The sequence below is a fragment of the Hemicordylus capensis genome, chromosome 3 (genome assembly GCF_027244095.1).
Source record: "Hemicordylus capensis ecotype Gifberg chromosome 3, rHemCap1.1.pri, whole genome shotgun sequence".
Classification (NCBI taxonomy): Eukaryota; Metazoa; Chordata; class Lepidosauria; order Squamata; family Cordylidae; genus Hemicordylus; species Hemicordylus capensis.
The window spans coordinates 211,499,462-211,568,520 of record NC_069659.1 but is presented as its reverse complement, the minus strand read 5'-3'; positions in this window follow the sequence as shown (position 1 = coordinate 211,568,520).

Genomic DNA, 69,059 nt, shown 5'->3' with positions numbered 1-69,059 from the left:
TGTTCCGTTTGGAAAGTTCTGTTCGGATTGTTCCGTTTGGAAGAATCCGTTCAGAGAGTTCCGTTTGGAAAGTTCAGTTCAGAGTGTTCCATTTGGAATGTTACGTTCGGAATGTTCAGTCAACAATGTTCCATTCAGAATGTTCGGTAAGTTCCATTTGGAATTTTCGGTTTGGAAAGTTTTGTTCGGAGTGTTCCATTTGGAAAGTTCCATTCGGTGTGTTCCTTTTGAAAGTTCCGTTCTGTTTGTTCCCTTTGGAAAGTTCCATTCAGAGTGTTCCGTTTGGAATGTACCGTTCGGATTGTTACATTTGGAATATTCCATTCAGAATGTACGGAAAGTTCCGTTCGGAATGTTCAGTTCGGAATGTTCCATTCGGAGTGTTCCATTTGAAATGTTCCGTTCAGAGTATTCTTTTGGAAAGTTCCGTTCAGAGTGTTCCGTTTGGAATGTTCCTTTCGGAATGTTCAGTCTACAATGTTCCATTCAGAATGTTCGGATAGTTCCGTTCGGAATGTTCGGTTCGGAATGTTCCATTCAGAGTGTTCCATTTGGAAAGTTCCATTCGGGGAGTTCCATTTGGAAAGTTCCATTCAGAGTGTTCCGTTTGGAAAAGTTCCGTTCGGAGTGTTCCATTTGGAAAGTTCCGTTCGGAGTGTTCCGTTTGGAAAGTTCCGTTCCGAGTGTTCCGTTTGGAAAGCTCCGTTCGGAGTGTTCCGTTTGGAAAGTTCCGTTCGGAGTGTTCCGTTTGGAAAGTTCCGTTCCGAGTGTTCCGTTTGGAAAGTTCTGTTCGGAGTGTTCCATTTGGAAAGTTCCGTTGGGAGTGTTCCGATTGGAAAGTTCTGTTCGGATTGTTCCGTTTGGAAGATTCCGTTCACAGTGTTCCGTTTGGAAAGTTCAGTTCACAGTGTTCCATTTGGAATGTTACGTTCAGCATGTTCCGTTTGGAATGTTCCATTCGGAATGTTAAGTCAATAATGTTCCATTCAGAATGTTCGGTAGGTTCCATTTGGAATTTTCGGTTTGGAATTTTCCATTCGGAGTGTTCCATTTGTAAAGTTTCATTCAGAGTGTTCCGTTTGGAAAATTTCATTCGGAGTGTTCTATTTGGAAAGTTCCATTCGGAGTGTTCCTTTTGGAAAGTTCCGTTCGGTTTGTTCCGTTTGAAAAGTTCCATTCGGGGAGTTCCATTTGGAAAGTTCCATTCAGAGTGTTCCGTTTGGAAAGCTCCGTTCGGAGTGTTCCATTTGGAAAGTTCCGTTCGGAATGTTCCTTTTGGAAAGTTACGTTCGGAGTGTTCCGTTTGGAAAGTTCCGTTCGGAGTGTTCCTTTTGGAAAGTTCCGTTCAGAGTGTTCCATTTGGAAAGTTCCATTAAGAGTGTTCCTTTTGGAATGTACCGTTCGGAGTGTTACATTTGGAATGTTCCTTTCAGAATGTTCGGAAAGTTCCGTTCGGAATGTTTGGTTCGGAATGTTCCGTTCGGAGTCTTCCATTTGAAAAGTTCCGTTTGGAATGTTCCATTTGGAATGGTCCTTTTGGAGTGTTCCGTTTGGAAAGTTCCCTTCGGAATGTTCGGTTCGGAATGATCCATTCGGTGTGTTACATTTGAAATGTTCCGTTTGGAATGTTCCATTTGGAATGTTCCATTTGGAGTGTTTCTTTTGGAAAGTTCCATTCGGAGTGTTCCGTTTGGAAAGTTCCTTTCGGAGTTTTCCGTTTGGAAAGTTCTATTTGGAATGTTCCATTAGGAATGGTCCATTTGGAGTGTTCCGTTTGGAAAGTTACTTTTGGCGTCTTCCGTTTGGAAATTTCCATTCAGAGTGTTCCGTTTGGAAAGTTCTGTTCGGATTGTTCCGTTTGGAAGAATCCGTTCAGAGAGTTCCGTTTGGAAAGTTCAGTTCAGAGTGTTCCATTTGGAATGTTACGTTCGGAATGTTCAGTCAACAATGTTCCATTCAGAATGTTCGGTAAGTTCCATTTGGAATTTTCGGTTTGGAAAGTTTTGTTCGGAGTGTTCCATTTGGAAAGTTCCATTCGGTGTGTTCCTTTTGAAAGTTCCGTTCTGTTTGTTCCCTTTGGAAAGTTCCATTCAGAGTGTTCCGTTTGGAATGTACCGTTCGGATTGTTACATTTGGAATATTCCATTCAGAATGTACGGAAAGTTCCGTTCGGAATGTTCAGTTCGGAATGTTCCATTCGGAGTGTTCCATTTGAAATGTTCCGTTCAGAGTATTCTTTTGGAAAGTTCCGTTCAGAGTGTTCCGTTTGGAATGTTCCTTTCGGAATGTTCAGTCTACAATGTTCCATTCAGAATGTTCGGATAGTTCCGTTCGGAATGTTCGGTTCGGAATGTTCCATTCAGAGTGTTCCATTTGGAAAGTTCCATTCGGGGAGTTCCATTTGGAAAGTTCCATTCAGAGTGTTCCGTTTGGAAAAGTTCCGTTCGGAGTGTTCCATTTGGAAAGTTCCGTTCGGAGTGTTCCGTTTGGAAAGTTCCGTTCGGAGTGTTCCATTTGGAAAGTTCCATTAAGAGTGTTGCTTTTGGAATGTACTGTTCGGAGTGATACATTTGGAATGTTCCATTCAGAATGTTCAGAGTGTTACACTTGGAATGTTCCATTCAGAATGTTCGGAAAGTTCCGTTCGGAATGTTCAGTTCGGAATGTTCAATTCGGAATGTTTGTTTTTGAATTTTCAATTCGGAGTGTTCCGTTTGGAATGTTCCATTCGGAATGTTCAGTCAACAATGTACCATTCATAATGTTCAGTAAGTTCCATTTGGAATGTTCCGTTTGGAATGTTCCATTCGGTGTTTTCCATTTGAAAAGTTCCGTTTGGAATGTTCGGTTCGGAATGATCCATTCGAAGTGTTCCATTTGAAAAGTTCCATTTGGAGTGTTCCATTTGGAAAGTTCCATTTGGAGTGTTCCTTTTGGAAAGTTCCATTCAAAGTGTTCCGTTTGGAAAGTTCCGTTCGGAATGTTCAGAAAACAATGTTCCATTCAGAATGTTCGGTAAGTTCCGTTTGAAAAGTTCCGTTTGGAATGTTCGGTCCAGAGTGTTAGCTCTGGAATGTTCCGTTCGGAGTGTTCCGTTTGGAAAGTTCCATTCGGGGAGCTCCATTTGGAAAGTTCCATTCAGAGTGTTCCGTTTGGAAAGCTCCGTTCGGAGTGTTCCATTTGGAAAGTTCCGTTCGGAGTGTTCCGTTTGGAAAGTTCCGTTCGGAGTGTTCCGTTTGGAAAGTTCCGTTCCGAGTGTTCCGTTTGGAAAGTTCTGTTCGGAGTGTTCCATTTGGAAAGTTCCGTTGGGAGTGTTCCCATTGGAAAATTCTGTTCGGATTGTTCCGTTTGGAAGATTCCGTTCAGAGTGTTCCGTTTGGAAAGTTCAGTTCACAGTGTTCCATTTGGAATGTTACGTTCAGCATGTTCCGTTTGGAATGTTCCATTCGGAATGTTAAGTCAATAATGTTCCATTCAGAATGTTCGGTAGGTTCCATTTGGAATTTTCGGTTTGGAATTTTCCATTCGGAGTGTTCCATTTGTAAAGTTTCATTCAGAGTGTTCCGTTTGGAAAATTTCATTCGGAGTGTTCTATTTGGAAAGTTCCATTCGGAGTGTTCCTTTTGGAAAGTTCCGTTCGGTTTGTTCCGTTTGGAAAGTTACCTTCAGAGTGTTCCGTTTGGAATATACCGTTCAGAGTGTTACATTTGGAATGTTCCATTCAGAATTTTCGGAAAGTTCCGTTCGGATTGTTCGGTTTGGAACGTTCCATTCGGAGTGTTCCATTTAAAATGTTCCGTTCGGAGTGCTCTGCAATGTTCCATTCGGAGTGTTCTGTATGGAAAGTTCCGTTCGGAGTGTTCCGTTTGGAAAACTCCGTTCGGAGTGTTCCATTTGGAAAGTTCCGTTCGGAGTGTTAATTTTGGAAAGTTCCGTTCGGAGTGTTCCGTTTGGAAAGTTCCGTTCGGAGTGTTCCTTTTGGAAAGTTCCGTTCAGAGTGTTCCATTTGGAAAGTTCCATTAAGAGTGTTCCTTTTGGAATGTACCGTTCTGAGTGTTACATTTGGAATGTTCCATTCAGAATGTTCGGAAAGTTCCGTTCGGAATGTTTGGTTCGGAATGTTCCGTTCGGAGTCTTCCATTTGAAAAGTTCCGTTTGGAATGTTCCATTTGGAATGTTCCATTTGGAGTGTTTCTTTTGAAAGTTCCATTCGGAGTGTTCCGTTTGGAAAGTTCCGTTCGGAGTGTTCCGTTTGGAAAGTTCCTTTAGGAGTGTTCCGTTTGGAAAGTTCTATTTGGAATGTTCCATTAGGAATGGTCCATTTGGAGTGTTCCGTTTGGAAAGTTACTTTTGGCGTCTTCCGTTTGGAAATTTCCATTCAGAGTGTTCCGTTTGGAAAGTTCTGTTCGGATTGTTCCGTTTGGAAGAATCCGTTCAGAGAGTTCCATTTGGAAAGTTCAGTTCAGAGTGTTCCGTTTGGAATGTTACGTTCGGAATGTTCAGTTAACAATGTTCCATTCAGAATGTTCGGTAAGTTCCATTTGGAATTTTTGGTTTGGAAAGTTTTGTTCGGAGTTTTCCTTTTGGAAAGTTCCGTTCGGAGTGTTCCGTTTGGAAAGTTCCATTCGGGGAGTTCCATTTGGAAAGTTCCATTCAGAGTGTTCCGTTTGGAAAGCTCCGTTCGGAGTGTTCCATTTGGAAAGTTCCGTTCGGAGTGTTCCTTTTGGAAAGTTCCGTTCGGAGTGTTCCGTTTGGAAAGTTCCTTTCGGAGTGTTCCGTTTGGAAAGTTCCGTTCGGAGTGTTCCTTTTGGAAAGTTCCGTTCAGAGTGTTCCGTTTGGAAAGTTCCATTCATAGCGTTCCTTTTGGAATGTACCGTTCGGAGTGTTACATTTGGAATGTTCCATTCAGAATGTTCGGAAACTTCCGTTCGAAATGTTTGGTTCGGAATGTTCCATTCAGAGTGTTCCATTTGAAAAGTTCCGTTTGGAATGTTCCATTTGGAATGGTCCATTTGGAGTGTTCCGTTTGGAAAGTTCCGTTCGCAGTGTTCCGTTTGTAAAGTTCTGTTCGGAGTGTTCCATTTGGAAAGTTCCATTAAGAGTGTTGCTTTTGGAATGTACCGTTCAGAGTGTTCCGTTTGGAAAGTTCTATTTGGAATGTTCCATTAGGAATGGTCCATTTGGAGTGTTCCGTTTGGAAAGTTACTTTTGGCGTCTTCCGTTTGGAAATTTCCATTCAGAGTGTTCCATTCGGAAAGTTCTGTTCGGATTGTTCCGTTTGGAAAGTTCCGTTCGGAGTGTTCCGTTTGGAAAATTCCATTCGGAGTGTTCCTTTTGGAAAGTTCCGTTCGGAGTGTTCCGTTTGGAAAGTTCCATTCATAGTGTTCCTTTTGGAATGTACCGTTCGGAGTGTTACATTTGGAATGTTCCATTCAGAATGTTCGGAAAGTTCCGTTCGAAATGTTTGGTTCGGAATGTTCCATTCAGAGTGTTCCATTTGAAAAGTTCCGTTTGGAATGTTCCATTTGGAATGGTCCATTTGGAGTGTTCCGTTTGGAAAGTTCCGTTTGGAGTGTTCCATTTGGAAAGTTCCATTAAGGGTGTTGCTTTTGGAATGTACCTTTCGGAGTGATACATTTGGAACGTTCCATTCAGAATGTTCAGAGTGTTACACTTGGAATGTTCCGTTCAGAATGTTCGGAAAGTTCCATTCGGAATGTTCGGTTCGGAATGTTCAATTCGGAATGTTTGTTTTGGAATTTTCAATTCGGAGTGTTCCGTTTGGAAAGTTCCATTTGGAATGTTCCATTTGGAATGTTCCATTTTGAATGGTCCATTTGGAGTGTTCCGTTTGGAAAGTTCCGCTCGGAGTGTTCCGTTTGGAAAGTTCCTTTCGGAGTGTTCCTTTTGGAAAGTTCTATTTGGAATGTTCCATTGGGAATGGTCCATTTGGAGTGTTCCGTTTGGAAAGTTCCATTTGGAGTCTTCCGTTTGGAAATTTCCATTCAGAGTGTTCCATTTGGAAAGTTCCGTTCGGAGTGTTCCGTTTCGAAAGTTCCATTCTGCGTGTTCCATTTGGGAAGTTCCGTTCAGAGTGTTCCGTTTGGAAAGTTCTGTTCGGATTGTTCCGTTTGGAAGAATCCGTTCAGAGAGTTCCGTTTGGTTAGTTCAGTTCAGGGTGTTCCATTTGGAATGTTACGTTCAGAGTGTTCCGTTTGGAATGTTCCATTCGGAATGTTCAGTCAACAATGTTCCATTCTGAATGTTCGGAAAGTTCCATTCGGAATGTTTGGTTCGGAATGTTCCATTCGGGGTGTTCCTTTTGGAAAGTTTCGTTCGGAGTGTTCCGTTTGGAAAGTTCTGTTCGGAGTGTTCCATTTGGAAAGTTCCGTTCGGAGTGTTCCTTTTGGAAAGTTCCGTTCAGAGTGTTCCATTTGGAAAGTTCCATTAAGAGTGTTCCTTTTGGAATATACCGTTCCGAGTGTTCCGTTTGGAATGTTCCTTTCGGAATGTTCGGTCTACAATGTTCCATTCAGAATGTTCGGAAAGTTCCGTTCGGAATGTTCAGTTCGGAATTTTCCATTCGGAGTGTTCCATTTGGAAAGTTCCATTCGGGGAGTTCCATTTGGAAAGTTCCATTCAGAGTGTTCCGTTTGGAAAAGTTCCGTTCAGAGTGTTCCATTTGGAAAGTTCCGTTCGGAGTGTTCCTTTTGGAAAGTTCAGTTCGGAGTGTTCCGTTTGGAAAGTTCCGTTCGGAGTGTTCCGTTTGGAAAGTACCATTTGGAGTGTTCCTTTTGGAAAGTTCCGTTCGGAGTGTTCCATTTTTTAAAGTTCCATACAGAGTGTTCCGTTTGGAACATACCTTTAGAAGTGTTACATTTTAAATGTTTCATTCAGAATTTTCGGAAAGTTCCATTCTGAATGTTCGGTTCGGAATGTTCCATTCGGAGTGTTCCATTTGAAATGTTCCGTTCGGAGTGCTCTGCAATGTTCCGTTCGGAGTGTTCTGTATGGAAAGTTCCGTTCGAAGTGTTCCATTTGGAAAGTTCCATTCAGAGTGTTCCGTTTGGAAAGCTCCGTTCGGAGTGTTCCATTTGGAAAGTTACGTTCGGAGTGTTCCTTTTGGAAAGTTCCGTTCAGAGTGTTCCGTTTTCAAAGTTCCGTTCAGAGTTTTCCGTTTGGAAAGTTCAATTAAGAGTGTTCCTTTTGGAATGTACCGTTCGCAGTTTTACATCTGGAATGTTCCATTCAGAATGTTCGGAAACTTCCGTTCGGAATGTTTGGTTTGGAATGTTCCATTCGTAGTGTTCCATTTGAAAAGTTCCGTTTGGAATGTTCCATTTGGAATGGTCCATTTGGAGTGTTCCGTTTGGAATGTTCCGTTCGGAATGTTCGGTTTGGAATGATCCATTCGGAGTGTTCCATTTGAAAAGTTGCATTTGGAATGTTCCATTTTGAATGTTCCATTTTGAATGTTCCATTTGGAGTGTTCTGTTTGGAAAGTTCCAATCGGAGTGTTCCGTTTCGAAATTTCCATTCAGAGTGTTCCATTTGGAAAGTTCCGTTCGGAGTATTCCGTTTGGAAAGTACCGTTCGGAGTGTTCCATTTGGAAAGTTCCGTTCGGAATGTTCCTTTTGGAAAGTTCCGTTCGGAGTGTTCCTTTTGGAAAGTTCCGTTCAGAGTGTTCCATTTGGAAAGTTCCATTAAGAGTGTTCCTTTTGGAATGTACCGTTCGGAGTGTTACATTTGGCATGTTCCATTCAGAATGTTCGGAAAGTTCCGTTCGGAATGTTTGGTTCGGAATGTTCCATTCGGAGTGTTCCATTTGAAATGTTCCGTTCGGAGTGCTCTGCAATGTTCCGTTCGGAGTGTTCTGTATGGAAATTTCCGTTCGGAATGTTCCGTTTGGAAAGTTCCATTCAGAGTGTTCCGTTTGGAAAGCTCCGTTCGGAGAGTTCCATTTGGAAAGTTCTGTTCGGATTGTTCCGTTTGGAAGAATCCGTTCAGAGAGTTCCGTTTGGTTAGTTCAGTTCAGGGTGTTCCATTTGGAATGTTACGTTCAGAGTGTTCCGTTTGGAATGTTCCATTCGGAATGTTCAGTCAACAATGTTCCATTCAGAATGTTCGGAAAGTTCCGTTCGGAATGTTTGGTTCGGAATGTTCCATTCGGGGTGTTCCTTTTGGAAAGTTTCGTTCGGAGTGTTCCGTTTGGAAAGTTCTGTTCGGAGTGTTCCATTTGGAAAGTTCCGTTCGGAGAGTTCCATTTGGAAAGTTCCGTTCGGAGTGTTCCTTTTGGAAAGTTCCGTTCAGAGTGTTCCGTTTGGAAAGTTCCATTCAGAGTGTTCCTTTTGGAATGTTCCGTTCGGAATGTTCAGTCAACAATGTACCATTCAGAATGTTCAGTAAGTTCCATTTGGAATGTTCCGTTTGGAATGTTCCATTCGGAGTGTTCCATTTGAAAAGTTCCATTTGGAATGTTCGGTTCGGAATGATCCATTCGAAGTGTTCCATTTGAAAAGTTCCATTTACAATTTTCCATTTGGAATGTTTCATTTGGAATGTTCCATTTGGAGTGTTCCATTTGGAAAGTTCCATTCGGAGTGTTCTATTTTAAAGTTCCATTTGGAGTGTTCCTTTTGGAATATACCGTTAGAAGTGTTACATTTGGAATGTTTCATTCAGAATTTTCGGAAAGTTCCATTCTGAATGTTCGGTTCGGAATGTTCCATTCGGAGTGTTCCTTTTGAAATGTTCCGTTCGGAGTGCTCTGCAATGTTCCGTTCGGAGTGTTCCATTTGGAAAGTTCCGTTCGGAGTGTTCCTTTTGGAAAGTTCCGTTCAGAGTGTTCCGTTTGGAAAGTTCCATTCAGAGTGTTCCTTTTGGAATGTACCGTTCGGAGTATTACATTTGGAATGTTCCATTCAGAATGTTCGGAAAGTTCCGTTCGGAATGTTTGGTTCGGAATGTTCCATTCGTAGTGTTCCATTTGAAAAGTTCCGTTTGGAATGTTCCATTTGGAATGGTCCATTTGGAGTGTTCCGTTTGGAAAGTTCCATTCGGAATGTTCGATTCGGAATGATCCATTCGGAGTGTTCCATTTGAAAAGTTCCATTTGGAATGTTCCATTTGGAATGTTCCATTTTGAATGGTCCATTTGGAGTGTTCCGTTTGGAAAGTTCCGCTCGGAGTGTTCCGTTTGGAAAATTCCTTTCGGAGTGTTCCTTTTGGAAAGTTCTATTTGGAATGTTCCATTGGGAATGGTCCATTTGGAGTGTTCCGTTTGGAAAGTTCCATTTGGAGTCTTCCGTTTGGAAATTTCCATTCAGAGTGTTCCATTTGGAAAGTTCCGTTCGGAGTGTTCCGTTTCGAAAGTTCCATTCTGCGTGTTCCATTTGGGAAGTTCCGTTCAGAGTGTTCCGTTTGGAAAGTTCTGTTCGGATTGTTCCGTTTGGAAGAATCCGTTCAGAGAGTTCCGTTTGGTTAGTTCAGTTCAGGGTGTTCCATTTGGAATGTTACGTTCAGAGTGTTCCGTTTGGAATGTTCCATTCGGAATGTTCAGTCAACAATGTTCCATTCAGAATGTTCGGAAAGTTCCGTTCGGAATGTTTGGTTCGGAATGTTCCATTCGGGGTGTTCCTTTTGGAAAGTTTCGTTCGGAGTGTTCCGTTTGGAAAGTTCTGTTCGGAGTGTTCCATTTGGAAAGTTCCGTTCGGAGAGTTCCATTTGGAAAGTTCCGTTCGGAGTGTTCCTTTTGGAAAGTTCCGTTCAGAGTGTTCCGTTTGGGAAGTTCCATTCAGAGCGTTCCTTTTGGAATGTTCCGTTCGGAATGTTCAGTCAACAATGTACCATTCAGAATGTTCAGTAAGTTCCATTTGGAATGTTCCGTTTGGAATGTTCCATTCGGAGTGTTCCATTTGAAAAGTTCCGTTTGGAATGTTCGGTTCGGAATGATCCATTCGAAGTGTTCCATTTGAAAAGTTCCATTTACAATTTTCCATTTGGAATGTTCCATTTGGAATGTTCCATTTGGAGTGTTCCATTTGGAAAGTTCCATTCGGAGTGTTCTATTTTAAAGTTCCATTTGGAGTGTTCCTTTTGGAAAGTTCCGTTCAGAGTGTTCCGTTTGGAAAGTTCCATTCAGAGTGTTCCGTTTGGAATATACCGTTAGAAGTGTTACATTTGGAATGTTTCATTCAGAATTTTCGGAAAGTTCCATTCTGAATGTTCGGTTCGGAATGTTCCATTCGCAGTGTTCCATTTGAAATGTTCCGTTCGGTGTGCTCTGCAATGTTCCGTTCGGAGTGTTCCATTTGGAAAGTTCCGTTCGGAGTGTTCCTTTTGGAAAGTTCCGTTCAGAGTGTTCCGTTTGGAAAGTTCCATTCAGAGTGTTCCTTTTGGAATGTACCGTTCGGAGTATTACATTTGGAATGTTCCATTCAGAATGTTCGGAAAGTTCCGTTCGGAATGTTTGGTTCGGAATGTTCCATTCGTAGTGTTCCATTTGAAAAGTTCCGTTTGGAATGTTCCATTTGGAATGGTCCATTTGGAGTGTTCCGTTTGGAAAGTTCCATTCGGAATGTTCGGTTCGGAATGATCCATTCGGAGTGTTCCATTTGAAAAGTTCCATTTGGAATGTTCCATTTGGAATGTTCCATTTTGAATGGTCCATTTGGAGTGTTCCGTTTGGAAAGTTCCGCTCGGAGTGTTCCGTTTGGAAAGTTCCTTTCGGAGTGTTCCTTTTGGAAAGTTCTATTTGGAATGTTCCATTGGGAATGGTCCATTTGGAGTGTTCCGTTTGGAAAGTTCCATTTGGAGTCTTCCGTTTGGAAATTTCCATTCAGAGTGTTCCATTTGGAAAGTTCCGTTCGGAGTGTTCCGTTTCGAAAGTTCCATTCTGCGTGTTCCATTTGGGAAGTTCCGTTCAGAGTGTTCAGTTTGGAAAGTTCTGTTCGGATTGTTCCGTTTGGAAGAATCCGTTCAGAGAGTTCCGTTTGGTTAGTTCAGTTCAGGGTGTTCCATTTGGAATGTTACGTTCAGAGTGTTCCGTTTGGAATGTTCCATTCGGAATGTTCAGTCAACAATGTTCCATTCAGAATGTTCGGAAAGTTCCGTTCGGAATGTTTGGTTCGGAATGTTCCATTCGGGGTGTTCCTTTTGGAAAGTTTCGTTCGGAGTGTTCCGTTTGGAAAGTTCTGTTCGGAGTGTTCCATTTGGAAAGTTCCGTTCGGAGTGTTCCTTTTGGAAAGTTCCGTTCAGAGTGTTCCATTTGGAAAGTTCCATTAAGAGTGTTCCTTTTGGAATGTACCGTTCTGAGTGTTACATTTGGAATGTTCCATTCAGAATGTTCGGAAAGTTCCGTTCGGAATGTTTGGTTCGGAATGTTCCGTTAGGAGTGTTCCATTTGAAAAGTTCCGTTTGGAATGTTCCATTTGGAATGGTCCTTTTGGAGTGTTCCGTTTGGAAAGTTCCCTTCGGAATGTTCGGTTCGGAATGATCCATTCGGTGGGTTACATTTGAAATGTTCCGTTTGGAATGTTCCATTTGGAATGTTCCATTTGGAGTGTTTCTTTTGGAAAGTTCCGTTCGGAGTGTTCCGTTTGGAAAGTTCCGTTCGGAGTGTTCCGTTTGGAAAGTTCCTTTCGGAGTGTTCCGTTTGGAAAGTTCTATTTGGAATGTTCCATTAGGAATGGTCCATTTGGAGTGTTCCGTTTGGAAAGTTACTTTTGGCGTCTTCCGTTTGGAAATTTCCATTCAGAGTGTTCCGTTTGGAAAGTTCTGATCGGATTGTTCCGTTTGGAAGAATCCGTTCAGAGAGTTCCGTTTGGAAAGTTCAGTTCAGAGTGTTCCATTTGGAATGTTACGTTCGGAATGTTCAGTCAACAATGTTCCATTCAGAATGTTCGGTAAGTTCCATTTGGAATTTTTGGTTTGGAAAGTTTTGTTCGGAGTGTTCCATTTGGAAAGTTCCATTCGGTGTGTTCCTTTTGAAAGTTCCGTTCTGTTTCTTCCGTTTGGAAAGTTCCATTCAGAGTGTTCCGTTTGGAATGTACCGTTCGGATTGTTACATTTGGAATGTTCCATTCAGAATGTTTGGAAAGTTCCGTTCGGAATGTTCAGTTCGGAATGTTCCATTCGGAGTGTTCCATTTGAAATGTTCCGTTCAGAGTATTCTTTTGGAAAGTTCCGTTCAGAGTGTTCTGTTTGGAATGTTCCTTTCGGAATGTTCAGTCTACAATGTTCCATTCAGAATGTTAGGATAGTTCCGTTCGGAATGTTCGGTTCGGAATGTTCCATTCAGAGTGTTCCATTTGGAAAGTTCCATTCGGGGAGTTCCATTTGGAAAGTTCCATTCAGAGTGTTCCGTTTGGAAAAGTTCCGTTCGGAGTGTTCCTTTTGGAAAGTTCCGTTCGGAGTGTTCCATTTGGAAAGTTCCGTTCGGAGTGTTCCGTTTGGAATGTACTGTTCGGAGTGTTACACTTGGAATGTTCCATTCAGAATGTTCGGAAAGTTCCGTTCGGAATGTTCGGTTCGGAATGTTCCGTTCGGAGTGCTCTGCAATGTTCCGTTCGGAGTGTTCTGTATGGAAAGTTCCGTTCGGAGTGTTCCGTTTGGAAAGTTCCATTCGGGGAGTTCCATTTGGAAAGTTCCATTCAGAGTGTTCCGTTTTGGAAAGCTCCGTTCGGAGATTTCCATTTGGAAAGTTCCGTTCGGAGTGTTCCTTTTGGAAAGTTCCGTTCAGAGTGTTCCGTTTGGAAAGTTCCATTCAGAGTGTTCCTTTTGGAATGTTCCGTTCGGAATGTTCAGTCAACAATGTACCATTCAGAATGTTCAGTAAGTTCCATTTGGAATGTTCCGTTTGGAATGTTCCATTCGGAGTGTTCCATTTGAAAAGTTCCGTTTGGAATGTTCGGTTCGGAATGATCCATTCGAAGTGTTCCATTTGAAAAGTTCCATTTACAATTTTCCATTTGGAATGTTCCATTTGGAATGTTCCATTTGGAGTGTTCCATTTGGAAAGTTCCATTCGGAGTGTTCTATTTTAAAGTTCCATTTGGAGTGTTCCTTTTGGAAAGTTCCGTTCAGAGTGTTCCGTTTGGAAAGTTCCATTCAGAGTGTTCCGTTTGGAATATACCGTTAGAAGTGTTACATTTGGAATGTTTCATTCAGAATTTTCGGAAAGTTCCATTCTGAATGTTCGGTTCGGAATGTTCCATTCGGAGTGTTCCATTTGAAATGTTCCGTTCGGAGTGCTCTGCAATGTTCCGTTCGGAGTGTTCCATTTGGAAAGTTCCGTTCGGAGTGTTCCTTTTGGAAAGTTCCGTTCAGAGTGTTCCGTTTGAAAAGTTCCATTCAGAGTGTTCCTTTTGGAATGTACCGTTCGGAGTATTACATTTGGAATGTTCCATTCAGAATGTTCGGAAAGTTCCGTTCGGAATGTTTGGTTCGGAATGTTCCATTCGTAGTGTTCCATTTGAAAAGTTCCGTTTGGAATGTTCCATTTGGAATGGTCCATTTGGAGTGTTCCGTTTGGAAAGTTCCATTCGGAATGTTTGGTTCGGAATGATCCATTCGGAGTGTTCCATTTGAAAAGTTCCATTTGGAATGTTCCATTTGGAATGTTCCATTTTGAATGGTCCATTTGGAGTGTTCCGTTTGGAAAGTTCCGCTCGGAGTGTTCCGTTTGGAAAGTTCCTTTCGGAGTGTTACTTTTGGAAAGTTCTATTTGGAATGTTCCATTGGGAATGGTCCATTTGGAGTGTTCCGTTTGGAAAGTTCCATTTGGAGTCTTCCGTTTGGAAATTTCCATTCAGAGTGTTCCATTTGGAAAGTTCCGTTCGGAGTGTTCCATTTCGAAAGTTCCATTCTGCGTGTTCCATTTGGGAAGTTCCGTTCAGAGTGTTCCGTTTGGAAAGTTCTGTTCGGATTGTTCCGTTTGGAAGAATCCGTTCAGAGAGTTCCGTTTGGTTAGTTCAGTTCAGGGTGTTCCATTTGGAATGTTACGTTCAGAGTGTTCCGTTTGGAATGTTCCATTCGGAATGTTCAGTCAACAATGTTCCATTCAGAATGTTCGGAAAGTTCCGTTCGGAATGTTTGGTTCGGAATGTTCCATTCGGGGTGTTCCTTTTGGAAAGTTTCGTTCGGAGTGTTCCGTTTGGAAAGTTCTGTTCGGAGTGTTCCATTTGGAAAGTTCCGTTCGGAGTGTTCCTTTTGGAAAGTTCCGTTCAGAGTGTTCCATTTGGAAAGTTCCATTAAGAGTGTTCCTTTTGGAATGTACCGTTCTGAGTGTTACATTTGGAATGTTCCATTCAGAATGTTCGGAAAGTTCCGTTCGGAATGTTTGGTTCGGAATGTTCCGTTAGGAGTGTTCCATTTGAAAAGTTCCGTTTGGAATGTTCCATTTGGAATGGTCCTTTTGGAGTGTTCCGTTTGGAAAGTTCCCTTCGGAATGATCCATTCGGTGGGTTACATTTGAAATGTTCCGTTTGGAATGTTCCATTTGGAATGTTACATTAGGAATTTTCCGTTTGGAGTGTTCCGTTTGGAAAGTTCCATTCGGAGTGTTCCATTTTGCAAGTTCCATTCAGACTGTTCCGTTTGGAAAGTTCCATTCGGAATGTTCAGAAAACAATGTTCCATTCAGAATGTTCGGTAAGTTCCGTTTGAAAAGTTCCGTTTGGAATGTTCGGTCCAGAGTGTTAGCTCTGGAATGTTCCGTTCGGAGTGTTCCATTTGGAAAGTTCCATTCAGAGTGTTCCGTTTGGAAAGCTCCGTTCGGAGTGTTCCATTTGGAAAGTTCCGTTCGGAGTGTTCCTTTTGGAAAGTTCCGTTCGGAGTGTTCCGTTTGGAAAGTTCCGTTCCGAGTGTTCCGTTTGGAAAGTTCTGTTCGGAGTGTTGCATTTGGAAAGTTCCGTTGGGAGTGTTCCGATTGGAAAGTTCTGTTCGGATTGTTCCGTTTGGAAGATTCCGTTCAGAGTGTTCCGTTTGGAAAGTTCAGTTCACAGTGTTCCATTTGGAATGTTACGTTCAGCGTGTTCCGTTTGGAATGTTCCATTCGGAATGTTAAGTCAATAATGTTCCATTCAGAATGTTCGGTAGGTTCCATTTGGAATTTTCAGTTTGGAATTTTCCATTCGGAGTGTTCCATTTGGAAAGTTTCATTCAGAGTGTTCCGTTTGGAAAGTTTCATTCGGAGTGTTCTATTTGGAAAGTTCCATTCGGAGTGTTCCTTTTGGAAAGTTCCGTTCGGTTTGTTCCGTTTGGAAAGTTACCTTCAGAGTGTTCCGTTTGGAATATACTGTTCAGAGTGTTACATTTGGAATGTTCCATTCAGAATTTTCGGAAAGTTCCGTGCGGATTGTTCGGTTCGGAATGTTCCATTCGGAGTGTTCCATTTAAAATGTTCCGTTCGGAGTGCTCTGCAATGTTCCATTCGGAGTGTTCTGTATGGAAAGTTCCGTTCGGAGTGTTCCATTTGGAAAGTTCCATTCGGGGAGTTCCATTTGGAAAGTTCCATTCAGAGTGTTCCGTTTGGAAAGCTCCGTTCGGAGTGTTCCATTTGGAAAGTTCCGTTCGGAATGTTCCTTTTGGAAAGTTCCGTTCGGAGTGTTCCGTTTGGAAAGTTCCGTTCGGAGTGTTCCTTTTGGAAAGTTCCGTTCAGAGTGTTCCATTTGGAAAGTTCCATTAAGAGTGTTCCTTTTGGAATGTACCGTTCTGAGTGTTACATTTGGAATGTTCCATTCAGAATGTTTGGAAAGTTCCGTTCGGAATGTTTGGTTCGGAATGTTCCGTTAGGAGTGTTCCATTTGAAAAGTTCCGTTTGGAATGTTCCATTTGGAATGGTCCTTTTGGAGTGTTCCGTTTGGAAAGTTCCCTTCGGAATGTTCGGTTCGGAATGATCCATTCGGTGGGTTACATTTGAAATGTTCCGTTTGGAATGTTCCATTTGGAATGTTCCATTTGGAGTGTTTCTTTTGGAAAGTTCCGTTCGGAGTGTTCCGTTTGGAAAGTTCCGTTCGGAGTGTTCCGTTTGGAAAGTTCCTTTCGGAGTGTTCCGTTTGGAAAGTTCTATTTGGAATGTTTCATTAGGAATGGTCCATTTGGAGTGTTCCGTTTGGAAAGTTACTTTTGGCGTCTTCCGTTTGGAAATTTCCATTCAGAGTGTTCCGTTTGGAAAGTTCTGTTCGGATTGTTCCGTTTGGAAGAATCCGTTCAGAGAGTTCCGTTTGGAAAGTTCAGTTCAGAGTGTTCCATTTGGAATGTTACGTTCGGAATGTTCAGTCAACAATGTTCCATTCAGAATGTTCGGTAAGTTCCATTTGGAATTTTCGGTTTGGAAAGTTTTGTTCGGAGTGTTCCATTTGGAAAGTTCCATTCGGTGTGTTCCTTTTGAAAGTTCCGTTCTGTTTGTTCCGTTTGGAAAGTTCCATTCAGAGTGCTCCATTTGGAATGTACCGTTCGGATTGTTACATTTGGAATGTTCCATTCAGAATGTTCGGAAAGTTCCGTTCGGAATGTTCAGTTCGGAATGTTCCATTGGGAGTGTTCCATTTGAAATGTTCCGTTCAGAGTATTCTTTTGCAAAGTTCCGTTCGGAGTGTTCCGTTTGGAATGTACCGTTCCGAGTGTTCCGTTTGGAATGTTCCTTTCGGAATGTTCAGTCTACAATGTTCCATTCAGAATGTTCCGATAGTTCCGTTCGGAATGTTCGGTTCGGAATGTTCCATTCAGAGTGTTCCATTTGGAAAGTTCCATTCGGGGAGTTCCATTTGGAAAGTTCCATTCAGAGTGTTCCGTTTGGAAAAGTTCCGTTCGGAGTGTTCCTTTTGGAAAGTTCCGTTCGGAGTGTTCCATTTGGAAAGTTCCGTTCGGAGTGTTCCGTTTGGAAAGTTCCGTTCGGAGTGTTCCATTTGGAAAGTTCCATTAAGAGTGTTGCTTTTGGAATGTACCGTTCGGAGTGATACATTTGGAATGTTCCATTCAGAATGTTCAGTGTGTTACACATGGAATGTTCCATTCAGAATGTTCGGAAAGTTCCGTTCGGAATGTTCGGTTCGGAATGTTCAATTCGGAATGTTTGTTTTGGAATTTTCAATTCGGAGTGTTCCGTTTGGAATGTTCCATTCGGAATGTTCAGTCAACAATGTACCATTCAGAATGTTCAGTAAGTTCCATTTAGAATGTTCCGTTTGGAATGTTCCATTCGGAGTGTTCCATTTGAAAAGTTCCGTTTGGAATGTTCGGTTCGGAATGATCCATTCGAAGTGTTCCATTTGAAAAGTTCCATTTACAATTTTCCATTTGGAATGTTCCATTTGGAATGTTCCATTTGGAGTGTTCCATTTGGAAAGTTCCATTTGGAGTGTTCCTTTTGGAAAGTTCCATTCAAAGTGTTCCGTTTGGAAAGTTCCGTTCGGAATTTTCGGTTCAGAATGATCCATTCGGAGTGTTCCATTTGAAAAGTTCCATTAGGAATGTTCCATTTGGAATGTTACATTAGGAATTTTCCATTTGGAGTGTTCCGTTTGGAAAGTTCCATTCGGAGTGTTCCATTTTGCAAGTTCCATTCAGACTGTTCCGTTTGGAAAGTTCCATTCGGAATGTTCAGAAAACAATGTTCCATTCAGAATGTTCGGTAAGTTCCGTTTGAAAAGTTCCGTTTGGAATGTTCGGTCCAGAGTGTTAGCTCTGGAATGTTCCGTTCGGAGTGTTCCATTTGGAAAGTTCCATTCAGAGTGTTCCGTTTGGAAAGCTCCGTTCGGAGTGTTCCATTTGGAAAGTTCCGTTCGGAGTGTTCCTTTTGGAAAGTTCCGTTCGGAGTGTTCCGTTTGGAAAGTTCCGTTCTGAGTGTTCCGTTCGGAAAGTTCTGTTCGGAGTGTTGCATTTGGAAAGTTCCGTTGGGAGTGTTCCGATTGGAAAGTTCTGTTCGGATTGTTCCGTTTGGAAGATTCCGTTCAGAGTGTTCCGTTTGGAAAGTTCAGTTCACAGTGTTCCATTTGGAATGTTACGTTCAGCGTGTTCTGTTTGGAATGTTCCATTCGGAATGTTAAGTCAATAATGTTCCATTCAGAATGTTCGGTAGGTTCCATTTGGAATTTTCGGTTTGGAATTTTCCATTCGGAGTGTTCCATTTGGAAAGTTTCATTCAGAGTGTTCCGTTTGGAAAGTTTCATTCGGAGTGTTCTATTTGGAAAGTTCCATTCGGAGTGTTCCTTTTGGAAAGTTCCGTTCGGTTTGTTCCGTTTGGAAAGTTACCTTCAGAGTGTTCCGTTTGGAATATACTGTTCAGAGTGTTACATTTGGAATGTTCCATTCAGAATTTTCGGAAAGTTCCGTTCGGATTGTTCGGTTCGGAATGTTCCATTCGGAGTGTTCCATTTAAAATGTTCCGTTCGGAGTGCTCTGCAATGTTCCATTCGGAGTGTTCTGTATGGAAAGTTCCGTTCGGAGTGTTCCGTTTGGAAAGTTCCATTCGGGGAGTTCCATTTGGAAAGTTCCATTCAGAGTGTTCCGTTTGGAAAGCTCCGTTCGGAGTGTTCCATTTGGAAAGTTCCGTTCGGAATGTTCCTTTTGGAAAGTTCCGTTCGGAGTGTTCCGTTTGGAAAGTTCCGTTCGGAGTGTTCCTTTTGGAAAGTTCCGTTCAGAGTGTTCCATTTGGAAAGTTCCATTAAGAGTGTTCCTTTTGGAATGTACCATTCGGAGTGTTACATTTGGAATGTTCCATTCAGAATGTTCGGAAAGTTCCGTTCGGAATGTTTGGTTCGGAATGTTCCGTTAGGAGTGTTCCATTTGAAAAGTTCCGTTTGGAATGTTCCATTTGGAATGGTCCTTTTGGAGTGTTCCGTTTGGAAAGTTCCCTTCGGAATGTTCGGTTCGGAATGATCCATTCGGTGGGTTACATTTGAAATGTTCCGTTTGGAATGTTCCATTTGGAATGTTCCATTTGGAGTGTTTCTTTTGGAAAGTTCCGTTCGGAGTGTTCCGTTTGGAAAGTTCCGTTCGGAGTGTTCCGTTTGGAAAGTTCCTTTCGGAGTGTTCCGTTTGGAAAGTTCTATTTGGAATGTTCCATTAGGAATGGTCCATTTGGAGTGTTCCGTTTGGAAAGTTACTTTTGGCGTCTTCCGTTTGGAAATTTCCATTCAGAGTTTTCCGTTTGGAAAGTTCTGTTCGGATTGTTCCGTTTGGAAGAATCCGTTCAGAGAGTTCCGTTTGGAAAGTTCAGTTCAGAGTGTTCCATTTGGAATGTTACGTTCGGAATGTTCAGTCAACAATGTTCTATTCAGAATGTTCGGTAAGTTCCATTTGGAATTTTCGGTTTGGAAAGTTTTGTTCGGAGTGTTCCATTTGGAAAGTTCCATTCGGTGTGTTCCTTTTGAAAGTTCTGTTCTGTTTGTTCCGTTTGGAAAGTTCCATTCAGAGTGCTCCGTTTGGAATGTACCGTTCGGATTGTTACATTTGGAATGTTCCATTCAGAATGTTCGGAAAGTTCCGTTCGGAATGTTCAGTTCGGAATGTTCCATTGGGAGTGTTCCATTTGAAATGTCCCGTTCAGAGTATTCTTTTGCAAAGTTCCGTTCGGAGTGTTCCGTTTGGAATGTACCGTTCCGAGTGTTCCGTTTGGAATGTTCCTTTCGGAATGTTCAGTCTACAATGTTCCATTCAGAATGTTCCGATAGTTCCGTTCGGAATGTTCGGTTTGGAATGTTCCATTCAGAGTGTTCCATTTGGAAAGTTCCATTCGGGGAGTTCCATTTGGAAAGTTCCATTCAGAGTGTTCCGTTTGGAAAAGTTCCGTTCGGAGTGTTCCTTTTGGAAAGTTCCGTTCGGAGTGTTCCATTTGGAAAGTTCCGTTCGGAGTGTTCCGTTTGGAAAGTTCCGTTCGGAGTGTTCCATTTGGAAAGTTCCGTTCGGAATGTTCGGTTCAGAATGATCCATTCGGAGTGTTCCATTTGAAAAGTTCCATTAGGAATGTTCCATTTGGAATGTTACATTAGGAATTTTCCGTTTGGAGTGTTCCGTTTGGAAAGTTCCATTCGGAGTGTTCCATTTTGCAAGTTCCATTCAGACTGTTCCGTTTGGAAAGTTCCATTCGGAATGTTCAGAAAACAATGTTCCATTCAGAATGTTCGGTAAGTTCCATTTGAAAAGTTCCGTTTGGAAAGTTCGGTCCAGAGTGTTAGCTCTGGAATGTTCCGTTCGGAGTGTTCCATTTGGAAAGTTCCATTCAGAGTGTTCCGTTTGGAAAGCTCCGTTCGGAGTGTTCCATTTGGAAAGTTCCGTTCGGAGTGTTCCTTTTGGAAAGTTCCGTTCGGAGTGTTCCGTTTGGAAAGTTCCGTTCCGAGTGTTCCGTTTGGAAAGTTCTGTTCGGAGTGTTGCATTTGGAAAGTTCCGTTGGGAGTGTTCCGATTGGAAAGTTCTGTTTGGATTGTTCCGTTTGGAAGATTCCGTTCAGAGTGTTCCGTTTGGAAAGTTCAGTTCACAGTGTTCCATTTGGAATGTTACGTTCAGCGTGTTCCGTTTGGAATGTTCCATTCGGAATGTTAAGTCAATAATGTTCCATTCAGAATGTTCGGTAGGTTCCATTTGGAATTTTCGGTTTGGAATTTTCCATTCGGAGTGTTCCATTTGGAAAGTTTCATTCAGAGTGTTCCGTTTGGAAAGTTTCATTCGGAGTGTTCTATTTGGAAAGTTCCATTCGGAGTGTTCCTTTTGGAAAGTTCCGTTCGGTTTGTTCCGTTTGGAAAGTTACCTTCAGAGTGTTCCGTTTGGAATATACTGTTCAGAGTGTTACATTTGGAATGTTCCATTCAGAATTTTCGGAAAGTTCCGTTCGGATTGTTCGGTTCGGAATGTTCCATTCGGAGTGTTCCATTTAAAATGTTCCGTTCGGAGTGCTCTGCAATGTTCCATTCGGAGTGTTCTGTATGGAAAGTTCCGTTCGGAGTGTTCCATTTGGAAAGTTCCATTCGGGGAGTTCCATTTGGAAAGTTCCATTCAGAGTGTTCCGTTTGGAAAGCTCCGTTCGGAGTGTTCCATTTGGAAAGTTCCGTTCGGAATGTTCCTTTTGGAAAGTTCCGTTCGGAGTGTTCCGTTTGGAAAGTTCCGTTCGGAGTGTTCCTTTTGGAAAGTTCCGTTCAGAGTGTTCCATTTGGAAAGTTCCATTAAGAGTGTTCCTTTTGGAATGTACCGTTCTGAGTGTTACATTTGGAATGTTCCATTCAGAATGTTCGGAAAGTTCCGTTCGGAATGTTTGGTTCGGAATGTTCCGTTAGGAGTGTTCCATTTGAAAAGTTCCGTTTGGAATGTTCCATTTGGAATGGTCCTTTTGGAGTGTTCCGTTTGGAAAGTTCCCTTCGGAATGTTCGGTTCGGAATGATCCATTCGGTGGGTTACATTTGAAATGTTCCGTTTGGAATGTTCCATTTGGAATGTTCCATTTGGAGTGTTTCTTTTGGAAAGTTCCGTTCGGAGTGTTCCGTTTGGAAAGTTCCGTTCGGAGTGTTCCGTTTGGAAAGTTGCTTTCGGAGTGTTCCGTTTGGAAAGTTCTATTTGGAATGTTCCATTAGGAATGGTCCATTTGGAGTGTTCCGTTTGGAAAGTTACTTTTGGCATCTTCCGTTTGGAAATTTCCATTCAGAGTGTTCCGTTTGGAAAGTTCTGTTCGGATTGTTCCGTTTGGAAGAATCCGTTCAGAGAGTTCCGTTTGGAAAGTTCAGTTCAGAGTGTTCCATTTGGAATGTTACGTTCGGAATGTTCAGTCAACAATGTTCCATTCAGAATGTTCGGTAAGTTCCATTTGGAATTTTCGGTTTGGAAAGTTTTGTTCGGAGTGTTCCATTTGGAAAGTTCCATTCGGTGTGTTCCTTTTGAAAGTTCCGTTCTGTTTGTTTCGTTTGGAAAGTTCCATTCAGAGTGCTCCGTTTGGAATGTACCGTTCGGATTGTTACATTTGGAATGTTCCATTCAGAATGTTCGGAAAGTTCCGTTCGGAATGTTCAGTTCGGAATGTTCCATTGGGAGTGTTCCATTTGAAATGTTCCGTTCAGAGTATTCTTTTGCAAAGTTCCGTTCGGAGTGTTCCGTTTGGAATGTACCGTTCCGAGTGTTCCGTTTGGAATGTTCCTTTCGGAATGTTCAGTCTACAATGTTCCATTCAGAATGTTCCGATAGTTCCGTTCGGAATGTTCGGTTCGGAATGTTCCATTCAGAGTGTTCCATTTGGAAAGTTCCATTCGGGGAGTTCCATTTGGAAAGTTCCATTCAGAGTGTTCCGTTTGGAAAAGTTCCGTTCGGAGTGTTCCTTTTGGAAAGTTCCGTTCGGAGTGTTCCATTTGGAAAGTTCCGTTCGGAGTGTTCCGTTTGGAAAGTTCCGTTCGGAGTGTTCCATTTGGAAAGTTCCGTTCGGAATGTTCGGTTCAGAATGATCCATTCGGAGTGTTCCATTTGAAAAGTTCCATTAGGAATGTTCCATTTGGAATGTTACATTAGGAATTTTCCGTTTGGAGTGTTCCGTTTGGAAAGTTCCATTCGGAGTGTTCCATTTTGCAAGTTCCATTCAGACTGTTCCGTTTGGAAAGTTCCATTCGGAATGTTCAGAAAACAATGTTCCATTCAGAATGTTCGGTAAGTTCCATTTGAAAAGTTCCGTTTGGAATGTTCGGTCCAGAGTGTTAGCTCTGGAATGTTCCGTTCGGAGTGTTCCATTTGGAAAGTTCCATTCAGAGTGTTCCGTTTGGAAAGCTCCGTTCGGAGTGTTCCATTTGGAAAGTTCCGTTCGGAGTGTTCCTTTTGGAAAGTTCCGTTCGGAGTGTTCCGTTTGGAAAGTTCCGTTCCGAGTGTTCCGTTTGGAAAGTTCTGTTCGGAGTGTTGCATTTGGAAAGTTCCGTTGGGAGTGTTCCGATTGGAAAGTTCTGTTTGGATTGTTCCGTTTGGAAGATTCCGTTCAGAGTGTTCCGTTTGGAAAGTTCAGTTCACAGTGTTCCATTTGGAATGTTACGTTCAGCGTGTTCCGTTTGGAATGTTCCATTCGGAATGTTAAGTCAATAATGTTCCATTCAGAATGTTCGGTAGGTTCCATTTGGAATTTTCGGTTTGGAATTTTCCATTCGGAGTGTTCCATTTGGAAAGTTTCATTCAGAGTGTTCCGTTTGGAAAGTTTCATTCGGAGTGTTCTATTTGGAAAGTTCCATTCGGAGTGTTCCTTTTGGAAAGTTCCGTTCGGTTTGTTCCGTTTGGAAAGTTACCTTCAGAGTGTTCCGTTTGGAATATACTGTTCAGAGTGTTACATTTGGAATGTTCCATTCAGAATTTTCGGAAAGTTCCGTTCGGATTGTTCGGTTCGGAATGTTCCATTCGGAGTGTTCCATTTAAAATGTTCCGTTCGGAGTGCTCTGCAATGTTCCATTCGGAGTGTTCTGTATGGAAAGTTCCGTTCGGAGTGTTCCATTTGGAAAGTTCCATTCGGGGAGTTCCATTTGGAAAGTTCCATTCAGAGTGTTCCGTTTGGAAAGCTCCGTTCGGAGTGTTCCATTTGGAAAGTTCCGTTCGGAATGTTCCTTTTGGAAAGTTCCGTTCGGAGTGTTCCGTTTGGAAAGTTCCGTTCGGAGTGTTCCTTTTGGAAAGTTCCGTTCAGAGTGTTCCATTTGGAAAGTTCCATTAAGAGTGTTCCTTTTGGAATGTACCTTTCGGAGTGTTACATTTGGAATGTTCCATTCAGAATGTTCGGAAAGTTCCGTTCGGAATGTTTGGTTCGGAATGTTCCGTTAGGAGTGTTCCATTTGAAAAGTTCCGTTTGGAATGTTCCATTTGGAATGGTCCTTTTGGAGTGTTCCGTTTGGAAAGTTCCCTTCGGAATGTTCGGTTCGGAATGATCCATTCGGTGGGTTACATTTGAAATGTTCCGTTTGGAATGTTCCATTTGGAATGTTCCATTTGGAGTGTTTCTTTTGGAAAGTTCCGTTCGGAGTGTTCCGTTTGGAAAGTTCCGTTCGGAGTGTTCCGTTTGGAAAGTTCCTTTCGGAGTGTTCCGTTTGGAAAGTTCTATTTGGAATGTTCCATTAGGAATGGTCCATTTGGAGTGTTCCGTTTGGAAAGTTACTTTTGGCGTCTTCCGTTTGGAAATTTCCATTCAGAGTGTTCCGTTTGGAAAGTTCTGTTCGGATTGTTCCGTTTGGAAGAATCCGTTCAGAGAGTTCCGTTTGGAAAGTTCAGTTCAGAGTGTTCCATTTGGAATGTTACGTTCGGAATGTTCAGTCAACAATGTTCCATTCAGAATGTTCGGTAAGTTCCATTTGGAATTTTCGGTTTGGAAAGTTTTGTTCGGAGTGTTCCATTTGGAAAGTTCCATTCGGTGTGTTCCTTTTGAAAGTTCTGTTCTGTTTGTTTCGTTTGGAAAGTTCCATTCAGAGTGCTCCGTTTGGAATGTACCGTTCGGATTGTTACATTTGGAATGTTCCATTCAGAATGTTCGGAAAGTTCCGTTCGGAATGTTCAGTTCGGAATGTTCCATTGGGAGTGTTCCATTTGAAATGTTCCGTTCAGAGTATTCTTTTGCAAAGTTCCGTTCGGAGTGTTCCGTTTGGAATGTACCGTTCCGAGTGTTCCGTTTGGAATGTTCCTTTCGGAATGTTCAGTCTACAATGTTCCATTCAGAATGTTCCGATAGTTCCGTTCGGAATGTTCGGTTCGGAATGTTCCATTCAGAGTGTTCCATTTGGAAAGTTCCATTCGGGGAGTTCCATTTGGAAAGTTCCATTCAGAGTGTTCCGTTTGGAAAAGTTCCGTTCGGAGTGTTCCTTTTGGAAAGTTCCGTTCGGAGTGTTCCATTTGGAAAGTTCCGTTCGGAGTGTTCCGTTTGGAAAGTTCCGTTCGGAGTGTTCCATTTGGAAAGTTCCATTAAGAGTGTTGCTTTTGGAATGTACCGTTCGGAGTGATACATTTGGAATGTTCCATTCAGAATGTTCAGTGTGTTACACTTGGAATGTTCCATTCAGAATGTTCGGAAAGTTCCGTTCGGAATGTTCGGTTCGGAATGTTCAATTCGGAATGTTTGTTTTGGAATTTTCAATTCGGAGTGTTCCGTTTGGAATGTTCCATTCGGAATGTTCAGTCAACAATGTACCATTCAGAATGTTCAGTAAGTTCCATTTAGAATGTTCCGTTTGGAATGTTCCATTCGGAGTGTTCCATTTGAAAAGTTCCGTTTGGAATGTTCGGTTCGGAATGATCCATTCGAAGTGTTCCATTTGAAAAGTTCCATTTACAATTTTCCATTTGGAATGTTCCATTTGGAATGTTCCATTTGGAGTGTTCCATTTGGAAAGTTCCATTTGGAGTGTTCCTTTTGGAAAGTTCCATTCAAAGTGTTCCGTTTGGAAAGTTCCGTTCGGAATGTTCGGTTCAGAATGATCCATTCGGAGTGTTCCATTTGAAAAGTTCCATTAGGAATGTTCCATTTGGAATGTTACATTAGGAATTTTCCGTTTGGAGTGTTCCGTTTGGAAAGTTCCATTCGGAGTGTTCCATTTTGCAAGTTCCATTCAGACTGTTCCGTTTGGAAAGTTCCATTCGGAATGTTCAGAAAACAATGTTCCATTCAGAATGTTCGGTAAGTTCCGTTTGAAAAGTTCCGTTTGGAATGTTCGGTCCAGAGTGTTAGCTCTGGAATGTTCCGTTCGGAGTGTTCCATTTGGAAAGTTCCATTCAGAGTGTTCCGTTTGGAAAGCTCCGTTCGGAGTGTTCCATTTGGAAAGTTCCGTTCGGAGTGTTCCTTTTGGAAAGTTCCGTTCGGAGTGTTCCGTTTGGAAAGTTCCGTTCCGAGTGTTCCGTTTGGAAAGTTCTGTTCGGAGTGTTGCATTTGGAAAGTTCCGTTGGGAGTGTTCCGATTGGAAAGTTCTGTTCGGATTGTTCCGTTTGGAAGATTCCGTTCAGAGTGTTCCGTTTGGAAAGTTCAGTTCACAGTGTTCCATTTGGAATGTTACGTTCAGCGTGTTCCGTTTGGAATGTTCCATTCGGAATGTTAAGTCAATAATGTTCCATTCAGAATGTTCGGTAGGTTCCATTTGGAATTTTCGGTTTGGAATTTTCCATTCGGAGTGTTCCATTTGGAAAGTTTCATTCAGAGTGTTCCGTTTGGAAAGTTTCATTCGGAGTGTTCTATTTGGAAAGTTCCATTCGGAGTGTTCCTTTTGGAAAGTTCCGTTCGGTTTGTTCCGTTTGGAAAGTTACCTTCAGAGTGTTCCGTTTGGAATATACTGTTCAGAGTGTTACATTTGGAATGTTCCATTCAGAATTTTCGGAAAGTTCCGTTGGGATTGTTCGGTTCGGAATGTTCCATTCGGAGTGTTCCATTTAAAATGTTCCGTTCGGAGTGCTCTGCAATGTTCCATTCGGAGTGTTCTGTATGGAAAGTTCCTTTCGGAGTGTTCCGTTTGGAAAGTTCCATTCGGGGAGTTCCATTTGGAAAGTTCCATTCAGAGTGTTCCGTTTGGAAAGCTCCGTTCGGAGTGTTCCATTTGGAAAGTTCCGTTCGGAATGTTCCTTTTGGAAAGTTCCGTTCGGAGTGTTCCGTTTGGAAAGTTCCGTTCGGAGTGTTCCTTTTGGAAAGTTCCGTTCAGAGTGTTCCATTTGGAAAGTTCCATTAAGAGTGTTCCTTTTGGAATGTACCGTTCTGAGTGTTACATTTGGAATGTTCCATTCAGAATGTTCGGAAAGTTCCGTTCGGAATGTTTGGTTCGGAATGTTCCGTTAGGAGTGTTCCATTTGAAAAGTTCCGTTTGGAATGTTCCATTTGGAATGGTCCTTTTGGAGTGTTCCGTTTGGAAAGTTCCCTTCGGAATGTTCGGTTCGGAATGATCCATTCGGTGGGTTACATTTGAAATGTTCCGTTTGGAATGTTCCATTTGGAATGTTCCATTTGGAGTGTTTCTTTTGGAAAGTTCCGTTCGGAGTGTTCCGTTTGGAAAGTTCCGTTCGGAGTGTTCCGTTTGGAAAGTTCCTTTCGGAGTGTTCCGTTTGGAAAGTTCTATTTGGAATGTTCCATTAGGAATGGTCCATTTGGAGTGTTCCGTTTGGAAAGTTACTTTTGGCGTCTTCCGTTTGGAAATTTCCATTCAGAGTTTTCCGTTTGGAAAGTTCTGTTCGGATTGTTCCGTTTGGAAGAATCCGTTCAGAGAGTTCCGTTTGGAAAGTTCAGTTCAGAGTGTTCCATTTGGAATGTTACGTTCGGAATGTTCAGTCAACAATGTTCCATTCAGAATGTTCGGTAAGTTCCATTTGGAATTTTCGGTTTGGAAAGTTTTGTTCGGAGTGTTCCATTTGGAAAGTTCCATTCGGTGTGTTCCTTTTGAAAGTTCCGTTCTGTTTGTTCCGTTTGGAAAGTTCCATTCAGAGTGCTCCGTTTGGAATGTACCGTTCGGATTGTTACATTTGGAATGTTCCATTCAGAATGTTCGGAAAGTTCCGTTCGGAATGTTCAGTTCGGAATGTTCCATTGGGAGTGTTCCATTTGAAATGTTCCGTTCAGAGTATTCTTTTGCAAAGTTCCGTTTGGAGTGTTCCGTTTGGAATGTACCGTTCCGAGTGTTCCATTTGGAATGTTCCTTTCGGAATGTTCAGTCTACAATGTTCCATTCAGAATGTTCCGATAGTTCCGTTCGGAATGTTCGGTTCGGAATGTTCCATTCAGAGTGTTCCATTTGGAAAGTTCCATTCGGGGAGTTCCATTTGGAAAGTTCCATTCAGAGTGTTCCGTTTGGAAAAGTTCCGTTCGGAGTGTTCCTTTTGGAAAGTTCCGTTCGGAGTGTTCCATTTGGAAAGTTCCGTTCGGAGTGTTCCGTTTGGAAAGTTCCGTTCGGAGTGTTCCATTTGGAAAGTTCCATTTAGAGTGTTGCTTTTGGAATGTACCGTTCGGAGTGATACATTTGGAATGTTCCATTCAGAATGTTCAGTGTGTTACACTTGGAATGTTCCATTCAGAATGTTCGGAAAGTTCCGTTCGGAATGTTCGGTTCGGAATGTTCAATTCGGAATGTTTGTTTTGGAATTTTCAATTCGGAGTGTTCCGTTTGGAATGTTCCATTCGGAATGTTCAGTCAACAATGTACCATTCAGAATGTTCAGTAAGTTCCATTTAGAATGTTCCGTTTGGAATGTTCCATTCGGAGTGTTCCATTTGAAAAGTTCCGTTTGGAATGTTCGGTTCGGAATGATCCATTCGAAGTGTTCCATTTGAAAAGTTCCATTTACAATTTTCCATTTGGAATGTTCCATTTGGAATGTTCCATTTGGAGTGTTCCATTTGGAAAGTTCCATTTGGAGTGTTCCTTTTGGAAAGTTCCATTCAAAGTGTTCCGTTTGGAAAGTTCCGTTCGGAATGTTCGGTTCAGAATGATCCATTCGGAGTGTTCCATTTGAAAAGTTCCATTAGGAATGTTCCATTTGGAATGTTACATTAGGAATTTTCCGTTTGGAGTGTTCCGTTTGGAAAGTTCCATTCGGAGTGTTCCATTTTGCAAGTTCCATTCAGACTGTTCCGTTTGGAAAGTTCCATTCGGAATGTTCAGAAAACAATGTTCCATTCAGAATGTTCGGTAAGTTCCGTTTGAAAAGTTCCGTTTGGAATGTTCGGTCCAGAGTGTTAGCTCTGGAATGTTCCGTTCGGAGTGTTCCATTTGGAAAGTTCCATTCAGAGTGTTCCGTTTGGAAAGCTCCGTTCGGAGTGTTCCATTTGGAAAGTTCCGTTCGGAGTGTTCCTTTTGGAAAGTTCCGTTCGGAGTGTTCCGTTTGGAAAGTTCCGTTCCGAGTGTTCCGTTTGGAAAGTTCTGTTCGGAGTGTTGCATTTGGAAAGTTCCGTTGGGAGTGTTCCGATTGGAAAGTTCTGTTCGGATTGTTCCGTTTGGAAGATTCCGTTCAGAGTGTTCCGTTTGGAAAGTTCAGTTCACAGTGTTCCATTTGGAATGTTACGTTCAGCGTGTTCCGTTTGGAATGTTCCATTCGGAATGTTAAGTCAATAATGTTCCATTCAGAATGTTCGGTAGGTTCCATTTGGAATTTTCGGTTTGGAATTTTCCATTCGGAGTGTTCCATTTGGAAAGTTTCATTCAGAGTGTTCCGTTTGGAAAGTTTCATTCGGAGTGTTCTATTTGGAAAGTTCCATTCGGAGTGTTCCTTTTGGAAAGTTCCGTTCGGTTTGTTCCGTTTGGAAAGTTACCTTCAGAGTGTTCCTTTTGGAATGTACCGTTCTGAGTGTTACATTTGGAATGTTCCATTCAGAATGTTCGGAAAGTTCCGTTCGGAATGTTTGGTTCGGAATGTTCCGTTAGGAGTGTTCCATTTGAAAAGTTCCGTTTGGAATGTTCCATTTGGAATGGTCCTTTTGGAGTGTTCCGTTTGGAAAGTTCCCTTCGGAATGTTCGGTTCGGAATGATCCATTCGGTGGGTTACATTTGAAATGTTCCGTTTGGAATGTTCCATTTGGAATGTTCCATTTGGAGTGTTTCTTTTGGAAAGTTCCGTTCGGAGTGTTCCGTTTGGAAAGTTCCGTTCGGAGTGTTCCGTTTGGAAAGTTCCTTTCGGAGTGTTCCGTTTGGAAAGTTCTATTTGGAATGTTCCATTAGGAATGGTCCATTTGGAGTGTTCCGTTTGGAAAGTTACTTTTGGCGTCTTCCGTTTGGAAATTTCCATTCAGAGTTTTCCGTTTGGAAAGTTCTGTTCGGATTGTTCCGTTTGGAAGAATCCGTTCAGAGAGTTCCGTTTGGAAAGTTCAGTTCAGAGTGTTCCATTTGGAATGTTACGTTCGGAATGTTCAGTCAACAATGTTCCATTCAGAATGTTCGGTAAGTTCCATTTGGAATTTTCGGTTTGGAAAGTTTTGTTCGGAGTGTTCCATTTGGAAAGTTCCATTCGGTGTGTTCCTTTTGAAAGTTCTGTTCTGTTTGTTCCGTTTGGAAAGTTCCATTCAGAGTGCTCCGTTTGGAATGTACCGTTCGGATTGTTACATTTGGAATGTTCCATTCAGAATGTTCGGAAAGTTCCGTTCGGAATGTTCAGTTCGGAATGTTCCATTGGGAGTGTTCCATTTGAAATGTTCCGTTCAGAGTATTCTTTTGCAAAGTTCCGTTCGGAGTGTTCCGTTTGGAATGTACCGTTCCGAGTGTTCCATTTGGAATGTTCCTTTCGGAATGTTCAGTCTACAATGTTCCATTCAGAATGTTCCGATAGTTCCGTTCGGAATGTTCGGTTCGGAATGTTCCATTCAGAGTGTTCCATTTGGAAAGTTCCATTCGGGGAGTTCCATTTGGAAAGTTCCATTCAGAGTGTTCCGTTTGGAAAAGTTCCGTTCGGAATGTTCGGTTCAGAATGATCCATTCGGAGTGTTCCATTTGAAAAGTTCCATTAGGAATGTTCCATTTGGAATGTTACATTAGGAATTTTCCGTTTGGAGTGTTCCGTTTGGAAAGTTCCATTCGGAGTGTTCCATTTTGCAAGTTCCATTCAGACTGTTCCGTTTGGAAAGTTCCATTCGGAATGTTCAGAAAACAATGTTCCATTCAGAATGTTCGGTAAGTTCCATTTGAAAAGTTCCGTTTGGAATGTTCGGTCCAGAGTGTTAGCTCTGGAATGTTCCGTTCGGAGTGTTCCATTTGGAAAGTTCCATTCAGAGTGTTCCGTTTGGAAAGCTCCGTTCGGAGTGTTCCATTTGGAAAGTTCCGTTCGGAGTGTTCCTTTTGGAAAGTTCCGTTCGGAGTGTTCCGTTTGGAAAGTTCCGTTCCGAGTGTTCCGTTTGGAAAGTTCTGTTCGGAGTGTTGCATTTGGAAAGTTCCGTTGGGAGTGTTCCGATTGGAAAGTTCTGTTTGGATTGTTCCGTTTGGAAGATTCCGTTCAGAGTGTTCCGTTTGGAAAGTTCAGTTCACAGTGTTCCATTTGGAATGTTACGTTCAGCGTGTTCCGTTTGGAATGTTCCATTCGGAATGTTAAGTCAATAATGTTCCATTCAGAATGTTCGGTAGGTTCCATTTGGAATTTTCGGTTTGGAATTTTCCATTCGGAGTGTTCCATTTGGAAAGTTTCATTCAGAGTGTTCCGTTTGGAAAGTTTCATTCGGAGTGTTCTATTTGGAAAGTTCCATTCGGAGTGTTCCTTTTGGAAAGTTCCGTTCGGTTTGTTCCGTTTGGAAAGTTACCTTCAGAGTGTTCCGTTTGGAATATACTGTTCAGAGTGTTACATTTGGAATGTTCCATTCAGAATTTTCGGAAAGTTCCGTTCGGATTGTTCGGTTCGGAATGTTCCATTCGGAGTGTTCCATTTAAAATGTTCCGTTCGGAGTGCTCTGCAATGTTCCATTCGGAGTGTTCTGTATGGAAAGTTCCGTTCGGAGTGTTCCATTTGGAAAGTTCCATTCGGGGAGTTCCATTTGGAAAGTTCCATTCAGAGTGTTCCGTTTGGAAAGCTCCGTTCGGAGTGTTCCATTTGGAAAGTTCCGTTCGGAATGTTCCTTTTGGAAAGTTCCGTTCGGAGTGTTCCGTTTGGAAAGTTCCGTTCGGAGTGTTCCTTTTGGAAAGTTCCGTTCAGAGTGTTCCATTTGGAAAGTTCCATTAAGAGTGTTCCTTTTGGAATGTACCGTTCTGAGTGTTACATTTGGAATGTTCCATTCAGAATGTTCGGAAAGTTCCGTTCGGAATGTTTGGTTCGGAATGTTCCGTTAGGAGTGTTCCATTTGAAAAGTTCCGTTTGGAATGTTCCATTTGGAATGGTCCTTTTGGAGTGTTCCGTTTGGAAAGTTCCCTTCGGAATGTTCGGTTCGGAATGATCCATTCGGTGGGTTACATTTGAAATGTTCCGTTTGGAATGTTCCATTTGGAATGTTCCATTTGGAGTGTTTCTTTTGGAAAGTTCCGTTCGGAGTGTTCCGTTTGGAAAGTTCCGTTCGGAGTGTTCCGTTTGGAAAGTTCCTTTCGGAGTGTTCCGTTTGGAAAGTTCTATTTGGAATGTTCCATTAGGAATGGTCCATTTGGAGTGTTCCGTTTGGAAAGTTACTTTTGGCATCTTCCGTTTGGAAATGTCCATTCAGAGTGTTCCGTTTGGAAAGTTCTGTTCGGATTGTTCCGTTTGGAAGAATCCGTTCAGAGAGTTCCGTTTGGAAAGTTCAGTTCAGAGTGTTCCATTTGGAATGTTACGTTCGGAATGTTCAGTCAACAATGTTCCATTCAGAATGTTCGCTAAGTTCCATTTGGAATTTTCGGTTTGGAAAGTTTTGTTCGGAGTGTTCCATTTGGAAAGTTCCATTCGGTGTGTTCCTTTTGAAAGTTCCGTTCTGTTTGTTTCGTTTGGAAAGTTCCATTCAGAGTGCTCCGTTTGGAATGTACCGTTCGGATTGTTACATTTGGAATGTTCCATTCAGAATGTTCGGAAAGTTCCGTTCGGAATGTTCAGTTCGGAATGTTCCATTGGGAGTGTTCCATTTGAAATGTTCCGTTCAGAGTATTCTTTTGCAAAGTTCCGTTCGGAGTGTTCCGTTTGGAATGTACCGTTCCGAGTGTTCCGTTTGGAATGTTCCTTTCGGAATGTTCAGTCTACAATGTTCCATTCAGAATGTTCCGATAGTTCCGTTCGGAATGTTCGGTTCGGAATGTTCCATTCAGAGTGTTCCATTTGGAAAGTTCCATTCGGGGAGTTCCATTTGGAAAGTTCCATTCAGAGTGTTCCGTTTGGAAAAGTTCCGTTCGGAGTGTTCCTTTTGGAAAGTTCCGTTCGGAGTGTTCCATTTGGAAAGTTCCGTTCGGAGTGTTCCGTTTGGAAAGTTCCGTTCGGAGTGTTCCATTTGGAAAGTTCCATTAAGAGTGTTGCTTTTGGAATGTACCGTTCGGAGTGATACATTTGGAATGTTCCATTCAGAATGTTCAGTGTGTTACACTTGGAATGTTCCATTCAGAATGTTCGGAAAGTTCCGTTCGGAATGTTCGGTTCGGAATGTTCAATTCGGAATGTTTGTTTTGGAATTTTCAATTCGGAGTGTTCCGTTTGGAATGTTCCATTCGGAATGTTCAGTCAACAATGTACCATTCAGAATGTTCAGTAAGTTCCATTTAGAATGTTCCGTTTGGAATGTTCCATTCGGAGTGTTCCATTTGAAAAGTTCCGTTTGGAATGTTCGGTTCGGAATGATCCATTCGAAGTGTTCCATTTGAAAAGTTCCATTTACAATTTTCCATTTGGAATGTTCCATTTGGAATGTTCCATTTGGAGTGTTCCATTTGGAAAGTTCCATTTGGAGTGTTCCTTTTGGAAAGTTCCATTCAAAGTGTTCCGTTTGGAAAGTTCCGTTCGGAATGTTCGGTTCAGAATGATCCATTCGGAGTGTTCCATTTGAAAAGTTCCATTAGGAATGTTCCATTTGGAATGTTACATTAGGAATTTTCCGTTTGGAGTGTTCCGTTTGGAAAGTTCCATTCGGAGTGTTCCATTTTGCAAGTTCCATTCAGACTGTTCCGTTTGGAAAGTTCCATTCGGAATGTTCAGAAAACAATGTTCCATTCAGAATGTTCGGTAAGTTCCGTTTGAAAAGTTCCGTTTGGAATGTTCGGTCCAGAGTGTTAGCTCTGGAATGTTCCGTTCGGAGTGTTCCATTTGGAAAGTTCCATTCAGAGTGTTCCGTTTGGAAAGCTCCGTTCGGAGTGTTCCATTTGGAAAGTTCCGTTCGGAGTGTTCCTTTTGGAAAGTTCCGTTCGGAGTGTTCCGTTTGGAAAGTTCCGTTCCGAGTGTTCCGTTTGGAAAGTTCTGTTCGGAGTGTTGCATTTGGAAAGTTCCGTTGGGAGTGTTCCGATTGGAAAGTTCTGTTCGGATTGTTCCGTTTGGAAGATTCCGTTCAGAGTGTTCCGTTTGGAAAGTTCAGTTCACAGTGTTCCATTTGGAATGTTACGTTCAGCGTGTTCCGTTTGGAATGTTCCATTCGGAATGTTAAGTCAATAATGTTCCATTCAGAATGTTCGGTAGGTTCCATTTGGAATTTTCGGTTTGGAATTTTCCATTCGGAGTGTTCCATTTGGAAAGTTTCATTCAGAGTGTTCCGTTTGGAAAGTTTAATTCGGAGTGTTCTATTTGGAAAGTTCCATTCGGAGTGTTCCTTTTGGAAAGTTCCGTTCGGTTTGTTCCGTTTGGAAAGTTACCTTCAGAGTGTTCCGTTTGGAATATACTGTTCAGAGTGTTACATTTGGAATGTTCCATTCAGAATTTTCGGAAAGTTCCGTTGGGATTGTTCGGTTCGGAATGTTCCATTCGGAGTGTTCCATTTAAAATGTTCCGTTCGGAGTGCTCTGCAATGTTCCATTCGGAGTGTTCTGTATGGAAAGTTCCTTTCGGAGTGTTCCGTTTGGAAAGTTCCATTCGGGGAGTTCCATTTGGAAAGTTCCATTCAGAGTGTTCCGTTTGGAAAGCTCCGTTCGGAGTGTTCCATTTGGAAAGTTCCGTTCGGAATGTTCCTTTTGGAAAGTTCCGTTCGGAGTGTTCCGTTTGGAAAGTTCCGTTCGGAGTGTTCCTTTTGGAAAGTTCCGTTCAGAGTGTTCCATTTGGAAAGTTCCATTAAGAGTGTTCCTTTTGGAATGTACCGTTCTGAGTGTTACATTTGGAATGTTCCATTCAGAATGTTCGGAAAGTTCCGTTCGGAATGTTTGGTTCGGAATGTTCCGTTAGGAGTGTTCCATTTGAAAAGTTCCGTTTGGAATGTTCCATTTGGAATGGTCCTTTTGGAGTGTTCCGTTTGGAAAGTTCCCTTCGGAATGTTCGGTTCGGAATGATCCATTCGGTGGGTTACATTTGAAATGTTCCGTTTGGAATGTTCCATTTGGAATGTTCCATTTGGAGTGTTTCTTTTGGAAAGTTCCGTTCGGAGTGTTCCGTTTGGAAAGTTCCGTTCGGAGTGTTCCGTTTGGAAAGTTCCTTTCGGAGTGTTCCGTTTGGAAAGTTCTATTTGGAATGTTCCATTAGGAATGGTCCATTTGGAGTGTTCCGTTTGGAAAGTTACTTTTGGCGTCTTCCGTTTGGAAATTTCCATTCAGAGTGTTCCGTTTGGAAAGTTCTGTTCGGATTGTTCCGTTTGGAAGAATCCGTTCAGAGAGTTCCGTTTGGAAAGTTCAGTTCAGAGTGTTCCATTTGGAATGTTACGTTCGGAATGTTCAGTCAACAATGTTCCATTCAGAATGTTCGGTAAGTTCCATTTGGAATTTTCGGTTTGGAAAGTTTTGTTCGGAGTGTTCCATTTGGAAAGTTCCATTCGGTGTGTTCCTTTTGAAAGTTCCGTTCTGTTTGTTCCGTTTGGAAAGTTCCATTCAGAGTGCTCCGTTTGGAATGTACCGTTCGGATTGTTACATTTGGAATGTTCCATTCAGAATGTTCGGAAAGTTCCGTTCGGAATGTTCAGTTCGGAATGTTCCATTGGGAGTGTTCCATTTGAAATGTTCCGTTCAGAGTATTCTTTTGCAAAGTTCCGTTTGGAGTGTTCCGTTTGGAATGTACCGTTCCGAGTGTTCCGTTTGGAATGTTCCTTTCGGAATGTTCAGTCTACAATGTTCCATTCAGAATGTTCCGATAGTTCCGTTCGGAATGTTCGGTTCGGAATGTTCCATTCAGAGTGTTCCATTTGGAAAGTTCCATTCGGGGAGTTCCATTTGGAAAGTTCCATTCAGAGTGTTCCGTTTGGAAAAGTTCCGTTCGGAGTGTTCCTTTTGGAAAGTTCCGTTCGGAGTGTTCCATTTGGAAAGTTCCGTTCGGAGTGTTCCGTTTGGAAAGTTCCGTTCGGAGTGTTCCATTTGGAAAGTTCCATTTAGAGTGTTGCTTTTGGAATGTACCGTTCGGAGTGATACATTTGGAATGTTCCATTCAGAATGTTCAGTGTGTTACACTTGGAATGTTCCATTCAGAATGTTCGGAAAGTTCCGTTCGGAATGTTCGGTTCGGAATGTTCAATTCGGAATGTTTGTTTTGGAATTTTCAATTCGGAGTGTTCCGTTTGGAATGTTCCATTCGGAATGTTCAGTCAACAATGTACCATTCAGAATGTTCAGTAAGTTCCATTTAGAATGTTCCGTTTGGAATGTTCCATTCGGAGTGTTCCATTTGAAAAGTTCCGTTTGGAATGTTCGGTTCGGAATGATCCATTCGAAGTGTTCCATTTGAAAAGTTCCATTTACAATTTTCCATTTGGAATGTTCCATTTGGAATGTTCCATTTGGAGTGTTCCATTTGGAAAGTTCCATTTGGAGTGTTCCTTTTGGAAAGTTCCATTCAAAGTGTTCCGTTTGGAAAGTTCCGTTCGGAATGTTCGGTTCAGAATGATCCATTCGGAGTGTTCCATTTGAAAAGTTCCATTAGGAATGTTCCATTTGGAATGTTACATTAGGAATTTTCCGTTTGGAGTGTTCCGTTTGGAAAGTTCCATTCGGAGTGTTCCATTTTGCAAGTTCCATTCAGACTGTTCCGTTTGGAAAGTTCCATTCGGAATGTTCAGAAAACAATGTTCCATTCAGAATGTTCGGTAAGTTCCATTTGAAAAGTTCCGTTTGGAATGTTCGGTCCAGAGTGTTAGCTCTGGAATGTTCCGTTCGGAGTGTTCCATTTGGAAAGTTCCATTCAGAGTGTTCCGTTTGGAAAGCTCCGTTCGGAGTGTTCCATTTGGAAAGTTCCGTTCGGAGTGTTCCTTTTGGAAAGTTCCGTTCGGAGTGTTCCGTTTGGAAAGTTCCGTTCCGAGTGTTCCGTTTGGAAAGTTCTGTTCGGAGTGTTGCATTTGGAAAGTTCCGTTGGGAGTGTTCCGATTGGAAAGTTCTGTTCGGATTGTTCCGTTTGGAAGATTCCGTTCAGAGTGTTCCGTTTGGAAAGTTCAGTTCACAGTGTTCCATTTGGAATGTTACGTTCAGCGTGTTCCGTTTGGAATGTTCCATTCGGAATGTTAAGTCAATAATGTTCCATTCAGAATGTTCGGTAGGTTCCATTTGGAATTTTCGGTTTGGAATTTTCCATTCGGAGTGTTCCATTTGGAAAGTTTCATTCAGAGTGTTCCGTTTGGAAAGTTTCATTCGGAGTGTTCTATTTGGAAAGTTCCATTCGGAGTGTTCCTTTTGGAAAGTTCCGTTCGGTTTGTTCCGTTTGGAAAGTTACCTTCAGAGTGTTCCGTTTGGAATATACTGTTCAGAGTGTTACATTTGGAATGTTCCATTCAGAATTTTCGGAAAGTTCCGTTCGGATTGTTCGGTTCGGAATGTTCCATTCGGAGTGTTCCATTTAAAATGTTCCGTTCGGAGTGCTCTGCAATGTTCCATTCGGAGTGTTCTGTATGGAAAGTTCCGTTCGGAGTGTTCCATTTGGAAAGTTCCATTCGGGGAGTTCCATTTGGAAAGTTCCATTCAGAGTGTTCCGTTTGGAAAGCTCCGTTCGGAGTGTTCCATTTGGAAAGTTCCGTTCGGAATGTTCCTTTTGGAAAGTTCCGTTCGGAGTGTTCCGTTTGGAAAGTTCCGTTCGGAGTGTTCCTTTTGGAAAGTTCCGTTCAGAGTGTTCCATTTGGAAAGTTCCATTAAGAGTGTTCCTTTTGGAATGTACCGTTCTGAGTGTTACATTTGGAATGTTCCATTCAGAATGTTCGGAAAGTTCCGTTCGGAATGTTTGGTTCGGAATGTTCCGTTAGGAGTGTTCCATTTGAAAAGTTCCGTTTGGAATGTTCCATTTGGAATGGTCCTTTTGGAGTGTTCCGTTTGGAAAGTTCCCTTCGGAATGTTCGGTTCGGAATGATCCATTCGGTGGGTTACATTTGAAATGTTCCGTTTGGAATGTTCCATTTGGAATGTTCCATTTGGAGTGTTTCTTTTGGAAAGTTCCGTTCGGAGTGTTCCGTTTGGAAAGTTCCGTTCGGAGTGTTCCGTTTGGAAAGTTCCTTTCGGAGTGTTCCGTTTGGAAAGTTCTATTTGGAATGTTCCATTAGGAATGGTCCATTTGGAGTGTTCCGTTTGGAAAGTTACTTTTGGCATCTTCCATTTGGAAATGTCCATTCAGAGTGTTCCGTTTGGAAAGTTCTGTTCGGATTGTTCCGTTTGGAAGAATCCGTTCAGAGAGTTCCGTTTGGAAAGTTCAGTTCAGAGTGTTCCATTTGGAATGTTACGTTCGGAATGTTCAGTCAACAATGTTCCATTCAGAATGTTCGGTAAGTTCCATTTGGAATTTTCGGTTTGGAAAGTTTTGTTCGGAGTGTTCCATTTGGAAAGTTCCATTCGGTGTGTTCCTTTTGAAAGTTCCGTTCTGTTTGTTTCGTTTGGAAAGTTCCATTCAGAGTGCTCCGTTTGGAATGTACCGTTCGGATTGTTACATTTGGAATGTTCCATTCAGAATGTTCGGAAAGTTCCGTTCGGAATGTTCAGTTCGGAATGTTCCATTGGGAGTGTTCCATTTGAAATGTTCCGTTCAGAGTATTCTTTTGCAAAGTTCCGTTCGGAGTGTTCCGTTTGGAATGTACCGTTCCGAGTGTTCCGTTTGGAATGTTCCTTTCGGAATGTTCAGTCTACAATGTTCCATTCAGAATGTTCCGATAGTTCCGTTCGGAATGTTCGGTTCGGAATGTTCCATTCAGAGTGTTCCATTTGGAAAGTTCCATTCGGGGAGTTCCATTTGGAAAGTTCCATTCAGAGTGTTCCGTTTGGAAAAGTTCCGTTCGGAGTGTTCCTTTTGGAAAGTTCCGTTCGGAGTGTTCCATTTGGAAAGTTCCGTTCGGAGTGTTCCGTTTGGAAAGTTCCGTTCGGAGTGTTCCATTTGGAAAGTTCCATTAAGAGTGTTGCTTTTGGAATGTACCGTTCGGAGTGATACATTTGGAATGTTCCATTCAGAATGTTCAGTGTGTTACACTTGGAATGTTCCATTCAGAATGTTCGGAAAGTTCCGTTCGGAATGTTCGGTTCGGAATGTTCAATTCGGAATGTTTGTTTTGGAATTTTCAATTCGGAGTGTTCCGTTTGGAATGTTCCATTCGGAATGTTCAGTCAACAATGTACCATTCAGAATGTTCAGTAAGTTCCATTTAGAATGTTCCGTTTGGAATGTTCCATTCGGAGTGTTCCATTTGAAAAGTTCCGTTTGGAATGTTCGGTTCGGAATGATCCATTCGAAGTGTTCCATTTGAAAAGTTCCATTTACAATTTTCCATTTGGAATGTTCCATTTGGAATGTTCCATTTGGAGTGTTCCATTTGGAAAGTTCCATTTGGAGTGTTCCTTTTGGAAAGTTCCATTCAAAGTGTTCCGTTTGGAAAGTTCCGTTCGGAATGTTCGGTTCAGAATGATCCATTCGGAGTGTTCCATTTAAAAAGTTCCATTAGGAATGTTCCATTTGGAATGTTACATTAGGAATTTTCCGTTTGGAGTGTTCCGTTTGGAAAGTTCCATTCGGAGTGTTCCATTTTGCAAGTTCCATTCAGACTGTTCCGTTTGGAAAGTTCCATTCGGAATGTTCAGAAAACAATGTTCCATTCAGAATGTTCGGTAAGTTCCGTTTGAAAAGTTCCGTTTGGAATGTTCGGTCCAGAGTGTTAGCTCTGGAATGTTCCGTTCGGAGTGTTCCATTTGGAAAGTTCCATTCAGAGTGTTCCGTTTGGAAAGCTCCGTTCGGAGTGTTCCATTTGGAAAGTTCCGTTCGGAGTGTTCCTTTTGGAAAGTTCCGTTCGGAGTGTTCCGTTTGGAAAGTTCCGTTCCGAGTGTTCCGTTTGGAAAGTTCTGTTCGGAGTGTTGCATTTGGAAAGTTCCGTTGGGAGTGTTCCGATTGGAAAGTTCTGTTTGGATTGTTCCGTTTGGAAGATTCCGTTCAGAGTGTTCCGTTTGGAAAGTTCAGTTCACAGTGTTCCATTTGGAATGTTACGTTCAGCGTGTTCCGTTTGGAATGTTCCATTCGGAATGTTAAGTCAATAATGTTCCATTCAGAATGTTCGGTAGGTTCCATTTGGAATTTTCGGTTTGGAATTTTCCATTCGGAGTGTTCCATTTGGAAAGTTTCATTCAGAGTGTTCCGTTTGGAAAGTTTCATTCGGAGTGTTCTATTTGGAAAGTTCCATTCGGAGTGTTCCTTTTGGAAAGTTCCGTTCGGTTTGTTCCGTTTGGAAAGTTACCTTCAGAGTGTTCCGTTTGGAATATACTGTTCAGAGTGTTACATTTGGAATGTTCCATTCAGAATTTTCGGAAAGTTCCGTTCGGATTGTTCGGTTCGGAATGTTCCATTCGGAGTGTTCCATTTAAAATGTTCCGTTCGGAGTGCTCTGCAATGTTCCATTCGGAGTGTTCTGTATGGAAAGTTCCGTTCGGAGTGTTCCATTTGGAAAGTTCCATTCGGGGAGTTCCATTTGGAAAGTTCCATTCAGAGTGTTCCGTTTGGAAAGCTCCGTTCGGAGTGTTCCATTTGGAAAGTTCCGTTCGGAATGTTCCTTTTGGAAAGTTCCGTTCGGAGTGTTCCGTTTGGAAAGTTCCGTTCGGAGTGTTCCTTTTGGAAAGTTCCATTAAGAGTGTTCCTTTTGGAATGTACCGTTCGGAGTGTTACATTTGGAATGTTCCATTCAGAATGTTCGGAAAGTTCCGTTCGGAATGTTTGGTTCGGAATGTTCCGTTAGGAGTGTTCCATTTGAAAAGTTCCGTTTGGAATGTTCCATTTGGAATGGTCCTTTTGGAGTGTTCCGTTTGGAAAGTTCCCTTCGGAATGTTCGGTTCGGAATGATCCATTCGGTGGGTTACATTTGAAATGTTCCGTTTGGAATGTTCCATTTGGAATGTTCCATTTGGAGTGTTTCTTTTGGAAAGTTCCGTTCGGAGTGTTCCGTTTGGAAAGTTCCGTTCGGAGTGTTCCGTTTGGAAAGTTCCTTTCGGAGTGTTCCGTTTGGAAAGTTCTATTTGGAATGTTCCATTAGGAATGGTCCATTTGGAGTGTTCCGTTTGGAAAGTTACTTTTGGCGTCTTCCGTTTGGAAATTTCCATTCAGAGTGTTCCGTTTGGAAAGTTCTGTTCGGATTGTTCCGTTTGGAAGAATCCGTTCAGAGAGTTCCGTTTGGAAAGTTCAGTTCAGAGTGTTCCATTTGGAATGTTACGTTCGGAATGTTCAGTCAACAATGTTCTATTCAGAATGTTCGGTAAGTTCCATTTGGAATTTTCGGTTTGGAAAGTTTTGTTCGGAGTGTTCCATTTGGAAAGTTCCATTCGGTGTGTTCCTTTTGAAAGTTCTGTTCTGTTTGTTCCGTTTGGAAAGTTCCATTCAGAGTGCTCCGTTTGGAATGTACCGTTCGGATTGTTACATTTGGAATGTTCCATTCAGAATGTTCGGAAAGTTCCGTTCGGAATGTTCAGTTTGGAATGTTCCATTGGGAGTGTTCCATTTGAAATGTTCCGTTCAGAGTATTCTTTTGCAAAGTTCCGTTCGGAGTGTTCCGTTTGGAATGTACCGTTCCGAGTGTTCCGTTTGGAATGTTCCTTTCGGAATGTTCAGTCTACAATGTTCCATTCAGAATGTTCCGATAGTTCCGTTCGGAATGTTCGGTTCGGAATGTTCCATTCAGAGTGTTCCATTTGGAAAGTTCCATTCGGGGAGTTCCATTTGGAAAGTTCCATTCAGAGTGTTCCGTTTGGAAAAGTTCCGTTCGGAGTGTTCCTTTTGGAAAGTTCCGTTCGGAGTGTTCCATTTGGAAAGTTCCGTTCGGAGTGTTCCGTTTGGAAAGTTCCGTTCGGAGTGTTCCATTTGGAAAGTTCCATTAAGAGTGTTGCTTTTGGAATGTACCGTTCGGAGTGATACATTTGGAATGTTCCATTCAGAATGTTCAGTGTGTTACACTTGGAATGTTCCATTCAGAATGTTCGGAAAGTTCCGTTCGGAATGTTCGGTTCGGAATGTTCAATTCGGAATGTTTGTTTTGGAATTTTCAATTCGGAGTGTTCCGTTTGGAATGTTCCATTCGGAATGTTCAGTCAACAATGTACCATTCAGAATGTTCAGTAAGTTCCATTTAGAATGTTCCGTTTGGAATGTTCCATTCGGAGTGTTCCATTTGAAAAGTTCCGTTTGGAATGTTCGGTTCGGAATGATCCATTCGAAGTGTTCCATTTGAAAAGTTCCATTTACAATTTTCCATTTGGAATGTTCCATTTGGAATGTTCCATTTGGAGTGTTCCATTTGGAAAGTTCCATTTGGAGTGTTCCTTTTGGAAAGTTCCATTCAAAGTGTTCCGTTTGGAAAGTTCCGTTCGGAATGTTCGGTTCAGAATGATCCATTCGGAGTGTTCCATTTGAAAAGTTCCATTAGGAATGTTCCATTTGGAATGTTACATTAGGAATTTTCCGTTTGGAGTGTTCCGTTTGGAAAGTTCCATTCGGAGTGTTCCATTTTGCAAGTTCCATTCAGACTGTTCCGTTTGGAAAGTTCCATTCGGAATGTTCAGAAAACAATGTTCCATTCAGAATGTTCGGTAAGTTCCATTTGAAAAGTTCCGTTTGGAATGTTCGGTCCAGAGTGTTAGCTCTGGAATGTTCCGTTCGGAGTGTTCCATTTGGAAAGTTCCATTCAGAGTGTTCCGTTTGGAAAGCTCCGTTCGGAGTGTTCCATTTGGAAAGTTCCGTTCGGAGTGTTCCTTTTGGAAAGTTCCGTTCGGAGTGTTCCGTTTGGAAAGTTCCGTTCCGAGTGTTCCGTTTGGAAAGTTCTGTTCGGAGTGTTGCATTTGGAAAGTTCCGTTGGGAGTGTTCCGATTGGAAAGTTCTGTTTGGATTGTTCCGTTTGGAAGATTCCGTTCAGAGTGTTCCGTTTGGAAAGTTCAGTTCACAGTGTTCCATTTGGAATGTTACGTTCAGCGTGTTCCGTTTGGAATGTTCCATTCGGAATGTTAAGTCAATAATGTTCCATTCAGAATGTTCGGTAGGTTCCATTTGGAATTTTCGGTTTGGAATTTTCCATTCGGAGTGTTCCATTTGGAAAGTTTCATTCAGAGTGTTCCGTTTGGAAAGTTTCATTCGGAGTGTTCTATTTGGAAAGTTCCATTCGGAGTGTTCCTTTTGGAAAGTTCCGTTCGGTTTGTTCCGTTTGGAAAGTTACCTTCAGAGTGTTCCGTTTGGAATATACTGTTCAGAGTGTTACATTTGGAATGTTCCATTCAGAATTTTCGGAAAGTTCCGTTCGGATTGTTCGGTTCGGAATGTTCCATTCGGAGTGTTCCATTTAAAATGTTCCGTTCGGAGTGCTCTGCAATGTTCCATTCGGAGTGTTCTGTATGGAAAGTTCCGTTCGGAGTGTTCCATTTGGAAAGTTCCATTCGGGGAGTTCCATTTGGAAAGTTCCATTCAGAGTGTTCCGTTTGGAAAGCTCCGTTCGGAGTGTTCCATTTGGAAAGTTCCGTTCGGAATGTTCCTTTTGGAAAGTTCCGTTCGGAGTGTTCCGTTTGGAAAGTTCCGTTCGGAGTGTTCCTTTTGGAAAGTTCCGTTCAGAGTGTTCCATTTGGAAAGTTCCATTAAGAGTGTTCCTTTTGGAATGTACCGTTCGGAGTGTTACATTTGGAATGTTCCATTCAGAATGTTCGGAAAGTTCCGTTCGGAATGTTTGGTTCGGAATGTTCCGTTAGGAGTGTTCCATTTGAAAAGTTCCGTTTGGAATGTTCCATTTGGAATGGTCCTTTTGGAGTGTTCCGTTTGGAAAGTTCCCTTCGGAATGTTCGGTTCGGAATGATCCATTCGGTGGGTTACATTTGAAATGTTCCGTTTGGAATGTTCCATTTGGAATGTTCCATTTGGAGTGTTTCTTTTGGAAAGTTCCGTTCGGAGTGTTCCGTTTGGAAAGTTCCGTTCGGAGTGTTCCGTTTGGAAAGTTCCTTTCGGAGTGTTCCGTTTGGAAAGTTCTATTTGGAATGTTCCATTAGGAATGGTCCATTTGGAGTGTTCCGTTTGGAAAGTTACTTTTGGCGTCTTCCGTTTGGAAATTTCCATTCAGAGTGTTCCGTTTGGAAAGTTCTGTTCGGATTGTTCCGTTTGGAAGAATCCGTTCAGAGAGTTCCGTTTGGAAAGTTCAGTTCAGAGTGTTCCATTTGGAATGTTACGTTCGGAATGTTCAGTCAACAATGTTCTATTCAGAATGTTCGGTAAGTTCCATTTGGAATTTTCGGTTTGGAAAGTTTTGTTCGGAGTGTTCCATTTGGAAAGTTCCATTCGGTGTGTTCCTTTTGAAAGTTCTGTTCTGTTTGTTCCGTTTGGAAAGTTCCATTCAGAGTGCTCCGTTTGGAATGTACCGTTCGGATTGTTACATTTGGAATGTTCCATTCAGAATGTTCGGAAAGTTCCGTTCGGAATGTTCAGTTCGGAATGTTCCATTGGGAGTGTTCCATTTGAAATGTTCCGTTCAGAGTATTCTTTTGCAAAGTTCCGTTCGGAGTGTTCCGTTTGGAATGTACCGTTCCGAGTGTTCCGTTTGGAATGTTCCTTTCGGAATGTTCAGTCTACAATGTTCCATTCAGAATGTTCCGATAGTTCCGTTCGGAATGTTCGGTTCGGAATGTTCCATTCAGAGTGTTCCATTTGGAAAGTTCCATTCGGGGAGTTCCATTTGGAAAGTTCCATTCAGAGTGTTCCGTTTGGAAAAGTTCCGTTCGGAGTGTTCCTTTTGGAAAGTTCCGTTCGGAGTGTTCCATTTGGAAAGTTCCGTTCGGAGTGTTCCGTTTGGAAAGTTCCGTTCGGAGTGTTCCATTTGGAAAGTTCCATTAAGAGTGTTGCTTTTGGAATGTACCGTTCGGAGTGATACATTTGGAATGTTCCATTCAGAATGTTCAGTGTGTTACACTTGGAATGTTCCATTCAGAATGTTCGGAAAGTTCCGTTCGGAATGTTCGGTTCGGAATGTTCAATTCGGAATGTTTGTTTTGGAATTTTCAATTCGGAGTGTTCCGTTTGGAATGTTCCATTCGGAATGTTCAGTCAACAATGTACCATTCAGAATGTTCAGTAAGTTCCATTTAGAATGTTCCGTTTGGAATGTTCCATTCGGAGTGTTCCATTTGAAAAGTTCCGTTTGGAATGTTCGGTTCGGAATGATCCATTCGAAGTGTTCCATTTGAAAAGTTCCATTTACAATTTTCCATTTGGAATGTTCCATTTGGAATGTTCCATTTGGAGTGTTCCATTTGGAAAGTTCCATTTGGAGTGTTCCTTTTGGAAAGTTCCATTCAAAGTGTTCCGTTTGGAAAGTTCCGTTCGGAATGTTCGGTTCAGAATGATCCATTCGGAGTGTTCCATTTGAAAAGTTCCATTAGGAATGTTCCATTTGGAATGTTACATTAGGAATTTTCCGTTTGGAGTGTTCCGTTTGGAAAGTTCCATTCGGAGTGTTCCATTTTGCAAGTTCCATTCAGACTGTTCCGTTTGGAAAGTTCCATTCGGAATGTTCAGAAAACAATGTTCCATTCAGAATGTTCGGTAAGTTCCATTTGAAAAGTTCCGTTTGGAATGTTCGGTCCAGAGTGTTAGCTCTGGAATGTTCCGTTCGGAGTGTTCCATTTGGAAAGTTCCATTCAGAGTGTTCCATTTGGAAAGCTCCGTTCGGAGTGTTCCATTTGGAAAGTTCCGTTCGGAGTGTTCCTTTTGGAAAGTTCCGTTCGGAGTGTTCCGTTTGGAAAGTTCCGTTCCGAGTGTTCCGTTTGGAAAGTTCTGTTCGGAGTGTTGCATTTGGAAAGTTCCGTTGGGAGTGTTCCGATTGGAAAGTTCTGTTTGGATTGTTCCGTTTGCAAGATTCCGTTCAGAGTGTTCCGTTTGGAAAGTTCAGTTCACAGTGTTCCATTTGGAATGTTACGTTCAGCGTGTTCCGTTTGGAATGTTCCATTCGGAATGTTAAGTCAATAATGTTCCATTCAGAATGTTCGGTAGGTTCCATTTGGAATTTTCGGTTTGGAATTTTCCATTCGGAGTGTTCCATTTGGAAAGTTTCATTCAGAGTGTTCCGTTTGGAAAGTTTCATTCGGAGTGTTCTATTTGGAAAGTTCCATTCGGAGTGTTCCTTTTGGAAAGTTCCGTTCGGTTTGTTCCGTTTGGAAAGTTACCTTCAGAGTGTTCCGTTTGGAATATACTGTTCAGAGTGTTACATTTGGAATGTTCCATTGAGAATTTTCGGAAAGTTCCGTTCGGATTGTTCGGTTCGGAATGTTCCATTCGGAGTGTTCCATTTAAAATGTTCCGTTCGGAGTGCTCTGCAATGTTCCATTCGGAGTGTTCTGTATGGAAAGTTCCGTTCGGAGTGTTCCATTTGGAAAGTTCCATTCGGGGAGTTCCATTTGGAAAGTTCCATTCAGAGTGTTCCGTTTGGAAAGCTCCGTTCGGAGTGTTCCATTTGGAAAGTTCCGTTCGGAATGTTCCTTTTGGAAAGTTCCGTTCGGAGTGTTCCGTTTGGAAAGTTCCGTTCGGAGTGTTCCTTTTGGAAAGTTCCGTTCAGAGTGTTCCATTTGGAAAGTTCCATTAAGAGTGTTCCTTTTGGAATGTACCGTTCTGAGTGTTACATTTGGAATGTTCCATTCAGAATGTTCGGAAAGTTCCGTTCGGAATGTTTGGTTCGGAATGTTCCGTTAGGAGTGTTCCATTTGAAAAGTTCCCTTTGGAATGTTCCATTTGGAATGGTCCTTTTGGAGTGTTCCGTTTGGAAAGTTCCCTTCGGAATGTTCGGTTCGGAATGATCCATTCGGTGGGTTACATTTGAAATGTTCCGTTTGGAATGTTCCATTTGGAATGTTCCATTTGGAGTGTTTCTTTTGGAAAGTTCCGTTCGGAGTGTTCCGTTTGGAAAGTTCCGTTCGGAGTGTTCCGTTTGGAAAGTTCCTTTCGGAGTGTTCCGTTTGGAAAGTTCTATTTGGAATGTTCCATTAGGAATGGTCCATTTGGAGTGTTCCGTTTGGAAAGTTACTTTTGGCGTCTTCCGTTTGGAAATTTCCATTCAGAGTGTTCCGTTTGGAAAGTTCTGTTCGGATTGTTCCGTTTGGAAGAATCCGTTCAGAGAGTTCCGTTTGGAAAGTTCAGTTCAGAGTGTTCCATTTGGAATGTTACGTTCGGAATGTTCAGTCAACAATGTTCCATTCAGAATGTTCGGTAAGTTCCATTTGGAATTTTCGGTTTGGAAAGTTTTGTTCGGAGTGTTCCATTTGGAAAGTTCCATTCGGTGTGTTCCTTTTGAAAGTTCCGTTCTGTTTGTTCCGTTTGGAAAGTTCCATTCAGAGTGCTCCGTTTGGAATGTACCGTTCGGATTGTTACATTTGGAATGTTCCATTCAGAATGTTCGGAAAGTTCCGTTCGGAATGTTCAGTTCGGAATGTTCCATTGGGAGTGTTCCATTTGAAATGTTCCGTTCAGAGTATTCTTTTGCAAAGTTCCGTTCGGAGTGTTCCGTTTGGAATGTACCGTTCCGAGTGTTCCGTTTGGAATGTTCCTTTCGGAATGTTCAGTCTACAATGTTCCATTCAGAATGTTCCGATAGTTCCGTTCGGAATGTTCGGTTCGGAATGTTCCATTCAGAGTGTTCCATTTGGAAAGTTCCATTCGGGGAGTTCCATTTGGAAAGTTCCATTCAGAGTGTTCCGTTTGGAAAAGTTCCGTTCGGAGTGTTCCTTTTGGAAAGTTCCGTTCGGAGTGTTCCATTTGAAAAGTTCCATTTGGAATGTTCCATTTGGAATGTTCCATTTTGAATGGTCCATTTGGAGTGTTCCGTTTGGAAAGTTCCGCTCGGAATGTTCCGTTTGGAAAGTTCCTTTCGGAGTGTTCCTTTTGGAAAGTTCTATTTGGAATGTTCCATTGGGAATGGTCCATTTGGAGTGTTCCGTTTGGAAAGTTCCATTTGGAGTCTTCCGTTTGGAAATTTCCATTCAGAGTGTTCCATTTGGAAAGTTCCGTTCGGAGTGTTCCATTTCGAAAGTTCCATTCTGCGTGTTCCATTTGGGAAGTTCCGTTCAGAGTGTTCCGTTTGGAAAGTTCTGTTCGGATTGTTCCGTTTGGAAGAATCCGTTCAGAGAGTTCCGTTTGCTTAGTTCAGTTCAGGGTGTTCCATTTGGAAAGTTCCGTTCGGAGTGTTCCGTTTGGAAAGTTCCATTCGGGGAGTTCCATTTGGAAAGTTCCATTCAGAGTGTTCCATTTGGAAAGCTCCGTTCGGAGTGTTCCATTTGGAAAGTTCCGTTCGGAGTGTTCCGTTTGGAAAGTTCCGTTCGGAGTGTTCCTTTTGGAAAGTTCCGTTCAGAGTGTTCCATTTGGAAAGTTCCATTAAGAGTGTTCCTTTTGGAATGTACCGTTCGGAGTGTTACATTTGGAATGTTCCATTCAGAATGTTCGGAAAGTTCTGTTCGGAATGTTTGGTTCGGAATGTTCCGTTAGGAGTGTTCCATTTGAAAAGTTCCGTTTGGAATGTTCCATTTGGAATGGTCCTTTTGGAGTGTTCCGTTTGGAAAGTTGCCTTCGGAATGTTCTGTTCGGAATGATCCATTCGGTGGGTTACATTTGAAATGTTCCGTTTGGAATGTTCCATTTGGAATGTTCCATTTGGAGTGTTTCTTTTGGAAAGTTCCGTTCGGAGTGTTCCGTTTGGAAAGTTCCGTTCGGAGTGTTCCGTTTGGAAAGTTCCTTTCGGAGTGTTCCGTTTGGAAAGTTCTATTTGGAATGTTCCATTAGGAATGGTCCATTTGGAGTGTTCCGTTTGGAAAGTTACTTTTGGCGTCTTCCGTTTGGAAATTTCCATTCAGAGTGTTCCGTTTGGAAAGTTCTGTTCGGATTGTTCCGTTTGGAAGAATCCGTTCAGAGAGTTCCGTTTGGAAAGTTCAGTTCAGAGTGTTCCATTTGGAATGTTACGTTCGGAATGTTCAGTCAACAATGTTCTATTCAGAATGTTCGGTAAGTTCCATTTGGAATTTTCGGTTTGGAAAGTTTTGTTCGGAGTGTTCCATTTGGAAAGTTCCATTCGGTGTGTTCCTTTTGAAAGTTCTGTTCTGTTTGTTCCGTTTGGAAAGTTCCATTCAGAGTGCTCCTTTTGGAATGTACCGTTCGGATTGTTACATTTGGAATGTTCCATTCAGAATGTTCGGAAAGTTCCGTTCGGAATGTTCAGTTTGGAATGTTCCATTGGGAGTGTTCCATTTGAAATGTTCCGTTCAGAGTATTCTTTTGCAAAGTTCCGTTCGGAGTGTTCCGTTTGGAATGTACCGTTCCGAGTGTTCCGTTTGGAATGTTCCTTTCGGAATGTTCAGTCTACAATGTTCCATTCAGAATGTTCCGATAGTTCCGTTCGGAATGTTCGGTTCGGAATGTTCCATTCAGAGTGTTCCATTTGGAAAGTTCCATTCGGGGAGTTCCATTTGGAAAGTTCCATTCAGAGTGTTCCGTTTGGAAAAGTTCCGTTCGGAGTGTTCCTTTTGGAAAGTTCCGTTCGGAGTGTTCCATTTGGAAAGTTCCGTTCGGAGTGTTCCGTTTGGAAAGTTCCGTTCGGAGTGTTCCATTTGGAAAGTTCCATTAAGAGTGTTGCTTTTGGAATGTACCGTTCGGAGTGATACATTTGGAATGTTCCATTCAGAATGTTCAGTGTGTTACACTTGGAATGTTCCATTCAGAATGTTCGGAAAGTTCCGTTCGGAATGTTCGGTTCGGAATGTTCAATTCGGAATGTTTGTTTTGGAATTTTCAATTCGGAGTGTTCCGTTTGGAATGTTCCATTCGGAATGTTCAGTCAACAATGTACCATTCAGAATGTTCAGTAAGTTCCATTTAGAATGTTCCGTTTGGAATGTTCCATTCGGAGTGTTCCATTTGAAAAGTTCCGTTTGGAATGTTCGGTTCGGAATGATCCATTCGAAGTGTTCCATTTGAAAAGTTCCATTTACAATTTTCCATTTGGAATGTTCCATTTGGAATGTTCCATTTGGAGTGTTCCATTTGGAAAGTTCCATTTGGAGTGTTCCTTTTGGAAAGTTCCATTCAAAGTGTTCCGTTTGGAAAGTTCCGTTCGGAATGTTCGGTTCAGAATGATCCATTCGGAGTGTTCCATTTGAAAAGTTCCATTAGGAATGTTCCATTTGGAATGTTACATTAGGAATTTTCCGTTTGGAGTGTTCCGTTTGGAAAGTTCCATTCGGAGTGTTCCATTTTGCAAGTTCCATTCAGACTGTTCCGTTTGGAAAGTTCCATTCGGAATGTTCAGAAAACAATGTTCCATTCAGAATGTTCGGTAAGTTCCATTTGAAAAGTTCCGTTTGGAATGTTCGGTCCAGAGTGTTAGCTCTGGAATGTTCCGTTCGGAGTGTTCCATTTGGAAAGTTCCATTCAGAGTGTTCCGTTTGGAAAGCTCCGTTCGGAGTGTTCCATTTGGAAAGTTCCGTTCGGAGTGTTCCTTTTGGAAAGTTCCGTTCGGAGTGTTCCGTTTGGAAAGTTCCGTTCCGAGTGTTCCGTTTGGAAAGTTCTGTTCGGAGTGTTGCATTTGGAAAGTTCCGTTGGGAGTGTTCCGATTGGAAAGTTCTGTTTGGATTGTTCCGTTTGGAAGATTCCGTTCAGAGTGTTCCGTTTGGAAAGTTCAGTTCACAGTGTTCCATTTGGAATGTTACGTTCAGCGTGTTCCGTTTGGAATGTTCCATTCGGAATGTTAAGTCAATAATGTTCCATTCAGAATGTTCGGTAGGTTCCATTTGGAATTTTCGGTTTGGAATTTTCCATTCGGAGTGTTCCATTTGGAAAGTTTCATTCAGAGTGTTCCGTTTGGAAAGTTTCATTCGGAGTGTTCTATTTGGAAAGTTCCATTCGGAGTGTTCCTTTTGGAAAGTTCCGTTCGGTTTGTTCCGTTTGGAAAGTTACCTTCAGAGTGTTCCGTTTGGAATATACTGTTCAGAGTGTTACATTTGGAATGTTCCATTCAGAATTTTCGGAAAGTTCCGTTCGGATTGTTCGGTTCGGAATGTTCCATTCGGAGTGTTCCATTTAAAATGTTCCGTTCGGAGTGCTCTGCAATGTTCCATTCGGAGTGTTCTGTATGGAAAGTTCCGTTCGGAGTGTTCCATTTGGAAAGTTCCATTCGGGGAGTTCCATTTGGAAAGTTCCATTCAGAGTGTTCCGTTTGGAAAGCTCCGTTCGGAGTGTTCCATTTGGAAAGTTCCGTTCGGAATGTTCCTTTTGGAAAGTTCCGTTCGGAGTGTTCCGTTTGGAAAGTTCCGTTCGGAGTGTTCCTTTTGGAAAGTTCCGTTCAGAGTGTTCCATTTGGAAAGTTCCATTAAGAGTGTTCCTTTTGGAATGTACCGTTCGGAGTGTTACATTTGGAATGTTCCATTCAGAATGTTCGGAAAGTTCCGTTCGGAATGTTTGGTTCGGAATGTTCCGTTAGGAGTGTTCCATTTGAAAAGTTCCGTTTGGAATGTTCCATTTGGAATGGTCCTTTTGGAGTGTTCCGTTTGGAAAGTTCCCTTCGGAATGTTCGGTTCGGAATGATCCATTCGGTGGGTTACATTTGAAATGTTCCGTTTGGAATGTTCCATTTGGAATGTTCCATTTGGAGTGTTTCTTTTGGAAAGTTCCGTTCGGAGTGTTCCGTTTGGAAAGTTCCGTTCGGAGTGTTCCGTTTGGAAAGTTCCTTTCGGAGTGTTCCGTTTGGAAAGTTCTATTTGGAATGTTCCATTAGGAATGGTCCATTTGGAGTGTTCCGTTTGGAAAGTTACTTTTGGCGTCTTCCGTTTGGAAATTTCCATTCAGAGTGTTCCGTTTGGAAAGTTCTGTTCGGATTGTTCCGTTTGGAAGAATCCGTTCAGAGAGTTCCGTTTGGAAAGTTCAGTTCAGAGTGTTCCATTTGGAATGTTACGTTCGGAATGTTCAGTCAACAATGTTCTATTCAGAATGTTCGGTAAGTTCCATTTGGAATTTTCGGTTTGGAAAGTTTTGTTCGGAGTGTTCCATTTGGAAAGTTCCATTCGGTGTGTTCCTTTTGAAAGTTCTGTTCTGTTTGTTCCGTTTGGAAAGTTCCATTCAGAGTGCTCCGTTTGGAATGTACCGTTCGGATTGTTACATTTGGAATGTTCCATTCAGAATGTTCGGAAAGTTCCGTTCGGAATGTTCAGTTTGGAATGTTCCATTGGGAGTGTTCCATTTGAAATGTTCCGTTCAGAGTATTCTTTTGCAAAGTTCCGTTCGGAGTGTTCCGTTTGGAATGTACCGTTCCGAGTGTTCCGTTTGGAATGTTCCTTTCGGAATGTTCAGTCTACAATGTTCCATTCAGAATGTTCCGATAGTTCCGTTCGGAATGTTCGGTTCGGAATGTTCCATTCAGAGTGTTCCATTTGGAAAGTTCCATTCGGGGAGTTCCATTTGGAAAGTTCCATTCAGAGTGTTCCGTTTGGAAAAGTTCCGTTCGGAGTGTTCCTTTTGGAAAGTTCCGTTCGGAGTGTTCCATTTGGAAAGTTCCGTTCGGAGTGTTCCGTTTGGAAAGTTCCGTTCGGAGTGTTCCATTTGGAAAGTTCCATTAAGAGTGTTGCTTTTGGAATGTACCGTTCGGAGTGATACATTTGGAATGTTCCATTCAGAATGTTCAGTGTGTTACACTTGGAATGTTCCATTCAGAATGTTCGGAAAGTTCCGTTCGGAATGTTCGGTTCGGAATGTTCAATTCGGAATGTTTGTTTTGGAATTTTCAATTCGGAGTGTTCCGTTTGGAATGTTCCATTCGGAATGTTCAGTCAACAATGTACCATTCAGAATGTTCAGTAAGTTCCATTTAGAATGTTCCGTTTGGAATGTTCCATTCGGAGTGTTCCATTTGAAAAGTTCCGTTTGGAATGTTCGGTTCGGAATGATCCATTCGAAGTGTTCCATTTGAAAAGTTCCATTTACAATTTTCCATTTGGAATGTTCCATTTGGAATGTTCCATTTGGAGTGTTCCATTTGGAAAGTTCCATTTGGAGTGTTCCTTTTGGAAAGTTCCATTCAAAGTGTTCCGTTTGGAAAGTTCCGTTCGGAATGTTCGGTTCAGAATGATCCATTCGGAGTGTTCCATTTGAAAAGTTCCATTAGGAATGTTCCATTTGGAATGTTACATTAGGAATTTTCCGTTTGGAGTGTTCCGTTTGGAAAGTTCCATTCGGAGTGTTCCATTTTGCAAGTTCCATTCAGACTGTTCCGTTTGGAAAGTTCCATTCGGAATGTTCAGAAAACAATGTTCCATTCAGAATGTTCGGTAAGTTCCATTTGAAAAGTTCCGTTTGGAATGTTCGGTCCAGAGTGTTAGCTCTGGAATGTTCCGTTCGGAGTGTTCCATTTGGAAAGTTCCATTCAGAGTGTTCCATTTGGAAAGCTCCGTTCGGAGTGTTCCATTTGGAAAGTTCCGTTCGGAGTGTTCCTTTTGGAAAGTTCCGTTCGGAGTGTTCCGTTTGGAAAGTTCCGTTCCGAGTGTTCCGTTTGGAAAGTTCTGTTCGGAGTGTTGCATTTGGAAAGTTCCGTTGGGAGTGTTCCGATTGGAAAGTTCTGTTTGGATTGTTCCGTTTGGAAGATTCCGTTCAGAGTGTTCCGTTTGGAAAGTTCAGTTCACAGTGTTCCATTTGGAATGTTACGTTCAGCGTGTTCCGTTTGGAATGTTCCATTCGGAATGTTAAGTCAATAATGTTCCATTCAGAATGTTCGGTAGGTTCCATTTGGAATTTTCGGTTTGGAATTTTCCATTCGGAGTGTTCCATTTGGAAAGTTTCATTCAGAGTGTTCCGTTTGGAAAGTTTCATTCGGAGTGTTCTATTTGGAAAGTTCCATTCGGAGTGTTCCTTTTGGAAAGTTCCGTTCGGTTTGTTCCGTTTGGAAAGTTACCTTCAGAGTGTTCCGTTTGGAATATACTGTTCAGAGTGTTACATTTGGAATGTTCCATTGAGAATTTTCGGAAAGTTCCGTTCGGATTGTTCGGTTCGGAATGTTCCATTCGGAGTGTTCCATTTAAAATGTTCCGTTCGGAGTGCTCTGCAATGTTCCATTCGGAGTGTTCTGTATGGAAAGTTCCGTTCGGAGTGTTCCATTTGGAAAGTTCCATTCGGGGAGTTCCATTTGGAAAGTTCCATTCAGAGTGTTCCGTTTGGAAAGCTCCGTTCGGAGTGTTCCATTTGGAAAGTTCCGTTCGGAATGTTCCTTTTGGAAAGTTCCGTTCGGAGTGTTCCGTTTGGAAAGTTCCGTTCGGAGTGTTCCTTTTGGAAAGTTCCGTTCAGAGTGTTCCATTTGGAAAGTTCCATTAAGAGTGTTCCTTTTGGAATGTACCGTTCTGAGTGTTACATTTGGAATGTTCCATTCAGAATGTTCGGAAAGTTCCGTTCGGAATGTTTGGTTCGGAATGTTCCGTTAGGAGTGTTCCATTTGAAAAGTTCCCTTTGGAATGTTCCATTTGGAATGGTCCTTTTGGAGTGTTCCGTTTGGAAAGTTCCCTTCGGAATGTTCGGTTCGGAATGATCCATTCGGTGGGTTACATTTGAAATGTTCCGTTTGGAATGTTCCATTTGGAATGTTCCATTTGGAGTGTTTCTTTTGGAAAGTTCCGTTCGGAGTGTTCCGTTTGGAAAGTTCCTTTCGGAGTGTTCCGTTTGGAAAGTTCTATTTGGAATGTTCCATTAGGAATGGTCCATTTGGAGTGTTCCGTTTGGAAAGTTACTTTTGGCGTCTTCCGTTTGGAAATTTCCATTCAGAGTGTTCCGTTTGGAAAGTTCTGTTCCGAGTGTTCCGTTTGGAATGTTCCTTTCGGAATGTTCAGTCTACAATGTTCCATTCAGAATGTTCCGATAGTTCCGTTCGGAATGTTCGGTTCGGAATGTTCCATTCAGAGTGTTCCATTTGGAAAGTTCCATTCGGGGAGTTCCATTTGGAAAGTTCCATTCAGAGTGTTCCGTTTGGAAAAGTTCCGTTCGGAGTGTTCCTTTTGGAAAGTTCCGTTCGGAGTGTTTCATTTGAAAAGTTCCATTTGGAATGTTCCATTTGGAATGTTCCATTTTGAATGGTCCATTTGGAGTGTTCCGTTTGGAAAGTTCCGCTCGGAGTGTTCCGTTTGGAAAGTTCCTTTCGGAGTGTTCCTTTTGGAAAGTTCTATTTGGAATGTTCCATTGGGAATGGTCCATTTGGAGTGTTCCGTTTGGAAAGTTCCATTTGGAGTCTTCCGTTTGGAAATTTCCATTCAGAGTGTTCCATTTGGAAAGTTCCGTTCGGAGTGTTCCATTTCGAAAGTTCCATTCTGCGTGTTCCATTTGGGAAGTTCCGTTCAGAGTGTTCCGTTTGGAAAGTTCTGTTCGGATTGTTCCGTTTGGTTAGTTCAGTTCAGGGTGTTCCATTTGGAATGTTACGTTCAGAGTGTTCCGTTTGGAATGTTCCATTCGGAATGTTCAGTCAACAATGTTCCATTCAGAATGTTTGGAAAGTTCCGTTCGGAATGTTTGGTTCGGAATGTTCCATTCGGGGTGTTCCTTTTGGAAAGTTTCGTTCGGAGTGTTCCGTTTGGAAAGTTCTGTTCGGAGTGTTCCATTTGGAAAGTTCCGTTCGGAGTGTTCCTTTTGGAAAGTTCCGTTCAGAGTGTTCCATTTGGAAAGTTCCATTAAGAGTGTTCCTTTTGGAATGTACCGTTCTGAGTGTTACATTTGGAATGTTCCATTCAGAATGTTCGGAAAGTTCCGTTCGGAATGTTTGGTTCGGAATGTTCCGTTAGGAGTGTTCCATTTGAAAAGTTCCGTTTGGAATGTTCCATTTGGAATGGTCCTTTTGGAGTGTTCCGTTTGGAAAGTTCCCTTCGGAATGTTCGGTTCGGAATGATCCATTCGGTGGGTTACATTTGAAATGTTCCGTTTGGAATGTTCCATTTGGAATGTTACATTAGGAATTTTCCGTTTGGAGTGTTCCGTTTGGAAAGTTCCATTCGGAGTGTTCCATTTTGCAAGTTCCATTCAGACTGTTCCGTTTGGAAAGTTCCATTCGGAATGTTCAGAAAACAATGTTCCATTCAGAATGTTCGGTAAGTTCCGTTTGAAAAGTTCCGTTTGGAATGTTCGGTCCAGAGTGTTAGCTCTGGAATGTTCCGTTCGGAGTGTTCCATTTGGAAAGTTCCATTCAGAGTGTTCCGTTTGGAAAGCTCCGTTCGGAGTGTTCCATTTGGAAAGTTCCGTTCGGAGTGTTCCTTTTGGAAAGTTCCGTTCGGAGTGTTCCGTTTGGAAAGTTCCGTTCCGAGTGTTCCGTTTGGAAAGTTCTGTTCGGAGTGTTGCATTTGGAAAGTTCCGTTGGGAGTGTTCCGATTGGAAAGTTCTGTTCGGATTGTTCCGTTTGGAAGATTCCGTTCAGAGTGTTCCGTTTGGAAAGTTCAGTTCACAGTGTTCCATTTGGAATGTTACGTTCAGCGTGTTCCGTTTGGAATGTTCCATTCGGAATGTTAAGTCAATAATGTTCCATTCAGAATGTTCGGTAGGTTCCATTTGGAATTTTCGGTTTGGAATTTTCCATTCGGAGTGTTCCATTTGGAAAGTTTCATTCAGAGTGTTCCGTTTGGAAAGTTTCATTCGGAGTGTTCTATTTGGAAAGTTCCATTCGGAGTGTTCCTTTTGGAAAGTTCCGTTCGGTTTGTTCCGTTTGGAAAGTTCCATTCAGAGTGCTCCGTTTGGAATGTACCGTTCGGATTGTTACATTTGGAATGTTCCATTCAGAATGTTCGGAAAGTTCCGTTCGGAATGTTCAGTTCGGAATGTTCCATTGGGAGTGTTCCATTTGAAATGTTCCGTTCAGAGTATTCTTTTGCAAAGTTCCGTTCGGAGTGTTCCGTTTGGAATGTACCGTTCCGAGTGTTCCGTTTGGAATGTTCCTTTCGGAATGTTCAGTCTACAATGTTCCATTCAGAATGTTCCGATAGTTCCGTTCGGGATGTTCGGTTCGGAATGTTCCATTCAGAGTGTTCCATTTGGAAAGTTCCATTCGGGGAGTTCCATTTGGAAAGTTCCATTCAGAGTGTTCCGTTTGGAAAAGTTCCGTTCGGAGTGTTCCTTTTGGAAAGTTCCGTTCGGAGTGTTCCATTTGGAAAGTTCCGTTCGGAGTGTTCCGTTTGGAAAGTTCCGTTCGGAGTGTTCCATTTGGAAAGTTCCATTAAGAGTGTTGCTTTTGGAATGTACCGTTCGGAGTGATACATTTGGAATGTTCCATTCAGAATGTTCAGTGTGTTACACTTGGAATGTTCCATTCAGAATGTTCGGAAAGTTCTTTTCGGAATGTTCGGTTCGGAATGTTCAATTCGGAATGTTTGTTTTGGAATTTTCAATTCGGAGTGTTCCGTTTGGAATGTTCCATTCGGAATGTTCAGTCAACAATGTACCATTCAGAATGTTCAGTAAGTTCCATTTAGAATGTTCCGTTTGGAATGTTCCATTCGGAGTGTTCCGTTTGGAAAGTTCTGTTCGGATTGTTCCGTTTGGAAGAATCCGTTCAGAGAGTTCCGTTTGGAAAGTTCAGTTCAGAGTGTTCCATTTGGAATGTTAAGTTCGGAATGTTCAGTCAACAATGTTCCATTCAGAATGTTCAGTAAGTTCCATTTAGAATGTTCCGTTTGGAATGTTCCATTCGGAGTGTTCCATTTGAAAAGTTCCGTTTGGAATGTTCGGTTCGGAATGATCCATTCGAAGTGTTCCATTTGAAAAGTTCCATTTACAATTTTCCATTTGGAATGTTCCATTTGGAATGTTCCATTTGGAGTGTTCCATTTGGAAAGTTCCATTTGGAGTGTTCCTTTTGGAAAGTTCCATTCAAAGTGTTCCGTTTGGAAAGTTCCGTTCGGAATGTTCGGTTCAGAATGATCCATTCGGAGTGTTCCATTTGAAAAGTTCCATTAGGAATGTTCCATTTGGAATGTTACATTAGGAATTTTCCGTTTGGAGTGTTCCGTTTGGAAAGTTCCATTCGGAGTGTTCCATTTTGCAAGTTCCATTCAGACTGTTCCGTTTGGAAAGTTCCATTCGGAATGTTCAGAAAACAATGTTCCATTCAGAATGTTCGGTAAGTTCCGTTTGAAAAGTTCCGTTTGGAATGTTCGGTCCAGAGTGTTAGCTCTGGAATGTTCCGTTCGGAGTGTTCCATTTGGAAAGTTCCATTCAGAGTGTTCCGTTTGGAAAGCTCCGTTCGGAGTGTTCCATTTGGAAAGTTCCGTTCGGAGTGTTCCTTTTGGAAAGTTCCGTTCGGAGTGTTCCGTTTGGAAAGTTCCGTTCCGAGTGTTCCGTTTGGAAAGTTCTGTTCGGAGTGTTGCATTTGGAAAGTTCCGTTGGGAGTGTTCCGATTGGAAAGTTCTGTTCGGATTGTTCCGTTTGGAAGATTCCGTTCAGAGTGTTCCGTTTGGAAAGTTCAGTTCACAGTGTTCCATTTGGAATGTTACGTTCAGCGTGTTCCGTTTGGAATGTTCCATTCGGAATGTTAAGTCAATAATGTTCCATTCAGAATGTTCGGTAGGTTCCATTTGGAATTTTCGGTTTGGAATTTTCCATTCGGAGTGTTCCATTTGGAAAGTTTCATTCAGAGTGTTCCGTTTGGAAAGTTTCATTCGGAGTGTTCTATTTGGAAAGTTCCATTCGGAGTGTTCCTTTTGGAAAGTTCCGTTCGGTTTGTTCCGTTTGGAAAGTTACCTTCAGAGTGTTCCGTTTGGAATATACTGTTCAGAGTGTTACATTTGGAATGTTCCATTCAGAATTTTCGGAAAGTTCCGTTCGGATTGTTCGGTTCGGAATGTTCCATTCGGAGTGTTCCATTTAAAATGTTCCGTTCGGAGTGCTCTGCAATGTTCCATTCGGAGTGTTCTGTATGGAAAGTTCCGTTCGGAGTGTTCCGTTTGGAAAGTTCCATTCGGGGAGTTCCATTTGGAAAGTTCCATTCAGAGTGTTCCGTTTGGAAAGCTCCGTTCGGAGTGTTCCATTTGGAAAGTTCCGTTCAGAGTGTTCCATTTGGAAAGTTCCATTAAGAGTGTTCCTTTTGGAATGTACCGTTCTGAGTGTTACATTTGTAATGTTCCATTCAGAATGTTCGGAAAGTTCCGTTCGGAATGTTTGGTTCGGAATGTTCCGTTAGGAGTGTTCCATTTGAAAAGTTCCGTTTGGAATGTTCCATTTGGAATGGTCCTTTTGGAGTGTTCCGTTTGGAAAGTTCCCTTCGGAATGTTCGGTTCGGAATGATCCATTCGGTGGGTTACATTTGAAATGTTCCGTTTGGAATGTTCCATTTGGAATGTTCCATTTGGAGTGTTTCTTTTGGAAAGTTCCGTTCGGAGTGTTCCGTTTGGAAAGTTCCGTTCGGAGTGTTCCGTTTGGAAAGTTCCTTTCGGAGTGTTCCGTTTGGAAAGTTCTATTTGGAATGTTCCATTAGGAATGGTCCATTTGGAGTGTTCCGTTTGGAAAGTTACTTTTGGCGTCTTCCGTTTGGAAATTTCCATTCAGAGTGTTCCGTTTGGAAAGTTCTGTTCGGATTGTTCCGTTTGGAAGAATCCGTTCAGAGAGTTCCGTTTGGAAAGTTCAGTTCAGAGTGTTCCATTTGGAATGTTACGTTCGGAATGTTCAGTCAACAATGTTCCATTCAGAATGTTCGGTAAGTTCCATTTGGAATTTTCGGTTTGGAAAGTTTTGTTCGGAGTGTTCCATTTGGAAAGTTCCATTCGGTGTGTTCCTTTTGAAAGTTCTGTTCTGTTTGTTCCGTTTGGAAAGTTCCATTCAGAGTGCTCCGTTTGGAATGTACCGTTCAGATTGTTACATTTGGAATGTTCCATTCAGAATGTTCGGAAAGTTCCGTTCGGAATGTTCAGTTCGGAATGTTCCATTGGGAGTGTTCCATTTGAAATGTTCCGTTCAGAGTATTCTTTTGCAAAGTTCCGTTCAGAGTGTTCCGTTTGGAATGTACCGTTCCGAGTGTTCCGTTTGGAATGTTCCTTTCGGAATGTTCAGTCTACAATGTTCCATTCAGAATGTTCCGATAGTTCCGTTCGGAATGTTCGGTTCGGAATGTTCCATTCAGAGTGTTCCATTTGGAAAGTTCCATTCGGGGAGTTCCATTTGGAAAGTTCCATTCAGAGTGTTCCGTTTGGAAAAGTTCCGTTCGGAGTGTTCCTTTTGGAAAGTTCCGTTCGGAGTGTTCCATTTGGAAAGTTCCGTTCGGAGTGTTCCGTTTGGAAAGTTCCGTTCGGAGTGTTCCATTTGGAAAGTTCCATTAAGAGTGTTGCTTTTGGAATGTACCGTTCGGAGTGATACATTTGGAATGTTCCATTCAGAATGTTCAGTGTGTTACACTTGGAATGTTCCATTCAGAATGTTCGGAAAGTTCCGTTCGGAATGTTCGGTTCGGAATGTTCAATTCGGAATGTTTGTTTTGGAATTTTCAATTCGGAGTGTTCCGTTTGGAATGTTCCATTCGGAATGTTCAGTCAACAATGTACCATTCAGAATGTTCAGTAAGTTCCATTTAGAATGTTCCGTTTGGAATGTTCCATTCGGAGTGTTCCGTTTGGAAAGTTCTGTTCGGATTGTTCCGTTTGGAAGAATCCGTTCAGAGAGTTCCGTTTGGAAAGTTCAGTTCAGAGTGTTCCATTTGGAATGTTAAGTTCGGAATGTTCAGTCAACAATGTTCCATTCAGAATGTTCAGTAAGTTCCATTTAGAATGTTCCGTTTGGAATGTTCCATTCGGAGTGTTCCATTTGAAAAGTTCCGTTTGGAATGTTCGGTTCGGAATGATCCATTCGAAGTGTTCCATTTGAAAAGTTCCATTTACAATTTTCCATTTGGAATGTTCCATTTGGAATGTTCCATTTGGAGTGTTCCATTTGGAAAGTTCCATTTGGAGTGTTCCTTTTGGAAAGTTCCATTCAAAGTGTTCCGTTTGGAAAGTTCCGTTCGGAATGTTCGGTTCAGAATGATCCATTCGGAGTGTTCCATTTGAAAAGTTCCATTAGGAATGTTCCATTTGGAATGTTACATTAGGAATTTTCCGTTTGGAGTGTTCCGTTTGGAAAGTTCCATTCGGAGTGTTCCATTTTGCAAGTTCCATTCAGACTGTTCCGTTTGGAAAGTTCCATTCGGAATGTTCAGAAAACAATGTTCCATTCAGAATGTTCGGTAAGTTCCGTTTGAAAAGTTCCGTTTGGAATGTTCGGTCCAGAGTGTTAGCTCTGGAATGTTCCGTTCGGAGTGTTCCATTTGGAAAGTTCCATTCAGAGTGTTCCGTTTGGAAAGCTCCGTTCGGAGTGTTCCATTTGGAAAGTTCCGTTCGGAGTGTTCCTTTTGGAAAGTTCCGTTCCGAGTGTTCCGTTTGGAAAGTTCTGTTCGGAGTGTTGCATTTGGAAAGTTCCATTGGGAGTGTTCCGATTGGAAAGTTCTGTTCGGATTGTTCCGTTTGGAAGATTCCGTTCAGAGTGTTCCGTTTGGAAAGCTCCGTTCGGAGTGTTCCATTTGGAAAGTTCCGTTCGGAGTGTTCCTTTTGGAAAGTTCCGTTCGGAGTGTTCCGATTGGAAAGTTCTGTTTGGATTGTTCCGTTTGGAAGATTCCGTTCAGAGTGTTCCGTTTGGAAAGTTCAGTTCAGAGTGTTCCATTTGGAATGTTAAGTTCGGAATGTTCAGTCAACAATGTTCCATTCAGAATGTTCAGTAAGTTCCATTTAGAATGTTCCGTTTGGAATGTTCCATTCGGAGTGTTCCATTTGAAAAGTTCCGTTTGGAATGTTCGGTTCGGAATGATCCATTCGAAGTGTTCCATTTGAAAAGTTCCATTTACAATTTTCCATTTGGAATGTTCCATTTGGAATGTTCCATTTGGAGTGTTCCATTTGGAAAGTTCCATTTGGAGTGTTCCTTTTGGAAAGTTCCATTCAAAGTGTTCCGTTTGGAAAGTTCCGTTCGGAATGTTCGGTTCAGAATGATCCATTCGGAGTGTTCCATTTGAAAAGTTCCATTAGGAATGTTCCATTTGGAATGTTACATTAGGAATTTTCCGTTTGGAGTGTTCCGTTTGGAAAGTTCCATTCGGAGTGTTCCATTTTGCAAGTTCCATTCAGACTGTTCCGTTTGGAAAGTTCCATTCGGAATGTTCAGAAAACAATGTTCCATTCAGAATGTTCGGTAAGTTCCGTTTGAAAAGTTCCGTTTGGAATGTTCGGTCCAGAGTGTTAGCTCTGGAATGTTCCGTTCGGAGTGTTCCATTTGGAAAGTTCCATTCAGAGTGTTCCGTTTGGAAAGCTCCGTTCGGAGTGTTCCATTTGGAAAGTTCCGTTCGGAGTGTTCCTTTTGGAAAGTTCCGTTCGGAGTGTTCCGTTTGGAAAGTTCCGTTCCGAGTGTTCCGTTTGGAAAGTTCTGTTCGGAGTGTTGCATTTGGAAAGTTCCGTTGGGAGTGTTCCGATTGGAAAGTTCTGTTCGGATTGTTCCGTTTGGAAGATTCCGTTCAGAGTGTTCCGTTTGGAAAGTTCAGTTCACAGTGTTCCATTTGGAATGTTACGTTCAGCGTGTTCCGTTTGGAATGTTCCATTCGGAATGTTAAGTCAATAATGTTCCATTCAGAATGTTCGGTAGGTTCCATTTGGAATTTTCGGTTTGGAATTTTCCATTCGGAGTGTTCCATTTGGAAAGTTTCATTCAGAGTGTTCCGTTTGGAAAGTTTCATTCGGAGTGTTCTATTTGGAAAGTTCCATTCGGAGTGTTCCTTTTGGAAAGTTCCGTTCGGTTTGTTCCGTTTGGAAAGTTACCTTCAGAGTGTTCCGTTTGGAATATACTGTTCAGAGTGTTACATTTGGAATGTTCCATTGAGAATTTTCGGAAAGTTCCGTTCGGATTGTTCGGTTCGGAATGTTCCATTCGGAGTGTTCCATTTAAAATGTTCCGTTCGGAGTGCTCTGCAATGTTCCATTCGGAGTGTTCTGTATGGAAAGTTCCGTTCGGAGTGTTCCGTTTGGAAAGTTCCATTCGGGGAGTTCCATTTGGAAAGTTCCATTCAGAGTGTTCCGTTTGGAAAGCTCCGTTCGGAGTGTTCCATTTGGAAAGTTCCGTTCAGAGTGTTCCATTTGGAAAGTTCCATTAAGAGTGTTCCTTTTGGAATGTACCGTTCTGAGTGTTACATTTGTAATGTTCCATTCAGAATGTTCGGAAAGTTCCGTTCGGAATGTTTGGTTCGGAATGTTCCGTTAGGAGTGTTCCATTTGAAAAGTTCCGTTTGGAATGTTCCATTTGGAATGGTCCTTTTGGAGTGTTCCGTTTGGAAAGTTCCCTTCGGAATGTTCGGTTCGGAATGATCCATTCGGTGGGTTACATTTGAAATGTTCCGTTTGGAATGTTCCATTTGGAATGTTCCATTTGGAGTGTTTCTTTTGGAAAGTTCCGTTCGGAGTGTTCCGTTTGGAAAGTTCCGTTCGGAGTGTTCCGTTTGGAAAGTTCCTTTCGGAGTGTTCCGTTTGGAAAGTTCTATTTGGAATGTTCCATTAGGAATGGTCCATTTGGAGTGTTCCGTTTGGAAAGTTACTTTTGGCGTCTTCCGTTTGGAAATTTCCATTCAGAGTGTTCCGTTTGGAAAGTTCTGTTCGGATTGTTCCGTTTGGAAGAATCCGTTCAGAGAGTTCCGTTTGGAAAGTTCAGTTCAGAGTGTTCCATTTGGAATGTTACGTTCGGAATGTTCAGTCAACAATGTTCCATTCAGAATGTTCGGTAAGTTCCATTTGGAATTTTCGGTTTGGAAAGTTTTGTTCGGAGTGTTCCATTTGGAAAGTTCCATTCGGTGTGTTCCTTTTGAAAGTTCTGTTCTGTTTGTTCCGTTTGGAAAGTTCCATTCAGAGTGCTCCGTTTGGAATGTACCGTTCGGATTGTTACATTTGGAATGTTCCATTCAGAATGTTCGGAAAGTTCCGTTCGGAATGTTCAGTTCGGAATGTTCCATTGGGAGTGTTCCATTTGAAATGTTCCGTTCAGAGTATTCTTTTGCAAAGTTCCGTTCGGAGTGTTCCGTTTGGAATGTACCGTTCCGAGTGTTCCGTTTGGAATGTTCCTTTCGGAATGTTCAGTCTACAATGTTCCATTCAGAATGTTCCGATAGTTCCGTTCGGAATGTTCGGTTCGGAATGTTCCATTCAGAGTGTTCCATTTGGAAAGTTCCATTCGGGGAGTTCCATTTGGAAAGTTCCATTCAGAGTGTTCCGTTTGGAAAAGTTCCGTTCGGAGTGTTCCTTTTGGAAAGTTCCGTTCGGAGTGTTCCATTTGGAAAGTTCCGTTCGGAGTGTTCCGTTTGGAAAGTTCCGTTCGGAGTGTTCCATTTGGAAAGTTCCATTAAGAGTGTTGCTTTTGGAATGTACCGTTCGGAGTGATACATTTGGAATGTTCCATTCAGAATGTTCAGTGTGTTACACTTGGAATGTTCCATTCAGAATGTTCGGAAAGTTCCGTTCGGAATGTTCGGTTCGGAATGTTCAATTCGGAATGTTTGTTTTGGAATTTTCAATTCGGAGTGTTCCGTTTGGAATGTTCCATTCGGAATGTTCAGTCAACAATGTACCATTCAGAATGTTCAGTAAGTTCCATTTAGAATGTTCCGTTTGGAATGTTCCATTCGGAGTGTTCCGTTTGGAAAGTTCTGTTCGGATTGTTCCGTTTGGAAGAATCCGTTCAGAGAGTTCCGTTTGGAAAGTTCAGTTCAGAGTGTTCCATTTGGAATGTTAAGTTCGGAATGTTCAGTCAACAATGTTCCATTCAGAATGTTCAGTAAGTTCCATTTAGAATGTTCCGTTTGGAATGTTCCATTCGGAGTGTTCCATTTGAAAAGTTCCGTTTGGAATGTTCGGTTCGGAATGATCCATTCGAAGTGTTCCATTTGAAAAGTTCCATTTACAATTTTCCATTTGGAATGTTCCATTTGGAATGTTCCATTTGGAGTGTTCCATTTGGAAAGTTCCATTTGGAGTGTTCCTTTTGGAAAGTTCCATTCAAAGTGTTCCGTTTGGAAAGTTCCGTTCGGAATGTTCGGTTCAGAATGATCCATTCGGAGTGTTCCATTTGAAAAGTTCCATTAGGAATGTTCCATTTGGAATGTTACATTAGGAATTTTCCGTTTGGAGTGTTCCGTTTGGAAAGTTCCATTCGGAGTGTTCCATTTTGCAAGTTCCATTCAGACTGTTCCGTTTGGAAAGTTCCATTCGGAATGTTCAGAAAACAATGTTCCATTCAGAATGTTCGGTAAGTTCCGTTTGAAAAGTTCCGTTTGGAATGTTCGGTCCAGAGTGTTAGCTCTGGAATGTTCCGTTCGGAGTGTTCCATTTGGAAAGTTCCATTCAGAGTGTTCCGTTTGGAAAGCTCCGTTCGGAGTGTTCCATTTGGAAAGTTCCGTTCGGAGTGTTCCTTTTGGAAAGTTCCGTTCCGAGTGTTCCGTTTGGAAAGTTCTGTTCGGAGTGTTGCATTTGGAAAGTTCCGTTGGGAGTGTTCCGATTGGAAAGTTCTGTTCGGATTGTTCCGTTTGGAAGATTCCGTTCAGAGTGTTCCGTTTGGAAAGCTCCGTTCGGAGTGTTCCATTTGGAAAGTTCCGTTCGGAGTGTTCCTTTTGGAAAGTTCCGTTCGGAGTGTTCCGATTGGAAAGTTCTGTTTGGATTGTTCCGTTTGGAAGATTCCGTTCAGAGTGTTCCGTTTGGAAAGTTCAGTTCACAGTGTTCCATTTGGAATGTTACGTTCAGCGTGTTCCGTTTGGAATGTTCCATTCGGAATGTTAAGTCAATAATGTTCCATTCAGAATGTTCGGTAGGTTCCATTTGGAATTTTCGGTTTGGAATTTTCCATTCGGAGTGTTCCATTTGGAAAGTTTCATTCAGAGTGTTCCGTTTGGAAAGTTTCATTCGGAGTGTTCTATTTGGAAAGTTCCATTCGGAGTGTTCCTTTTGGAAAGTTCCGTTCGGTTTGTTCCGTTTGGAAAGTTACCTTCAGAGTGTTCCGTTTGGAATATACTGTTCAGAGTGTTACATTTGGAATGTTCCATTCAGAATTTTCGGAAAGTTCCGTTCGGATTGTTCGGTTCGGAATGTTCCATTCGGAGTGTTCCATTTAAAATGTTCCGTTCGGAGTGCTCTGCAATGTTCCATTCGGAGTGTTCTGTATGGAAAGTTCCGTTCGGAGTGTTCCATTTGGAAAGTTCCATTCGGGGAGTTCCATTTGGAAAGTTCCATTCAGAGTGTTCCGTTTGGAAAGCTCCGTTCGGAGTGTTCCATTTGGAAAGTTCCGTTCGGAATGTTCCTTTTGGAAAGTTCCGTTCGGAGTGTTCCGTTTGGAAAGTTCCGTTCGGAGTGTTCCTTTTGGAAAGTTCCGTTCAGAGTGTTCCATTTGGAAAGTTCCATTAAGAGTGTTCCTTTTGGAATGTACCGTTCTGAGTGTTACATTTGGAATGTTCCATTCAGAATGTTCGGAAAGTTCCGTTCGGAATGTTTGGTTCGGAATGTTCCGTTAGGAGTGTTCCATTTGAAAAGTTCCGTTTGGAATGTTCCATTTGGAATGGTCCTTTTGGAGTGTTCCGTTTGGAAAGTTCCCTTCGGAATGTTCGGTTCGGAATGATCCATTCGGTGGGTTACATTTGAAATGTTCCGTTTGGAATGTTCCATTTGGAATGTTCCATTTGGAGTGTTTCTTTTGGAAAGTTCCGTTCGGAGTGTTCCGTTTGGAAAGTTCCGTTCGGAGTGTTCCGTTTGGAAAGTTCCTTTCGGAGTGTTCCGTTTGGAAAGTTCTATTTGGAATGTTCCATTAGGAATGGTCCATTTGGAGTGTTCCGTTTGGAAAGTTACTTTTGGCATCTTCCGTTTGGAAATTTCCATTCAGAGTGTTCCGTTTGGAAAGTTCTGTTCGGATTGTTCCGTTTGGAAGAATCCGTTCAGAGAGTTCCGTTTGGAAAGTTCAGTTCAGAGTGTTCCATTTGGAATGTTACGTTCGGAATGTTCAGTCAACAATGTTCCATTCAGAATGTTCGGTAAGTTCCATTTGGAATTTTCGGTTTGGAAAGTTTTGTTCGGAGTGTTCCATTTGGAAAGTTCCATTCGGTGTGTTCCTTTTGAAAGTTCTGTTCTGTTTGTTCCGTTTGGAAAGTTCCATTCAGAGTGCTCCGTTTGGAATGTACCGTTCGGATTGTTACATTTGGAATGTTCCATTCAGAATGTTCGGAAAGTTCCGTTCGGAATGTTCAGTTCGGAATGTTCCATTGGGAGTGTTCCATTTGAAATGTTCCGTTCAGAGTATTCTTTTGCAAAGTTCCGTTCGGAGTGTTCCGTTTGGAATGTACCGTTCCGAGTGTTCCGTTTGGAATGTTCCTTTCGGAATGTTCAGTCTACAATGTTCCATTCAGAATGTTCCGATAGTTCCGTTCGGAATGTTCGGTTCGGAATGTTCCATTCAGAGTGTTCCATTTGGAAAGTTCCATTCGGGGAGTTCCATTTGGAAAGTTCCATTCAGAGTGTTCCGTTTGGAAAAGTTCCGTTCGGAGTGTTCCTTTTGGAAAGTTCCGTTCGGAGTGTTCCATTTGGAAAGTTCCGTTCGGAGTGTTCCATTTGGAAAGTTCCGTTCGGAGTGTTCCATTTGGAAAGTTCCATTAAGAGTGTTGCTTTTGGAATGTACCGTTCGGAGTGATACATTTGGAATGTTCCATTCAGAATGTTCAGTGTGTTACACTTGGAATGTTCCATTCAGAATGTTCGGAAAGTTCCGTTCGGAATGTTCGGTTCGGAATGTTCAATTCGGAATGTTTGTTTTGGAATTTTCAATTCGGAGTGTTCCGTTTGGAATGTTCCATTCGGAATGTTCAGTCAACAATGTACCATTCAGAATGTTCAGTAAGTTCCATTTAGAATGTTCCGTTTGGAATGTTCCATTCGGAGTGTTCCATTTGAAAAGTTCCGTTTGGAATGTTCGGTTCGGAATGATCCATTCGAAGTGTTCCATTTGAAAAGTTCCATTTACAATTTTCCATTTGGAATGTTCCATTTGGAATGTTCCATTTGGAGTGTTCCATTTGGAAAGTTCCATTTGGAGTGTTCCTTTTGGAAAGTTCCATTCAAAGTGTTCCGTTTGGAAAGTTCCGTTCGGAATTTTCGGTTCAGAATGATCCATTCGGAGTGTTCCATTTGAAAAGTTCCATTAGGAATGTTCCATTTGGAATGTTACATTAGGAATTTTCCATTTGGAGTGTTCCGTTTGGAAAGTTCCATTCGGAGTGTTCCATTTTGCAAGTTCCATTCAGACTGTTCCGTTTGGAAAGTTCCATTCGGAATGTTCAGAAAACAATGTTCCATTCAGAATGTTCGGTAAGTTCCGTTTGAAAAGTTCCGTTTGGAATGTTCGGTCCAGAGTGTTAGCTCTGGAATGTTCCGTTCGGAGTGTTCCATTTGGAAAGTTCCATTCAGAGTGTTCCGTTTGGAAAGCTCCGTTCGGAGTGTTCCATTTGGAAAGTTCCGTTCGGAGTGTTCCTTTTGGAAAGTTCCGTTCGGAGTGTTCCGTTTGGAAAGTTCCGTTCCGAGTGTTCCGTTTGGAAAGTTCTGTTCGGAGTGTTGCATTTGGAAAGTTCCGTTGGGAGTGTTCCGATTGGAAAGTTCTGTTCGGATTGTTCCGTTTGGAAGATTCCGTTCAGAGTGTTCCGTTTGGAAAGTTCAGTTCACAGTGTTCCATTTGGAATGTTACGTTCAGCGTGTTCCGTTTGGAATGTTCCATTCGGAATGTTAAGTCAATAATGTTCCATTCAGAATGTTCGGTAGGTTCCATTTGGAATTTTCGGTTTGGAATTTTCCATTCGGAGTGTTCCATTTGGAAAGTTTCATTCAGAGTGTTCCGTTTGGAAAGTTTCATTCGGAGTGTTCTATTTGGAAAGTTCCATTCGGAGTGTTCCTTTTGGAAAGTTCCGTTCGGTTTGTTCCGTTTGGAAAGTTACCTTCAGAGTGTTCCGTTTGGAATATACTGTTCAGAGTGTTACATTTGGAATGTTCCATTCAGAATTTTCGGAAAGTTCCGTTCGGATTGTTCGGTTCGGAATGTTCCATTCGGAGTGTTCCATTTAAAATGTTCCGTTCGGAGTGCTCTGCAATGTTCCATT